This window comes from Mytilus edulis, chromosome 3 (assembly GCF_963676685.1).
Source record: "Mytilus edulis chromosome 3, xbMytEdul2.2, whole genome shotgun sequence".
NCBI lineage: Eukaryota > Metazoa > Mollusca > Bivalvia > Mytilida > Mytilidae > Mytilus > Mytilus edulis.
This window is the reverse complement of record NC_092346.1, coordinates 21,113,571-21,166,359: the sequence shown is the minus strand read 5'-3', so window position 1 is coordinate 21,166,359 and position 52,789 is coordinate 21,113,571. Positions and strand designations below refer to the sequence as shown.

Sequence of the window (52,789 nt, the reverse complement as noted above, 5' to 3'; positions counted from 1 at the left end):
CATTCCCCCTATTTAGAGTAAAATGGTCGTTCCCTTACTGCTAGAAAAGTTGTCCGAAAATGTTTCATTCGATTCTACGAAATGAACATTTAAATGACATAGAGTTTACAAATGTGAACAAATCTTATGTACAGGTAATTAAACAAGGTGTATAGATGTGAACAAATTTAATGTGAAACCAATGTCCAGTTCATTAAACTAATTGTAAACAAGTTTATTGTACATGGAATGTGGTGTGAACACGGCCTTAGTCCTCTGTGCACGATTTTATCATTTTTTACGCAATTATATCGTATAATCGTCTTTTTTTTCTTCTCTCTGTCTGTTATGATTTAACAAATATGGCTACTCATTAAATGCCGTGGTTTACCGATTGTCACCTTATAGTAAATAATCAACAAAAAGCATGGGTATTTAGCACGTTTTTAACATATACAATCAGGTAATTGTTTATTTTAATGACAGATTCATGCGTATTGCTATCACCGGATTTTTACGAGGAGGGTCACGCTTAGGTCACTATGCATACGGAAAATATGTCAGCGAATTGCTTCCTGGCAATAAGTAAACTACTTCTAAATGTGGACAAATTAAAAAATGTGGACAAATTAAAGAATTTTCCTCAGAAAAAAGTATATATACATAAGTTGTATAATGAAAACTATCCATTTAGTTTTAAAAAAACATATGCATATTTTTTTTAATTTGAGGTTTCATATGACTTTAATTACAAAAGGAACGGTTTGATATGTCACCTGACTGTGAGTGTTACCTTCACGCAAAAATGGACAGATTCATGCTGTGATGTTCACTTAGCAGATCGTCTGTATATTCAAGAAGGTACGGATGCTATTTCATTACCATATCTGAGGAATTGATCTTAGGTCATGAAAATAAAAGTCAATCAACACCTAGGCCATATGGTATCATAAAGTTTCACCTTAAACTATTAATCTCACCAGGCGACAGTTATTTACCGGATTTGTAATCACATAAGCAACACGACGGGTGCCACATGTGGAGCAGGATCTGCTTACCCTTCCGGAGCACCTGAGATCACCCCTAGTTTTTTGGTGGGGTTCGTGTTGTTTATTCTTTAGTTTTCTCTGTTGTGTCGTGTGTACTATTGTTTTTCTGTTTGCTTTTTTCATTTTTAGCCATGGCGTTGTCAGTTTGTTTTAGATTTATGAGTTTGACTGTCCCTTTGGTATCTTTCGTCCCTATTTTAGAGACAATTAATATTCCCCTAATAATCGTAATCATGTTCTCACAGTTAGGTACCATTAAAATATATATTCAAAATGCTAGCCCTTCATGATTGCATGTGTGTATTTACATTTTTTTTGTGTGTTTAGTTCAAATGCATCGGATATTGACAATTTTTGAAAGGAGGGGGATCTGGGTCGTTCAGCATTTTATTTTGATTTATTGTGAAGCATACATAATATTGTATACAGAATATCTAGTTAATTTCAATGAGATTTATTAAGATCTAAACAGAAAAAAAAATCTTTATATTTTTCTGTTGTATCTTCAGAAAATAAATTTTCACATATATATATATATATGTCACTTGTTTAGACTTGTTTGTAAAATATACTTATTTCTAGTGACTGTATAATGAAATGAATCATGATCCTATATGATATATAAAAATTGTTGAGTTAGATTGCTGACAAATGATAAATACATTGTGTATGAAAATAATAATATAACATCTACACACGCTTAAAAAACACGTGTCTCATGTCTATCTCTAGATTCACCTTCCGTGACAAGGTAACACTACGACTATTGAAGTTATATTTTAATATAGCGGATGTGGTCGAGTGGTCTAGAGCGCTGGACATGAGGCTAAGCGATTGGTGCTGTAGTGTATCAAAGGTGTGAGTTCGAATCCCGCTGAGGGACGGACAAAAAATTTGTCAATATAAAATCTAACTCTAACACTGTTTGGTGTAATTTTCAGACTTATATATATATAAATATATATAATATATATATACAACTCGTCTAAACATCAACCCAACAATGTTAGATCTGTAAATTTGCTTTCGCAAATTTTTGGTTCTTCCCTCGCCGGGATTCGAACCCATGCTACTGTGATATCGTGACACCAAATCGCCTGCACTGCAGCCGTCCCGGTAGACCACACGACCACCTGGGCTATATATATGAAAATTCACGTTAGTAGGTAGAAAAATGATACTGAATGCGATTTTTTTTTGTTATACTACAATTACTATACAAAAAAGACCCCTTAGACAAAAAGAAAACAATTATTGTCGTCTTGTCGAAAGCAAGGAGATCTTTAAGATTTATGAGTGAAATAGCTGCCTACTTGGATCTTTTGACATACATCCTTCTTTTTTACAAGTTTCGCGAAAGCGATACTTAGCGATGCTAGGTTCCGTCGTCAGCATTCACGCCGACTAATTCAGCATTTAGGTTCAGTCTGTGGTTAAAGTTTTGTATTACATCAAAATCGTTGTCAAACATAATGGAATTTCGGGAAATTGGGAGCTTCTTTATGTCCAAAATACAGTATCCAGGGGAAAATTTTGCAAATATTTATTTTCATTTTTCCGTATTTTACTACTATAGATGGACTTCGTTTTTCCTGAACAGTTAATTTCATGTTTTGTTTGAGGTTTTCGTGCAGTCATCAATAACCGTTTTGTTGAATCGTCCAGTTGCAAGTTAAATGCATATCCATGCAGGTCAAGATCCTGATAATGATATATGAATGTTGAAACTATTTTGTTCTACATTGCGCTGGACTTTCACTCGTTTGATCAAAATGCAACAGTCAGAGTAAAGACATTGTACATATCTTATAAGTGGGGGCGGCTTTTTTGCTAAGGGAGCTACCATTTGATTTTCATGGGGGGGGGGGGGGGGGGGGGGGGGGGGGCGGGCTAGGGTGAAAAATTTTGTCCTGCATTTTTTTTAGTTGTTATCTCTGTCCTGCCTTTTTATTTTTCTATTCGGTCCTGCTTTTTTTTTTAGTTTATCCTGACTTTTTTTACCTAAATTGTCATCCTGACTTTTTTTTTGTGCAAGTGTCTCATCCTGCCTTTTTTTTAACTCAAAATTCCTGTCCTGCCTATTTTTTTCAAATTTCATCCTAGCCCCCCCCCCCCCCCCCCCCCCCCCCCCCCCCCCCCCCCCATAAAAATCAAATGGTAGCTCCCTAAGATTTTAATTCCATATGAGGATCTGTAGCTGTTTGATTTTATGGGAACTTATTTTATTATGGTTTGAACAAGGAACGTATATATACTGTACCAAGGTTTAACGGTCAGATTATTTATACAATATTGAAAACATAACATTTATGAAGCCATGATGTTTATTTTTTAATGAATACATCGCATGATATCATTCATTACGACTATGTGTTATGACCAGCAACAACTTTTCAAAAAGCTCCGTCTTACATGACAATTATATGGTTTAGGTTGTTTATCTATATTCTCCCGAAAAAAAGCTAAAGAGAATAAATTATGTAGTGTCACCATCGTATGATATACTGTTTTGTCAATTCAGAATGCCATTACGTCAGCATGTTTCTGGAAATTATTCTCAATCGACATAAAAAATTATATTTCTGCACATACAGTGGCGTAGCCAGGGTTGAAACGATGTGGGTGCGAAATTGTCGCCGAGCGGAGCGAGGTGAAAAAAATTTGGGACCATAGTATGCAGAAAATTATATTTTTTGGACATTTTCCCATTTAGGCATGAGTATTCCCCTAGAAATCGACACTAGTTAGATTTTTGTTTAATTTCAAAATACCAACCAATATATATTCATTTTCCAACAGAATTTTATTGTTTTCTCGAAAGTACCTTCATTCAATTCAGAAATATTTAATGTTAAAGAGTCACACTTGACATCACAAAAATATAACAAGTACAGCGGCACCTCTGTTCATGAAACTTCGGAATATAGGAACCGAAGTGATCCCCTTTCTCGGAATATAAGCCTCACAATGGGTTTTTTTTTATTAATTGTCTTAAATCGTTACAAATCGTTGCAGTGGACATGGAAAATACCGGGCGGCCTGCGTCCGTCTGGTCTTGTTAGCACTGTCATGTATACAATTCCTGCCAGCTTTTTGTGAAACTTGTATCATCAGCAATGTCTTTGACAATTGCGAAAATAAGTCCTGATCATCTATTTTGAACCCATTGGAAATATAAATTATAACTGAAATCCAATTGCATTTGTTCTGAAGCTGTAATTTCTCTCCAGATATTTTGTATCTTCGATAAATAAGAGATAAGTGTAATGCTTGGACATAGGTACTCTTTTCTTGAAAATAAAATTAAAATATTTGTAACTAGATGGAGAAGGTATTTATTAGCAAAGAAATGATAACACTCCATTATACAAATACAGTTTTTATCACGTTGTCTTTCGCGTCACAGGAAACGTTATCAGGATATGATGGTTGAATTGTCAACTTGCTCAATTTCAGACTAAACATACGGACTTGTTATAACCACCCTCTATGCTTGTCGCACGTAGACTTTTCAAGAAAAAGTAGAGAACATTTTTTTTTCGATTTATCCATCTTGTTTACATACACTAAATGATCCTATAGGAAAGACCACGCATACGGCTTCGTAAATGATTGGACGATATTTTCAAATCCTCACCCTTGTAACATTCGGATACCTCCGTTTGTATCTGCTGTGAACACATGCAATCATATATTTATTAAAAAAAATGCTTGAGCATCTGAGCATACATGCCGCTGAAGCTACGCCACTGAGTCATAAACTTCTTCAAAGTTCTTAACAGCTTCCAGGGACTTGAAGGACCTCGTTTCTTCTTTATCAAACATTTCGTTTTGGCTATTTGCAAGCAGTAATTTTAAATTTCTTTTCCAATTTTCTCTCGTAATTTTTAAACACTATGTCCCGAAATTTTTCAAAATATTATTTATTTTACTTTATTACACATATATTATGACCGGACGTGACTGCGAATTTGATACGTCCCGCACAGCCAAACGGACGCCCCACTTCGTTTTACTGCCGGTCGGAAAAAGACCAAGTGACCATATTTCGTTTCCCCAGTCACCCTTGGGGAACTCTAAATTAGAAACAAAAGAAATCCATATATGTGATCTAACTGATCGACATGTATCCTCACAACCTGACACTTCTATACGATCTCGCACTCAGTTTTTTCCTTGTAGTTTGGATATGAAAACAGGGTTTTTGTGTAAAAGAAACATCTCTAAAAAGACCAAAAAAAAAAAACAAACAGAAACTACTCAAAACTTAGTCCTCTAAACGTGTTGACAGTCTTATAAGTTGTGCTTATTAATGTGAGTAATCATTTATCCATGCATAACCATGCATGCATGCAAGTACTTATTGAAGTCAACACCTGTGCAATTTAAAAGTAAAACAGTTACTGAAAAATTAGAATTTGAACTTGCTGTCAGTTCATTAATTAATAACGATTGTTAGTGATGTGATTTGTTCTTCCATAAGAAAAAGCCTTTCTCATGTAGCACATCCTCTATATATACCGATCGCTTTTACCCAAGATTAATTGTCTCTGGTGCTTACCAAACTGCCAAACTCCAGAACTAACTAGATATTGTGACACCTTACAATTCAGACACAGTGGGGCCAAGGGATATGAAATATAGAGTTTAGCTTTGAACTCAATTTAGGGGATGCCATATCTGCTGCAGGAAAATTGAAGTCTATGTTAAGACTTTCAGAATTACACCAAGGTGTGTCTGAAAATATCAAGGATACATTAAAAGAAGAACAATTACTTCACCCTGCCACCAGTGCTCTCATGAGCTATGTCCTCGTTTTGGTATTACTATGGAAATTATGTCCGTAAAGCTTGTTAATAGATATAGGAAGATGTGGTATGAGTGCCAATGATACAACACACCATCCAAGTCACAATTTATAAAAGTAAACCATTACAGGTAACTGTCCGGTCTCCAACACGGAGCCTAGGCTCAAAAGTTCATTTGTTAGTTAATTGAAGAAAAATAACTCAAAGGCACTTCTGAACCGTATAATGTTCCTAAAGATAACAAAAATTCGTAAATGTATGGCTATTACAAAATCAATCGTTTCTGTAGCAACATTCGCCCTATTACATTTGGGATTGGCAGGCAGATACATCATGCATATGCATATGGCAATATGGGTCACGAACAATGATCGAAACTTTCAGTGTACTCACATTTCTTTTGTGTTTCCTTTTCCAAAGGTAAGACTATATCTGACGAGTTATACCGAATCATGACGGTATTTACGCTCCAGATAGCATTTGTACTCAAAAACTGTGTTTGCTTTGAACAAACTCTGTCCTGCGCCGAACTTGTATTTATCAAAAAGGGAAGTGTCTTGTAATGCTAATACGCGTACTGAATCCGCATATGATGACTAAGAGGTTAATTCATGTCCCTATTTAATGAATAATTGAGCTATTGTGCGTCGCTGTTAAAAGGTATATAAGGATCATGACTGATTTTGAATTACAACATTAGAAAATTGGCATTGTATTGTATAATTTTTCATCCTTCCCTTTAAAAAAAATTAATGAGTTAACTTTTTTACCAGGATTATCGCACTAAAAAATGTTCATACACCAAACTGACTTTGGTTTTCACTCATTTCTTTTTTAAACCTCGCATTCGCCTCGGGTGACCATAGTATAGTATGTGTTATAATTGCTCTGTCCAGACTTTGCTTGAAATACACAATGTGTATTTATCTATAACTAGATACTAATTTTCACAAAATACATAACCTTTAAGATGCAAAATTAAAAACAATGTTTCAGCGCCTGAATTTTGTTTTTTTCAACGATAGAAAAAATATTGAAATAATTTGATAAACTGGTGTTTTATACTTTAGAAAATAATTCTGTTATATATTAAAGTGAAATACTATACACAATATGAAAGTTTATGGATGTGAAAAGTTCAAGGCCACTTCTTCTTTTGCTATGTCTTAAATGGAAAAAAATCAATCAACGCCATTTTGTAATGGCAGCTCTTCATATAAGTAGTCAAATTTGTCGTTTTAACATCGTTTATAGCATATGCTTATGATTGAATCGTTTTTGTAGCATTCTATTGAATAAATATCAGAATATTTCTCCTTTTTGTCCTTTGCGGTTGTAATATTGATATTTTTAGGTCTGACCTTTGACCTCAATTTCACAAAATTGTGACCACTCTGGATTTTTACGACCCAACTTTTCTTTTTGTACACGTTTTCCTCTTTACATCTATATATAATTTAGGTGTGTGTTCTTCCGGACCATTAAAGTTTTAAAAAATGAACTCTGGTTGCAGTACTATAATTACCAGTGCATGGAACTATGTTGGACGTCTTTTTTAGGTATCTGAAGATTACAAACTAATTATTGACAATGCAATTTCAAACTTACTTTGTTTATACAAAATTCTGCTTAGGGCTTACATTTTGTTTTACCTCCTTTACTATAAACTTATATTTTTCATGCAATACTTCAGCAGATAATGTAGGGTTTATGGAAAGAGACCGTCCAGGTTAGTGTTGACTAGGCGCACACAAACACACATTATTACTTTATTTAGTGCTAGTAACATATATATAATTTGAAATTTTTCAATGTGATATAAGCGAAATGTATTTCAAAATTATTATTTGACCAACGGTGTTGAAAATGAAAATTGTGTTTTTTCGATTGAACTCTGGTTGCTGATGTCAGCATTTTAGTAAATACATATATTAATGGAGAGTTGTCTCATTGGCGCTCATACCACATCTTCTTATATCTATACATGACATATTTTAAATAATTGGTTTGGTGAATAAATCGCATGACCTCAATTTTATTTTGCTAGATTTTACCTGTAGTAAGCATGCACAGTCATGATCATAACTATTTTTGCTTAAATATATGCTAGATTTCTTTTAGTCTAAAAGATCGGTGGTTATGTACTATCTTACTCCTAGCTTGATATATTTTGAATAAACTTATTCTGAAACAACATGTTAAAGGTTATCCATTTAACATTGTAGTAAGATCTTTTAATATTGTCTTTATCGATACCTACATTGAATTATTTTCAAACTTTAATACAGAACTAAACAAATATCAATATTCAGTTTTAACACTCATGCTCTTGCGACTCATTTCACAAAAAAAATCTTACGAGAAAAATACTTGTAAGTCATGTACTGATTGATAATTCAGTCTCAGACTAGGAACATTAATTATTTTTTAGAATAATGTTTACCCTTATCCCCGTTGAACACCGATTTATTTATATGTAACGGTCTTGTTTTATCGTTGTGTTGTACTATCCTTATTGTAAAATTAGATTTTACAACGCTAAATTACAAATGGGGAGTTTGGAATGGAGCAAAAAAAAACATGTCAAAGAGACAACAGTCCGATAAAAAACAGCACAATCCACCAATTGCTCCTCTGCGCAGCGAGAAAATTCCGCATCCAGAGGCGGGCTTCAACTGGAATCCTAAACAATAATGTATACATATCTTCATCCACTTTACTATAATGTTCCTGACGGTACATTGTTGTCAATGTAATGGAATTGTATGCGACTGTCATATAAGTGGGAGGTTATGCTAGCTTTAAAAACGAGATTATTACAATCAGTTTCTACGAAGGAAACGCATGTACCAAATCGGGAATATGGTCAACAGTTGTTTTCCATTCGTTTGGTGTATGAGATTTTGATTTCTCTAATTTTTGTGCTATTTTCACATTTCCTGACCGGTGTGAGAAAAATATTTCTCCTCACTAGTGAAAAATCTGTTCTCGGCAAATGATTAGTCGAAATTTGATTATGACGTCAAAATGTTTTGTTTCCTTCTCAATTTTCCTATTGTGACGTCATGCAAAAAGGCGACCTTGCCTGATGACGTCGCATATAAAGAGCACAATTTTCTGATAATCTTTGAAAAAGAACGATAAAAAGCATTAGAGAAACAGATTCCGACACTATAACTCGTGTATTACGATATTTCTCCACTCTCGACAGTTAAATTTTATTATTTAAAGGGCTCGGCAAGCCTCGCGCTTTAAATAATAAAATTTAACTGTCTCGAGTGGAGAAATATCGTAATACACTTGTTGCAGTGTAAGAATCTATATTTTGCCATCTATGGAGGGTCTTTCCGTTTTGAATTTTCCTTAGAATTTGGTATATTTTTTGTTATTTTACATTTCTCTAGTAGAGGTGAAAGTATATGTATGGTGCATATCGATTTTGTAGACGATTATTTGTGCTATTTTGTTTGAAAAAGTCGGTTAATAGGTTTTCATTGGTCAATTGACTTGTCAACTCAGACACTAATTTTCTCTGTTAAGCTTTGTCTTGAAGAAAGAGTATAACCTTTATTTAATATCCCAAATATTCGGGCAACTAAACACGTTTGTTGTATAGCATGTAACGTGTTTATATTTTATTCGTTCAGACAATAGACACGGTACGGATATCATGGCACTAATATTACATTTAATTATATATATAACAGTTATAATTGCAATTGAATTTATTAGATGGTTTTATACAAAATTTAAACTTTATGAGAACCGTTTAATTCTAATCTTATAAAAGATATTCGTAAAAAATTCTAAAATAGCCCTCCTTACCAAATATATTTGACGTGATTTCTCTGCTTTAATTTTATAAGCGAAGCGAAAAGGAAAAACAGTTTTGCAATGCTATTCAAATATATTTTAACATCTTGTATTCTTTTTTTTAAATCATTGTTGTCAGCAGCTTGTCCTCAAACTGGCAAAGTGAACAGTCATTAAAAAAAACCTTCTTGATAATTTCCATTTATCTTCATTGTTTCAGAAGGATATCCTGTCCACGAAAAGAGTACAGTTGCACCGATGGAATATACTTATCCAGACCTTCTTCATTTATTAGGAGATTTTTACAAAGGAAGATCTTTGGACAAACAGGAGAACATTGCTTGAAGTTACATGGAAAACTTATGGTTTAATGAATTCAATTTCAGCCTTTAATTTTTTTTAATTATTATAAAATATAGGGATTAATAAGCATGCTTTAGTGAACAGGCAAGCAGGACAATATTTTCTATTGTTGGAATTCTGTTAATGTTTACCCCACACCATCCTTTACTTATATGTCTATAATTCCAAAACCAGGAAAAAAGTATGTTCAGTTGAAAAATATCAACCTAAAACACAAGAAGATTTTGTTAATATATATTGCATTTACTAAAAACGGTTGTATTCATGATGCTAAGATGTATAACAATAATATTATCAAAATAAAATACGACGGAAAACATAAGTTAAACTATATATCAAATAAATTTTTAACTATGCATGAAAAAAAAATCAAATGAAACGCTTTATATAAAAGACAACTCTAGTTTAAAAAAACTATAACAAACGGCAAACAAAGTTTACAAAACTTTGGTAAGAAAGAAATGCACTCTAATGTCAATCAAACATTCAATCCGTATTATTGACACACCGGGAACAGCATATACAGAAATAAGAACTCTTTATCCAATATACAGCACATGTAAAAAGTAAACAATTATTGGTCAAAGTGCGGCCTTTAACACGGAGCTTTGGCTAACACCAACCAGCCAACAACTACAAGGGGCCCGAAATGACTAGTGTAAAACAATTCAAACAGGAAAAACAACGGTATTACCTATATAAAAAACGAGAAACACTTATGGTTCAACCCACCATTTTTTTTTCTTTAAAAATGTCCTGTACCAAGTCCGGAAAATGGCCATTGTTATATTATAGTTCGTTTCTATGTGTGTTACATTTTAACGTTGTGTTTCCGTTGTGTCGTTTGTTTTCTCTTATATTTGAGTGTGAATTAACATTACTATAAGACGTGTCACGGTACTTTTCTATCCCAAATTAATGTATTTGGTTTAAATGTTATATTTGTTATTCTCATCGGATTTTGTTTAATGCTTAGTCCGTTTCTGTGTTACATTTTAAAGTTGTTCTCCTCTTATATTTGATACATTTCCCTCAGTTTTAGTTTGTTACCCCGATTTTGTTTTTTGTCCATAGATTTACGAGTTGTGAACAGCGGTATACTACTGTTGCCTTTATTTATGAACCACATCAACAAACGACAACCACTGAACATCTCAATGATAAAAGGAGCGGCCCGGGGTAAACGTTTTAACAGGCACAATCCTTCAGCCTAACATGACACAGAAGTGCAGCATTACAACAATTCAATTTCAATTCAATTCAAAGTTTTATTGCCATATAAACTTTACAGTTTGTGACATATAACAACAACAAAAACAAATAAAGACAATAACTAAGTAACTCAATATATATACACAAATTCAGGTAAATATTAAAGGGTCCCCTGTCCTCAGTTCCATTGACTTTTTTTATAAAGGATCCTAGTTTATTCACTTGTGTTGGTGTTAATGGGTTAAGTTAATATATAACTTTGTCATTGTCAGTGAGATTAGCAAATGAATTACTTTCTCTGTTAATGCAATTAAAATATGTTAATCTAATATTTGAATTATGAGAACAGTTTATTAAGAAATGTTTCTCATCATCTAGTACTTTGCATTTTTTGCAAAGTCTCTCTTCGCGAGGAATTTTAAAATGCCTTTCTTTTTCAATTAATAATGAATGGTCACTGATTCTAAGTTTTGTAATTAATTTTCTAAATTCAAACTTTGGTTTAGAGAGGTAAGGTTTGATCAATAGATTTGGCTCAAGTCCTTTTTAAAAATTTAATTTACTTTTATTATCAATAGATTTCAACTTATCCATCAACAGGTTGTTGTAATATGAGTTTATTTGGGGTTTAATATATCTTTTAATATTTTTTAATTGTTTTAAATTATTACAGGTTTTTAGTCTATTTATATCAATGTTAGATTCACTGAAAGACTATCTTTTGCAAAAGTGAACCATGAATAGGAGCAACTAGAATCCAAAGTTTTAGTTAATTGAAAAGATTCATGCAATAAGGGATTCAAATTTGAGGTGAAAAGCCTTGCTAAATACATAATAGTTTGGGTTTTTATATGACATTCAATAGGCAGTCTTCCCAATTCGTTCCTTGTACCAAAATTTGAGGCACTCTTGTTAGTGCCAAGGGTAAACTTGCAATAACCAAGATGCAAGTTTTCTATTGGAGTCTTGTCAATAAAATTAAATGGGTCCACAATTTTTCCAGAAACCAAAGCTCTTTTTTTAGCTTTGAAATATGTTATATATGAGTCCAAATATGTTATCTCAGAATTATAAGTTAATATAGGTCTCACTAAGTATTTGATACTCTGATAGGAAGGCTGCCAAGAGAATTAGTATATGTTTTAATAGAAAACAAAACCTTTTTTGCCTTTTTTGTTAATTCAGCTGTACTATGACTGAGATTACCATTTGATTTAATCAGCAGACCCAAGTAAGGACATTCCATAACATAATCTATTTTTTGTTTTTATATACAAGTATAGATGTTTCAGGCTTTTGCTTTGTTGTTGAAAAGACCATACTTTTTGTTTTTATGTTTTTAAATTATAGAAAACTGCCAGTTTTCACAAAACATGGAAACTTGATTTAGACTATTTTGGAGACCCTCCTTAGATTCTGATAGTAAAAGCAGATCATCAGCAAGCAGTGAGATTAAAAATGTCCTGTACCAAGTCCGGAAAATGGCCATTGTTATATTATAGTTCGTTTCTGTGTGTGTTACATTTTAACGTTGTGTTTCCGTTGTGTCGTTTGTTTTCTCTTATATTTGAGTGTGAATTAACATTACTATAAGACGTGTCACGGTACTTTTCTATCCCAAATTAATGTATTTGGTTTAAATGTTATATTTGTTATTCTCATCGGATTTTGTTTAATGCTTAGTCCGTTTCTGTGTTACATTTTAAAGTTGTTCTCCTCTTATATTTGATACATTTCCCTCAGTTTTAGTTTGTTACCCCGATTTTGTTTTTTGTCCATAGATTTACGAGTTGTGAACAGCGGTATACTACTGTTGCCTTTATTTATGAACCACATCAACAAACGACAACCACTGAACATCTCAATGATAAAAGGAGCGGCCCGGGGTAAACGTTTTAACAGGCACAATCCTTCAGCCTAACATGACACAGAAGTGCAGCATTACAACAATTCAATTTCAATTCAATTCAAAGTTTTATTGCCATATAAACTTTACAGTTTGTGACATATAACAACAACAAAAACAAATAAAGACAATAACTAAGTAACTCAATATATATACACAAATTCAGGTAAATATTAAAGGGTCCCCTGTCCTCAGTTCCATTGACTTTTTTTATAAAGGATCCTAGTTTATTCACTTGTGTTGGTGTTAATGGGTTAAGTTAATATATAACTTTGTCATTGTCAGTGAGATTAGCAAATGAATTACTTTCTCTGTTAATGCAATTAAAATATGTTAATCTAATATTTGAATTATGAGAACAGTTTATTAAGAAATGTTTCTCATCATCTAGTACTTTGCATTTTTTGCAAAGTCTCTCTTCGCGAGGAATTTTAAAATGCCTTTCTTTTTCAATTAATAATGAATGGTCACTGATTCTAAGTTTTGTAATTAATTTTCTAAATTCAAACTTTGGTTTAGAGAGGTAAGGTTTGATCAATAGATTTGGCTCAAGTCCTTTTTAAAAATTTAATTTACTTTTATTATCAATAGATTTCAACTTATCCATCAACAGGTTGTTGTAATATGAGTTTATTTGGGGTTTAATATATCTTTTAATATTTTTTAATTGTTTTAAATTATTACAGGTTTTTAGTCTATTTATATCAATGTTAGATTCACTGAAAGACTATCTTTTGCAAAAGTGAACCATGAATAGGAGCAACTAGAATCCAAAGTTTTAGTTAATTGAAAAGATTCATGCAATAAGGGATTCAAATTTGAGGTGAAAAGCCTTGCTAAATACATAATAGTTTGGGTTTTTATATGACATTCAATAGGCAGTCTTCCCAATTCGTTCCTTGTACCAAAATTTGAGGCACTCTTGTTAGTGCCAAGGGTAAACTTGCAATAACCAAGATGCAAGTTTTCTATTGGAGTCTTGTCAATAAAATTAAATGGGTCCACAATTTTTCCAGAAACCAAAGCTCTTTTTTTAGCTTTGAAATATGTTATATATGAGTCCAAATATGTTATCTCAGAATTATAAGTTAATATAGGTCTCACTAAGTATTTGATACTCTGATAGGAAGGCTGCCAAGAGAATTAGTATATGTTTTAATAGAAAACAAAACCTTTTTTGCCTTTTTTGTTAATTCAGCTGTACTATGACTGAGATTACCATTTGATTTAATCAGCAGACCCAAGTAAGGACATTCCATAACATAATCTATTTTTTGTTTTTATATACAAGTATAGATGTTTCAGGCTTTTGCTTTGTTGTTGAAAAGACCATACTTTTTGTTTTTATGTTTTTAAATTATAGAAAGCTGCCAGTTTTCACAAAACATGGAAACTTGATTTAGACTATTTTGGAGACCCTCCTTAGATTCTGATAGTAAAAGCAGATCATCAGCAAGCAGGAGGGAGCCTAGTTTACTATTTATAAGCTCCAGTGGACTTCAGTTGTCATCTTCCAAACCTTTAGTGATATCATTTATATAATCATATATGTTTTTAGAATTAAATTAAATATTTTAACAATTGACTTAATTATTACTTGATTTTGGGTTTTAATTATTTCATTTATAATTCTACCTGGTCCAAGCAGACTTTTGGAGTTTTAGTCCTCTGATAACCTTAGAATGAAACTCAAAACAGTGTAGCTGTGGCCATTGATTGACACATTAAAATCATCCATTGACTGGGACAATTTAGGTGAACGTTTGTATGAAACGACCAATGCTCACTATGTACTTTTTAAAGACACTTAAACTATGGGGTCACCAAAGGTTCTCAACACCTAAATAAAGTAATTCGAAAAATTAATCAGAAATAACACGATATTTTGATTTATATCAATTATATAAATCAAAACACAAAGGTTATTCCTGATTAATTTTTCGAATTATTTTATAATTAAAGGCGTTAAGAAACCTTTGGTGACCCCACAGTTTAAATGTCTATCGTAGGTACGTCGTGAACAGTGGTCGTTACAGACAAACGTTCACGTAAATTGTCCCAGTCAATGGATGATTTTAATGTGTCAATCAATGGCCACAGCTACACTGTTTTGAATTTCATTCTATTTACTTCTGAACAAGATATTGGAGCATCTGTTTCAGCTTTGAAGTCTATATTATTTTCTAATAGCTTTAATTGTGATTCAATGTCTATCATAAAAGCATTATTTATAGATGAAGGTTTACCTTGATCTTGAAAATGTTTTATTAAAACTTCTTCATCTTTTAATTTCTCTGGTATTTCATCTGTTTCTGTTTTATTCTTAGGAGATTTTAAAATTTTCCAATATTCCTTTGGATTTTGATTGATATAATCACTTAAACAATTATAAAGTTTTTGTTTATATTCATACTTTTTCAGTTTAACCATTTTCTTTAAGTTTTTTTTTAACTCAAAAAACTTTTGCTTTATAAAACTATTATTATTTGGAATATTCCTTATTTTGTTTCCTATTTTATTTATTTGACGCTTGGTTTCATATATAACATTGTCTGACCAAACTTGTTTAAATTTCATTTTCTTTTTCCTCCTCTTAGTTTTTGGAGTTGCTTTACTGGAAAGGCTTGAAATATTATCTAACATTTTTGTCAATTTTTCTGTAGCCTCATCAACACCAACCTGATTTTCCTCGTAATTAACCGTAAAATACACACTCTGAAATATCAATTGAAATAGTTTAGCTCTTTCAAAAAGACATACAATGTTTAGACAAAAACAAGTAAACATACTTTAAACGAATACATTTTATCATTAACAGGACTACACGTTTTTCTGTATCAGAAATATTTGGAAATGCTAGCTAAACATCTCACTTATGTGCTAGTCACATAAAATTCCATTATATTGACAACAATGTGTGAACAAAACAAAAGACATGATAGGTACCGTAACAAGAGGCTCATGAGATTCTGATATCGTTCACCTGTATTTTCAGTTAAAGGCATTTGACTTATTTGTAGAATTTACTTTGCTAAATAATTCTGCCATTTACACTTTAATATTTTTTTCTATAATAATATTTAAGATAAATACGCACATGAAAACTGTAAATTTTTTGTCTATCAGCTCATAGACGTAATTTTGTCAAGTGACCGTGACTTCAAATTTTTTACATGATTTACTCCACTCCGGCTTTAAACTATAAAGAATGGCTGTTATATTTTTCTGTCTATTCGAAATAATAATAAAGCATGTGGTGCACAATTAAAAATAGCACGCTATTATTCAATGTTCACCACATTTTTTTTATGTTATTTCTTCATAGACAGAAAAAATATTACAGTCATTCCTTCTTTAATTAACACTATGACGGGATATTTAAGTACCGAGCCACGTCAAATGGATATCACAAAAAAGACTAATTTTATAAAGATTAGACCGTTGGTTTTCCAGTTTGAATGGTTTTACACTAGTAATTTTGGGGCCCTTTATAGCTTTTTGTTCGGTGTGAGACAAGGTTCCGTGTTGAAGGCCGTACATTGACCTATAATGGTTTACTTTTATTACTTGACGTGTTATTTGGATGGAGAGTTGTCTCATTAGCACTCGCACCACATCTTCCTATACCTATAAACAGTCAAAAAAGAATAATCAAATAGACAAATAAAAGAATAATATATACACGTTATGAAGATGATAAACAACGTCAGTGCACATAATCTATACTTCAAAACCATCGTTTATTATTGTGAAGTTGATACGGAATATTAAGGAACAAGATATTGGTACCTTCCGTTTAATCTTTTTTAGGAAAAGGATACGTTTTCTGGTTATTCTCTTTAGGCAGCAACCATTTGATTTTGTTTCCAGTTTTTGGAGAAAAAAATAATTTGTTTTTGATCCTGAGAAAAAAAATGTTTGTTTCATCCTCAGTTGCTACTATATGTAATGCTAAAATTGAAAGAAAAAAATTGTTTTCGACTTGTCGCCAAAAAAAGTTTGTCCAGGAAAAAAATCCATAGCCCCCCCCCCCCCCCCCCCCCCGAAAATCAAATGGTTGCTGCCTTATATCTTAACTTTTCAAAAAAAAATGTATTAGGTAAAACTCCCTAAATCTAGAGTAGAAAGCATACGGAACATTTTATTAGGAGGGAACAAACCTGGGTAAAACCCAAACTCCATACAGCATAATATCGTTCGGGTCGTAATACACCTTATCGCTATTTGTCCGCCATTACTGGATATCACACAGGTTCCCGTAAAATGTTGACGTCATAAAACAAAATATCTGACCCCACAATGGAAAAGTGATTGTTGTATGCGTCAAAAGTTCAAGCGGACGGGTCAGCCGGGATTAGCGATAAGGTGTATTCTCTTCCTCAACAAAGAAGCGTAGCCAGATGCCACCACTTTTTCGGAGGTTGGATAAAAACAATGCACATTATCGCTATGTGTCCACCATTACTGGACATCACAAAGGTTCACGTAATAACGTCATGAAAATGTATATGACGTCATTTTACATTAATGACGTGACCAAAACTGGAAAGACGTTCAGAAAAAAGGAACTGTAAAGGTAATTGTAAAGGTAAATCAACAAGTTTCAACACCCTACCCACATCTAAAGGTCAACATACAGCCTGCAATGTCCCTGTGCGACTGTCTCGTACAATTGAGAGGTTTGGCTAGCTATAAAACCAGGTTTAACCCACCGTTTTCTACTGAAGAAAATGCCTGTACCTAGTCATGAATATCATGAGACTGTTGTTATCCATTCGTCTGAGCTTTTGCTTTTGCCATTTGATTTGGAACTTTCCGTTTTGAATTTTCCTGGAGTTCAGTATTTTTGTGATTTTACTATTCAATGTGTTCAAATATTAATTGTTCCGAATCTATAAAATTATGATTGAACGTGAACATCTCCGTTGATGAGTTGAGCCTTTTTCAATTGATTTTTAACCGGATTTTCGAAAGAAAAAAATGTTATTTGTTATTGGTTTGGCGATATACGTCGGGCATGCGGCTGTCAAACAGTGTCAAATTTAGATATTTTGTTTCCTAACGCTGACTAAATGATTGAAGCCTGGTCAAGTTCAATTTTCATGATTTTAAAATTTTTATCTTTTATCGTTGATGAGTTGTAGACCTTTTGGGCAGTGAAAAATTATACTTAGAGCGTTGTCTCTGTAATGAAATTACTTGAAAACGCTTTGATGAACCCTTTTGAAATTTAAATGTGTCGTCTCCTGTGACTAAATGAAGGTCAAGTTACGATTTAAGCTGTTATCATTATTGGGTTGTATCCATTTTAGAAAGTAGCGAAGAACGATCCTTATAGCCTTGTCCATGTTATTAATTAAACGAAATCTTGTAGAAATTTAATTTCCTATGACTAAACGAAGGATTTCACGATTTTAGCTTTTACCTTGAAGTAGCGAAAAGGGATACTTAAATTGGATTGATTCTGGACTTACGATTTCTAAAGTCTAAACACATTCTAGACTTTTCTTTTTGCACGTGATCCTGTTTTTATGGCTCCAGTTTTGCATATATCAGTTTCATACTGGAAAATCCGGTTTGCTGTCAGTTTGACAACCTCGATCTTGGTATAGCTGGTTCTTATGTTGTGCTGTTTTACCACTATCCCACATTCTTTATGTCCCAAGTCAGGAACCTGTAGTTCAGTGGTTGTCGTTGGTTCATTTCTGTCATATTTGATTTTCGATAATTGTTTTGTTATACATTAGGCCTTTACTTTTTTCAATTGAATTGTTTCATATTTTTCATGGCGAGGCCTTTTAGCGCCGACTATTCGGTATGGGTTTATCTAATTTTATGAAGGCTGTACGATTGGCTATAATTGCCTAATTCCACTTCATGAATGTAAATACTTTTTGGATATATATTTTAGATCAGAAAGAGAGAGAAAGATCCGCTTTTATGTACAGGTTGTAATCCATAAATCTGATTCAGTGAAGTGCAATGTACACAACAGAGCAAATACGGGACAAATCTCCAATTTCCTACTCACAGGTGCCACCACCAGCAATATACAATGATCCGCCACAACTATATCCTTATAGACAACCGCCACCAACGCAAATACATAATCATTATCAACCGCCATATTCTCCTTATGGACAGCCGCCACAGCCGCAAATCCACAATCAACCGCTATATTCTCCTTATGGACAGCCGCCACCACCGCAAATCCACAACCAACCGCCATATTCTCATGGACAAGCCACCTTCCAGCATCATCCAGTAACAATAGGTGTGGTGCACGTGGTTAATATGAGGGACCCAAATAATCCAGCAAACAGTAAATACCCTGTCCGTATGAAATGTCCCGCTTGCGGAGAAAATATAACAACGGTGACTAAACATGTTACTGACTGTGACTCGTACATAAAGGCCATTGTTTTATTGTTAGTGGGGTAAGTGTTTCAGAGTATGCTTTTCTATATAATAGACGTATTTTATAGGTACTGTGCATATTGAATTGCTATCGTTACATAAGAGCCATGATTTTCAAAGACTATTCTGTAATATTTTCTTCCATTTTCATTATATGAATGGCCTTATGATATTGAAAGTGAAAACTTTTGAGCAATAGAAAATGAAAATTCAATTGAACACAATTTTTAAGAAATCGATATCAAATTGATAACTGCACAATATATTTTTGTTCAATTCGTTGTTCTCAAAGTAGCAACTTCTTCAACCAAGCTCCAAAAGCAACGGATATTTTTCTATGCTAGCTCATATGGTTCAATATAACGACAGAAGGTGCCGACTCATTTTGATGAACTGTAATAAGAGCAATTTATTTTGGGCTCGTACGTACTCTTTCGGTCTTTGCTAAATCAACAATATAAAAATGAGAAGATGGAGTATGGGAGTTTTCTCAGTATCGAAGGCCGTATTATTGTCGATATATAGTTGCTTACATCCACTGAATTTTTTTCTTCGTTTTATTCAGAACTGAAAGAAGAAACTTTTAGCATTTTTCCAAACTAAAGGGATCTTAAAATGTCTATTTAAGTTTAAAAAGATTTTTTGAGATGTGGTACAAACGATTAATTGCTTTTTCTCATAAATTGAAAAACAAATAAATGTTGGACCTTTTACGTTATTCAGTTTCCTAAATATTTCTGAGGCGAACATCTTTTAAAAAATGGGGTGGAGCTTCAGCCGTGGAATAACATGAAAATTAATATGTTTTTAGCTAAGCTCCGCCTTTTCCCCTATGGATTCTAGTTGAGAACGCATATCTAATGATCAGAGTATGGTACAACTCCAAATTGCAGATAATATACCATGGATTTCCCCTATCAAACTTTTAAAGCAAATTATTGCATTAAAACATCAAAAGAAAAAATGCAATTTATATAACAACATGTAATACTACACCATTTTTGATGTGGTATATTGCAAGAACAATGTTTACGGGTGCACATAATGAATGGTTTGTTAAGTTATATATGTTTCATACGTATTCGATTATGATTATGGAACGTAAACCTCGTAACACTGGGTGGATACTGCTGCTAGTGGACTATCAATTCCCAAGGTTATCATCAGCTTAGTAGTCACTTCGGTACTGGGCGTTCATACCGCCTTATATAAATATACAATGTTTATGAATTTGGTATGATATATATGTTTGTATGTTTTGTATTGTCTTGGTATCAATCCTGTAATTTTGGATTTCAAACCAATAAATATTACTTACTTACTTACTTACTTACTTACTAATAAAGATAAATCAATAAAAAGCGCATCGGACGCACGATCTTTATAAGTGTTGATTTTTATATCTTGTAAATAAGTCTTTTGGAAAATATTTCGAAACATGCACGGCTTCTTAAAGGTTTCAGGTTTATTTCGACAAATTAAAAATTCTAGTGAAGTCCTCATCATGAAGAAAAGATAAAACCCACCATAATATATCTTGAAGAATTCAGGATAGGTGAAAAGAAGATTAATTTCTTAGTTGTTTCGTTTTATCACTGAGTTCCAATATATATATATATATATAAGTACGTCTGAGTCAATGACAACTCTACAACAGATTTATCCATCGGATCACCAGCAATGACGGTGATACATGGCTGTGTACATAATGTATACTAGAACACACCCGCGAAATCGAGGGGAAATAGAGCGTATGTAAACTGTAAAAAAAAAATATACTGACTGAAGAATTTCAGGAGAGGTATCAAAAGTCAAAGGTACTTAGGGACTGGGCACATTTTTTTGCCCTCCCCCTATTTTCCAAATACCCCGATTTTTATACCTTCTGTTTTTGTAACAAAAACAGTTATTCATAGTAAATAAATGTATGTAAGTATACAGAAATATATCCGCAGTGACCGCCGTTGATATAAACCATAAGCGGATCCCAAAGGGGGGGGGGGTGGCTGGGACCCTGCCCCCCCCCCATTTCGTTGAAAAAAAAATGTTGATTATATGGGGAATCACTGAAGCATGAGAGGAACTCGTCTAAACATCAACCCAACAATGTTAGGTCTGTAAATTTGCTTTCGAAAATTTTTTGTTCTTCCCTCGCCGGGATTCGAACCCATGCTACTGAGATATCGTGACACCAAATCGCCTGCAATGCAGCCGTCCCGCTAGACCACAAGACCACCTGGGCTTCATAAAAATAAAGCTTTCGGTGGCCGTGTGTTACCTTTCCTCGTCAGTTTTAATCTAGCGGCGTACTACAGTACATGATATATAAGGCATGGAGATGTTATTGTTACAGATCAGCTCAATTATCTATAGTAGAGGATCCTACAAATTAATGCAAGATACAGTCACAGAAAATAATTATATTTATAAGTACGTCTGAGTCAGTGACAACTCTACAACAGATTTATCCATATTCTGTATACATTTTCATACTCCAATGTTGTTTCTGTTGTAGATGTATCTGTCTGTTTTGGATGCCATTAGTATGCAAATGTTGTAAGAACGTTATTCATTCTTGTCCAAATTGCGAAGCAGTATGCGGTCGATATGGACATTACGATAACAGAGTACATGCAATGAAGGTGATGTGACTATGAAGCAATATTGGATGTTCAAGACAATAAAAAAAAAAAAACTAGATGATAATTGTATAGTGTACCTAGTATATCCTCGTTGAGTGAATTTGTATAGTATTGTATATTGCTATTCCTCCGTCATGAAAGTTTCAGTCAGAAAAGCTTACTTGCAATTACATACTTCCTATTTTATTTTTCGTAAAACTTGGACTTTTCCATACTTTCAAAAGGGATAAGGAACTGATATCAATATCTCCCCGTTATTTGAAACCTATGATAAGATTATCTATTTTAAACCATCGATTTTATTAAAACTTTCACATTATCATTGTGCATTAAAAACAAGAAAGTATTTTGGTTTTTCTTTTCATTCATTATCGTTGCCATTTATAAAAGTTAATATTATTAATTTGTATATTTTAACAAATTTGATTCGTTTAGGGATAGTCACATGTTAAACTATATTTTCGAAGGTAGAGAGAAAACGGCGGATAGCAAAAAGCATATTGACCGGCAAAAAGCCTATTGCACGGTTATTTTTAGAATATCTAAAAACCGATATACTTTGTGGCGTCATGTAATGAATTTCAGGATATTGTTGAACGTTTTGAAACAAATGAATCTTCAAATACATAAGATGTCCAAAAAAAAAGTAAATGAAATAACAACTAATATGTTGTTATTGTCAAGGAGACAATGTAATATCTATAAAGTTCCAACAAACCTAAATCAGTGACGATTTTGATACAAACATGGTCGGAAATTAATAATATAACAACTATAGCCTTTGTATGAGGTCAATACAGGATATATCGACCCAAAGAAGTATATCGACTTCGTCCTTAGTCAATATACTTCTTTCATGTCAATATATAGAGAATAATACATGGCAAAACTTTGATGCGCACCCTTTATCGCATACCCTTTATCACACCCCTACTTTTTTTTTTTACATAAAGTCAGTTTTGGTTTTTTTTTGCTTAAGAAAAATTTTCCTCAAAATAGGTAAATTTTTTGAATGACGTCATTAATTGTTTGGTATGTGACGTCACGAACGTCGAGTTTTCATATTGTATGTGACGTCACGAACGTCAAGTTTTCATATTTTTTGGCAACTATGATAAATACAAAACACACAAATTAATACAATAATAAACAAAATATTTTTAAAACAACAGCACGCAAGGTAACCCAGGTGCTTCGGATAAGTAAGGCAGCAACCATTTGATTTTCTGGTGGGGGCTATGGTTTTTTTTGGAAAAAAAAGTTTGTTTCCAGTTTTTGGAGAAAAAAATAATTTGTTTTTGATTCTGAGAAAAAAAAATTGTTTGTTTCACCCTCAGCTGCCACTATATGTAATGCTAAAATTGAAAGAAAAAAATTGTTTTCGACTTGTCGCGAAAAAAATAGATTGTTTTTTGCCGGAGGCGAAAAAAAAAAATTTGTCCAGAAAAAAAAAACCATAGCCCCCCCCCCCCCCCCCCCCCCCAGAAAATCAAATGGTTGCTGCCTAATTGAGAAGTTATTTTAAGGCCTTTGAAACAAGACAAAAGTAGAACTGAAGGTAGCCCAGTGCTATGGATCAGAAAACAGTTCATATAATATAATACTCTTCTGTTGAAATATATGATAAAGTGTATAATACATGGCAAAATCCGTATTACATGCCGTATCACCCTCGACCAATATCATCCCTCGGGCCTAAAGGCCCTTGGGCTGATATTGATGTCTCGGGATGATACGACATATGATACGGATTTTGCCATGTATTATTCTCTATGTATCGACCTCATACAAAGGCTATATTTGTATAATATATTTGTGGAAGAAGCCGGAATGCACGGAGACAACAAACGACATTCGATAAACAAAACTGACAATCCTTGCACATGAGCACACCTGTCATAAATTCCTGCCACGAGGGTGTTCGAAATGATCATATCCTCAGTATTGATATACTAGTGATACAGTAGTTGAACAACTTCGACCTCTCGCCCATTTTTGTGTGTTCAAAAGGAGACATTATATTTAAAAAACAATAAAAAAAAAAAAAAGGAACAACAATCGATAGATGTGTACTAGACAGTCTAGTAGTATAAAGAAAGGAAAAAGTAGTTTGAACATCATAAACTACACTCATGCAATGTTTAAAAATGTACGTTTGACAGTTAACTGCAAAAGCCACCAAGGGATGGCAAGGTGGAAGATGAACATCACCGTGTAGAACGCCACATGCGGGGTGTCGGCTATGTTTGACATGGGGTGTCAATTTTGAAGCGACGAAAAAGTAACAAGGTAAGTTCAAGCATCAACATTTCTTATTTTTAGAACTCTCAGTACCATATAATGTATTGCACGGAAGGAACCGCAACATAATCTATTTCCTGAAAGCAGAAGCAGTCGTTTTCAGTGCTCAGTTTTCTCAAACACCTCGCCCTAGTTTTCCGTGTTGCAGATTTTGAGGCTTTATATGCAAATTTCGGTATAAAGAACTACTTTACACTGCTACCCTCCGTATCATTTATATAGAATTGTATTCCTCTCATTGACTTATACCATATACCAGTTTCTTAGTTAAAATTAATTGGTTTTAAAACTGTTATTCATCAAAATATAAAGTGTCGCTCGGGGTGTCAGATTTTGCGTCGCAAGGGGAAGAGGCTTGTCATAAAAAAGAATACATTTTCTTATAAATCGATCTCTATCTGATACTTTTTAATTCAAACACACCTACACTGTTTTGATGACAAATTACAAACTTAAGGTATGTCATTTGGTTCATATTTAGTCTTTTAAGTAATGTGCATTTTTATTGATAAACATAGCAAATAAAGCCTCAAAGTAGAAAAATAATTGGATATGAATAGAAGTGAAATGTTGTTTGTTTTATATTACACCTTTGAAATACAAAAATATTGACAAATGGACGTAAAACGGATAGTTCTAGCTGGGCTGAACGAAATAACTGTCTTAAATCATTTTTTCTTGTAAACCTGTTCCGTTGTATATTCGTTGTTTTCTCATTGACAATTGTAGTATCATCGTCTTCAGGATTACATGAAGTTGTGTTGTCATTCGCTGAAAAAGATGCCGGTGAGTGTTTCATTGAAGAGAGTGTTCTAATTCTTTTAAGAGTGATGGATTTTTGCGGCGTACACGAGTGCTTTTTAGATGAACCTGGTGATGAACTATCATGATGCATTTTGGCTGGTGGAGGCTTCGAAGATATCTTATATTGAAGACTATTTTGTGATGTTTTGGTTTATTGAGCCATAGCCTTGACTTTTTTTTACCATGATAGTGACTGAAAAGGAAAAGAAATCGTTTACCAGCTTGAAAACTAAATATTTTGGGCAATTTTTTACTATGAATGAAATCAAAAGCACATGTTTTATAAGACCAAAAACAGGCAAAATGAAAAACCCTTATTTTGTCATGGTAAAGTAGATGTGAATGAAATCAAAAGCATATATTTTATAAGACCAAAAACAGGCAAAATGAAAAATCCTTGTTTTGTCATGGTAAAGTAGATGTGTTTGAAATAAAATGTATCATATGAAGACTAATTTACATGCAAATATGTATTTTTTTATGACAAGCCTCTACCCCTTGCGACGCAAAATCTGACACCCCGAGCGACACTTTATATTTTGATGAATAACAGTTTTAAAACCAATTAATTTTAACTAAGAAACTGGTATTTGGTATAAGTCAATAAGAGGACTACAAGCCTATCTAAATGATACGGAGGGTAGCTGTGTAAAGTAGTTTTTTATACCCACATTTGCAAATAAAGCCTCAAAATCGGCAACACGGAAAACTAGGGCGAGGTGTTTGAGAAAACTGAGCATTGAAAACAACTGCTTCTGCTTTCAGGAAATAGATTATGTTGCGGTTCCTTCCGTGCAATACATTATATGGTACTGAGAGTTCTAAAAATAAGAAATTTTGATGCTTGAACTTACCTTATTACTTTTTCGTCGCTTCAAAATTGCCACCCCATGTCAAACATAGCCGACACCCCGCATGTGGCGTTCTACACGGTGAACATGGTATACGCGGATATAAATATGTAATTTGGTTATGATATTATGAGCAGATGAACAAACCAGGTTTCCCATCCTCGTGCCTGATGCAGAAGGTATATATTGTAAGATGACCCGGCGATGCTAAATGACAAGACAAGGTTTTAATATTACGAAATAGATAAAAACTTAAATGTTATATAATTACATTAGATGTATGTTTCATTATAATACGTTATATTCTGATTGGCTAACTAGCAATCTCGTGATATTCCTTAATCAATTGCATTACACAATGCAACTTTTCATTCATGATGACACGAGGTCCCACAATAAAGTGCACAGGTAAATGAAATAAAAACTTGATAAAAGGCGTGTTTTCATGATCCTATAGGTAAAAATGTAATTATATTAAGTATTGAATGCTTTTTTTTTGTAACTTTGTAGGAAGCGCTTCATACTAAAAATGTGCGCATGGTCAACGCTTTTACAACCCAATAAATTTACAAAAAAGAGCATTCAATTCTTAAATAAATTGGAATGGTTCTGATTGTCAATGATAAAATAAATACATGACAGTACATTATATCATTGGTGAGTCTAGGTAACCACCATGCAACCCTCGTTTCTGATGCAAAGAAGCTGATTCATATTTTGCCTTCATTAATCAGATCACAAACATATATTTATAGATTATCGTTGATCATCTCAACGAGATTGATTTTCTCACTTGAGCCGGGACGGCGAAAGCGAGAAAGGCAATCGAGTTGAGATGATCAATGATAATCTATTTATCGCTATTTTACCTATGACGACGTTGTCAATTTCACATGTCAATTTCGCTAGCAACGCCACGTGTCTGCTTAGTTTCTAGCGATAATTTTCCATCTCAAGCGAGTAGCATGATATGAAAAATTATCACAAAAAATGATCAAAGGAAAAATGCACAAAATAGCGATAATTATATTTATCGCTATTTAGTGCATTTTTCCTTTGATCTTTTTTTTTGTGATAATTTTTCATATGCTTCTCGCTTGAGAGTGAAAATTATCGCTAGAAATTAAGGACGCACGTGGCTAATTTTAAATTGACAACGTCGTCATTGGTAAAATAAAAATAGCGATAAACAGATTATCATTGGTCATCTCAACTACGATAATCTATAAATATCAATGTTCTCTACATTAAGTAGCCAAGAGGTTAGTTTTGGGCTAGGAATCAGAAGTTAGGACACAGTGAGTTGTTCATGAGTACGTGCAGTTTCGGCCCCGAGTAAAAGATGTACATGTGTTGAAAAAAATCATCATCAATTTCGTTTGAGGCATATGACATAGTTTGTTTTCAGTGTCGAGAAAAAACCATGATATCTACCTTGTGCAAATTCAGGTTTATGTGAGGAAATTCTCAATCGAGTAAAACTTCTCCTCCGCTCAAGGGGGGTTGGGTCTCAATGAAATAAGATCTCTTTCAAGACCAAAATTTGTCTTGAAAAGGTTATAGTTACAGAGCTGAATCTAAATATGCCGCCTAAAGAAGGGGAAAAGATTATCCCACATTTTCAAGCTTGTGCCAGTATCTGATCATATACTTTGCAATATCAAAATGCAGAGGGATTCCACCTATTTCAGAAAGAGTGACCACTGTTGATCTGCTTTTGGTAACGCCAAATAATAACCCAACAAAGTTTCCTGTTAGCTCATATATAAGGTATGGTTCGGCTTTTGCTTTCTCTCTAGAAACACAGAGAACAAATATATCAAACATCATTGAACACTGGTGAAGTCCCGCAAGATTGGAGAGATGCCAATGTAGTTCCACTTTTTAAAAAAGACGAAAGGCACCTAGCATCTAACTACAGACCAGTATCTCTAACTTCCATCACATGTAAGGTCTTAGAACATATTGTACATAGCAACATCATGGACCACTTTGACAAAAATAAAATACTAACTGATGCACAACACGGATTCCGCAAAAGACGATCATGCGAATCCCAACTAATCGTAACCATCAACGACATTGCATCGAAATTAAAAAGTAGCGGCCAAGTAGACATCATCCTGCTTGACTTTGCAAAAGCATTTGACAAGGTACCACATCACCGCCTCCTACACAAGTTGGAATACTACGGCGTCAACCCCAAAACCAATAAATGGATTCGCTCCTTCCTACATAACAGAAAACAGAGCGTGATATTAGAGGGTGCCGTCTCTTCACAAGTACCAGTACTCTCTGGTGTACCCCAAGGCACAGTCCTTGGTCCATTACTGTTCCTGGCCTACATTAATGACATGCCAGAAACAGCATCTACATCAGAGACCAAATTGTTCGCGGATGACAGCCTTCTCTTTCGTACCATCACCAACCAAGCTGACAGTGAACTTCTACAAAAGGACTTAACAGCATTGGAAGACTGGGAAAACAAATGGCAGATGAGTTTTAATGCCAAAAAATGCCTTGTCATTAGAATATCCCCCAAAAATAGACCAGTGATACAAACATCGTACCATCTTCACGGTCATACTCTAGACACAGAGGAAGCAAGTAAATATCTTGGAGTAACCATCAGCAACAACCTAACATGGGATAAACACATAGACAATACAGTAGGCAAGGGAAACAGAACGTTGGGGTTTATACGTAGAAACCTCAAAGGCTGTACAAAACCTGTAAAAGCAGCTGCATATGTGTCCATGGTAAGACCTGCAGTGGAATATGCAAGCACAGTATGGGACCCAACCGCCCAAAATAAAATCAAGGCAATTGAACAGGTGCAGAAAAGAGCAGCACGATTTGTGAATAACAACTACACAGACCGAACACCTGGCTGTGTCACAAATATGGTTAAAAATCTAAAGTGGGAAAGCCTCGAAGAACGGAGGAAAACAAATAGATTGTGCATGCTATTCAAGATCCAGCATGAACTTATAGATATAGACCGTCACCAATATTTGACCCCGAATGATAACCGGACCAGAGGTAAAAACCGCTTCTTCCAAGAAAGAACAAGTACAGACACCTATGGCCAATCTTTCTTCCCGAGGACAATCAGGGACTGGAACAACCTACCAACAACAGTTACAGCGACCAACACCGTTGAGGGATTCAGAGCTGCCCTGAAGGCATGCTCTGAAAGGAAGTAGGAAAACCAGTTGTAAATAATTTTAATTGTATATTTTTTTGCGAACGTTTTAAATGTAATTTGTAAATAGCCAAGAGAAATCTTTCTGTGTTGCCCGACACTGCGTAAAGTTTTCGCGCGGAACCATTAACATTCAGCAATGAATCCGGTTCCTTACCTGGAAGAAGAAGAAGAAGAACCCATTCTATAAACAGTTGGAAGAAACAGTCGGACATTATGTTACACGACGGTATTATAAACAGTTGGAAGAAACAGTCAGACATTATGTTACACGACGGTATTATAAACAGTTGGAAGAAACAGTCAGATATTATGTTACACGACGGTATTATAAACAGTTGGAAGAAACAGTCGGACATTATGTTACACGACGGTATTATAAACAGTTGGAAGAAACAGTCGGACATTATGTTACACGACGGTATTATAAACAGTTGGGAGAAACAGTCGGACATTATGTTACACGACGGTAACGTACAAAATCAAACTACCAAACAATTTAAATTTTATTACGGAAAATAATTTAAACATACATCACGGAATGTTTTCTGCTAATCTTTATAATAGTATGTCACCGTCTTAAGATTTTATTTCATTGTTTACGGTAAATTTTAATTCCTAAAGTTCTGCCATTTAGAAAGCAACATATATGTTTCTGTGTTTGTTAGATAGTGATATGATCGTAATATAATGTGGATATGGAATGACGATGGTCAACTCTGACGTCATTTGTTGTATTTTGAAATTTATTAAATGGATCGAACAAATAGGTCATGACTGTGGTTCGATTTAGACCAAGCGATCCCGAACATCAATATTGATTAATATCAATTTAAAAACCTTATAAAAAAATTCTGTTAATCTTTACATTAACCTTTCGTAGACATTTAAATATAGTAGTCATTTTGAAATACAAAATATAGGTCAAAATCTGTAATGTTAATTTGTAACCATGCCGTCAACTTTCTATATAGGTCATTATACTGTATATAGCCAGAAATGGAAGAAACGCAATCAGGCCATTAAAGCAAGTGTGATTTATTTAAGATGTCTGCCTTTCCCGCCGGATATTCAGGTATGTTTGTAAACAACGTCTCTTAATATCTTATTTTAAATACCTGTTTAAATGTGTTTATGCGTGTATATTTTTCTTACACATTTACATTGTGTGAATGTTAGTACTTTATACTTTTTGGAAGATCTAGTTAATCTAATATGTTTGTTTTTGACTGAAAAAAAAACGTAACCCCCACCCCTATTGAATCCGCAAATGCTTAGAATAACATTTACTCCCATCTTACATGTAAATTGTATTATTGTATCTTTTTGCTTCGATACATAAGTCTTCAAGTTAAGTTCAATGTATACAAATATTTAATTATTAGTTATATATATGTGCTAATTTTTCTATAATCCGTAAATTGAATTTGTCACTCATTTTAGAGAATTATTTGTCAAGTCTATTATGATTTTAAATTATTCTTTTGTTATAAAAACTGTTTTATCATTTCGATATGGCAAGTTGGAGTTAGTATTCTGAGCCCTCCAACAATTATATATCTACAGTAGCCATTCGTTGCAAGAGTTTGTCCCCATGCATTTGTCGGAGTCGGTGCAGACTCGTTGTTTTGTTAATTGTGTGTGTGTGGTTACTGGCCAATACATACTAGTATAACATATTAGATCATGTTTTTTTTTGTCCTCTTTCTTTACAAAAAAATCATACTTTTTCATTAACTTCTTTATTTTCATAACGCCTTCCATGTAGCTACTTTGGCAAATCGTTTATAATGAGGTAATTTTTTGTATAAAAAAGTAAAAATACGTGCGTAACTTTCTACCAACATTTTGTGGCAATATTTCTATTTGTGCATTATTTAATTTCACACTTTAATTGTCTTCATTCTATAACACCATGCAATTTCTCAATACTATTTTTCGACAAGACTTGAATATTCTATAATTAAGTCTAAACTACAAGTTTACTGCTTGCCACTTGGAGGTCTCCAACCCACATCTGCATCTATTGGGGAAATGTTTGACAACAGTCATATATAACCTGGTAGCTCTGTGCTGGACAGAATTAATACTTGATGCCCTAAATGATTGTATCATAACTTCTATCTAACCAGAACAGGGTATTTAATAGCTGTAGAGTTTTACGATTTGCAAATACTTGTAATTAAACCCAATGTCCTGTAAGCTGACTATGATATATATTTTGCTACCTTAGGCTTACTATAGTTTAGAAATTCAATCAATAATAGATCCAGATATTGACAACTTGATACACTACACTTCATTTTTATAATGTTGATTATCAAATAAAAATGTACTTCCATGTTTATTATTTTAATCGATCATATTGTTAAAAAAAATCAACTACTGATTGAAGTATTTAAAAGGATTATAAACAAGTAAATGTAAAATGCCTATGAGTACCATTTCTTTATCCTTTTATAGTAGTGTAATTCATATTTATAATAATGAATATTTGCAGATCCGTCACAGTATGGATCAGCCTTTGGACCATCAATGCAACCAGGACCCCAAGCAAGTTATCCTCCCCCTGGACCTGCAAGTTATCCTCCTCCAGCTTATCCTCCTCCAGTAATGGGACAACCAATGCATGGACAGATGCCGATGCAAACTTTAACGGTGAATAACCAGACTATAACCATGCAAGTCGACCCAGCTCATGCGGCATTGGTTGCTAATATGGCTCAAATGTTAGATCCCAATAATCCAGCTAGAAATGAACATCCGGTTCGCATGAAATGTCCGTCATGCAACCAAGAAGTAACAACAGAAACTACATACATCGTCGGTAGTTGTACCTATCTCTGCTGTATTCTGTTCTTTTTAAGTGGGTAAGAATCAAATACAATAACGATTAGCCAAAACCTGTGAAAGTAAGCTTTTTTAACCTCATATAGAAGGTTCGTGTACTGTTTACTTAATTACACAGTCTTTGTAAATATCGTATTTGATAGTATGTAATCGGCTAACTAAAGTAAATGCAAGCAGAAGATCGGTGGATCGCCCTCCCTGAGCAGTAAAAAAAAATATCAGTGAAAGAGTTTATAACATAGTTGATCTTCATTTACAAATCAATACACCCATTTGGGTCAAACATACACAAAAATCAACGATTACAAAAACAAACACTAAAACAACATATTCATAAAATGTAACTTTTAATGAACATCATTTTTGCAACTCTAAAGATGATTGCTTTAAGAAATTACCAACTTTTGGCAAAAAAAAATCAAACTCAGGATTTAGAAGTTGTTTAAGCTATACAATATGTTTTTGGTTTGTATCCAAAAGATCGATTTAAGTAGAGTTTAGTTTACAATCTATAAAAAAGTGATACTCATTATCAAGTTTATAACAACATTTACGTTATCAAAACGTTATAATTTACAAGCTTGAAATAATTACATATGTGTTGAAAATGCCGGACTACAGCATAATTTTTGTAGCTTGCAAATGTTTAATAAATGAAGCGCACCAAATTTATTGCACACCGACTTCAGTCTTAGCATTGGAGGTCAAAACGAAAACTGCAAACACAAAAACAGATTAAAACACACGCTTGTTTAATGCGAAACAGCATTGTTTAGCAATTGTTAAAAAATTGGTGATTAAATTTGAGATATAAATATAAAATGAAAATTTTAACATAAAATTAAACACAAGCTAAAAATAATTAACTCAATACAAAACTATGATAAGGAGATGAAGAATTAATGCTTGACATTGAGACACCAGTTTCTACCCACCAAAGTCCTAATGACGTAGATTTAAGCAATTGTATTTCAATGTTTCAAGAATGAGTAAAACCCATACCGTATAATCAGTTTTAAAAGACATATAAATATAACCACATTCCCGGTTCTACAATCTGTCAACACCTATATCTTTACTTTGCAGAAGGTAATATTTTTCTCCGACTGTTAATGGCGTCTTTACATGATACCCATTGGATGTTGGATGTGTAGTGATTGATATTTTAGTGTCAGATATATGATTTTTATTAGTTAACTTATTTGACTTATCTGTACTTTGTGTCTTTTTTTTGTTGAGAGAGATGTATAAATACCGTAACACGTCCGGTCTGTGTATTTTTTTATGTTTTTTTTTCTGGTTTATGAGTTTAAACTCGTTTACACTGATTGTTATAGTTTGTTCTTATATTTGTTATTGTTACTTTATTGTCCAATGTAAAGGAGATTTGGTGCCTTCAAACCTGTTAAACCCTGTCACATTCTATAAATGCCCGTCCCAAGTCAGGAGCATTTAGTTCAGTGGTTGTCATTGGTTCATGTCTGTCATATTTGTTTTTTTTACTAAATTATTGTGTTATTAATTCTGTCGTAACTTTTCTAAATGGGATTGTTTCACAGTTTTCATGTCAGGTTCAAAAGTGTTTAATCTATCCATCTGTCATTCGATCCTCTCATCAAACACACAAACACACAAAATACAAAAAGAAAACCTGCATATACAAAACAGATGCGTTTATAGCTAGATGTCTTTTTTTTTATGTTTTTGTCCAATTGTAGTATTCCTCATATCGCATTTTTATTCATTGACATTATATACCTACGATGCGTTGACTGTATTTGTAAAACACTCGACAATCTATTTAAACGTTAGAACACGACAGAGAAAAAAGAGTAAGAAAATGAAGACCAAAGTTACTCAATAAAGAATTGATTCTTGTTTCATTTTGTTAAATTCTTCTTCTAACCTTTTTTAACTTATTTTTTGTAGACTTATCTTATGCTGCTGGTTGGCTTTCTTTATGAATATGGCAAAGGACGTGGTTCACACTTGTCCGAGTTGTAAAGCTGAGTGTGGTAGATTTGTCCGACAACAACAAAATAGAGTGCATGCCTCTGGTGGTGGTCGAAGGAGGAGAGGACGTAGGCGTTGATCATCTTCATGTTTATGATGATCGGAGAAGACGTAGGCGATGAACATTTTCATATCCTGAAATGATTACAAATGATACTTTTTTAGAAATTTTATGTTCTTGGAACTACCATAGAGTAATATAAATCAGTGGCGTTATTTCATACACATAAAAAGAAGTTCACAAGAGAGATCATTTCATGTGTACGTATACTTCAGTAGCTGTAATTAGAGTCGTATATTATTTCCCATGTACCATATGATCATGTTTTCCGGCTTACATGGCTGCATTTCGAAAATGTGTAAACTTTCGTGTTCCTGGTTGAAATTTGGAACATCAAATAGGACCTGGCTGACATTTGAAACATCAAATAGGCAAACGCAGGGCAAGAAGTCCGATCTATACTGAATGTCGATCGTAATTCTTTACCACTTTTTAAAATATACTCCACGAAGAGAACCACTTCATCCAAATACTCCTTCATGGGTTTTTGTCTTATAGACTTGGTGTAGGTTATATAGTTATTACTTCGTTTGAGTGTGTTTATCGTGTATGTTATAATTGTACTGTGTGATTAATTTTTCATCCTTATTAAGTCCGTTCAATCATTTGATTGGTTAATTCTGATTTTGAATAAACGTTAGAGAAACTTGGGCATTCATAAGTCATTGCGAGATTATTGGTGTTAACTTGTATGCATCTTGTATTAGTTTAGGTTATATGTTTCAATATGTTGACTAGTAAATTGAATGTTCAATAATAAGATCCTGAAGGCAATGGTGAACAAAGCAACATATCGTTTTCGAAGTGGATTTAAAGGAGACGAATTGTTAACACGGATATTCCATTTGGATTGTATCATTTTGACAGAAAATATAAATCATGCCATTTTTATCATGTTGTATTTTGTTTTCTTTAACCGCAAGATCCATTGTAGTTTTATAGGGTTGTGAAAGTGTTGCGTGCATTTTAATAATGAAGCGACGAGCTTCATACAAGTGTTCCGTTATATCATCGTTTGAACGCCGAATAAAAGCACAAAGTGAAGCATTCAAGTTTTACATAAGATATACTCATTATTTTATAAATAAATGCTCATGTATTTGTAAAGTTTTGTTATTCTTTAAACAACAAAGAGCTTTGAATGGATGGGATTAACGCTTGAAGCAGAAAAGTGGTATAGTCACTCATAGAGCCATCATAATCATTATTTTGGAAAATAAAATGGATTCTTGATTCATTTATTGCTCTACGTAGAAGAAATTTTGATAGATTTTAGCACATTGTACAGGTTAATCTTTAAACCTGATTTTTTTTAGAAAATACTGATTTAGGAACCGTTTGCGAAGTAAAGGCAGTAGTCAGCACGTCTGTGTTGACTTGAGTTTTCATTGATATGTTCATATATAGCTGTATTTTGCAAAACTTTTAAGAAATTTTTGGTCCTCCAATGCTCTTCAACTTCGTACTTTATTTGTCCGTTTAAACCTGCTTTTGATTCGAGCGTCACCGATGAGTCTTTTGTAGACGAAACGCGTGTCTGACGTAAATATAAAATTGTAATCCTAGTATCTATGATGAGTTTATTTGAACAATTGAAAAAAAACGTGTAGAATAAATACCATTCAATTCGAATTAAATAAAACAAAACCTTGAATGTCAGCAACTAAAACGTAACAATGATTTCAGCCGTATACCATGTATGAAATATCGACCAATCTACTCATTGTACTACTTATATCGTATTTACATTTGAAATAAAACTTAAATTCCTATTTACCATTCCGTAATGTGTTTTTTTAATAATGAAATGGTGTACGCCCGTTAATAAATCGTCGATATTCTAATGCAAATATTGACATGTTACCATGACAACCGACTGCCGCAACATGATTCTCTCTTAATAAGAATTGTAAATAATGCCGGTTTTTTTTCTCTGAAATCATTAAAATTTGACAAACAGATTATTTCAGAAAATAAATTTTAGAGAATATTTATGTTGAGAAGATTTTCCAAATGTTTTTACAAAGAGCCGCTTGTGTCTATCTTTTGAAACTCAACAGTTATGTATGTCTGTCTAAAGGATAGAAATGTCTAAAAAAATAAAATTTTGAGTCAATGATAACCATAACTTCACATTAAATTATACTTTATCATATACATCTAAACATGTAACAACTTTACGACAGAAATTCTCCGTCGTGATTATACAGGCCTACCACCGTAATATAAATATGTATACTGCACTCGTACTATTTGAGCAGTCAAAATGAGTTGACGGTATATTTCTTTGTCATATACAGTCACTGACCCGATATTACTTTTTCTCATGAATATTTAAATAGAAGTTGCCGAAATAATATTTAATTATTCATACGACCTCTTCAACCTGTTTTTGTTTCCAATGCATACAACGATGCGTGGAACGACTTAACCTTGTTTATTGCATATTGCATGTGCATGTGTTTTTTGTTTGCAACCTATAAATCATTATGTTTTATGCTGATGGTTGATATTTTAGTCCATACTCAAACGATTTCGTTCGAGTGTGGGTATTAACAGGTAAATGTACATTTCATTGTGTTATAATAATTACATTAGATGTATGTTTCAATATAATATTTTATTCTGATTGGCTAACTGCACATCACGTGTTATTCCGTAAGCAGTTGCATTGCTCAATACAACTTTTCATTCATGATAACACGTGCTCCAACAATAAAGTGGACAGGTGAATTAAATAATAAAATATATAAAATTCGTGTTTTCATGATCACTGAAGCTAAAAAATGTAATTATAAGTATCGAATGCTTCTTTTTGTAACTTTATAGGGTTGTAAAAGCGTTGACCGTGCGTACATTTTTAGAATGAAGCGCTTCCGCGCTTCATACAAAATGTACTTCGGTCAACGCTTTTACACCCCAATAAATTTACAAAAAGAAGCATTCAATTCTTCAGTATATTTCAGAGCATGGTATGAGGCCTTTTTTAAAGGGGATTTCCCCCAATATTTAAAAATCAAATAAATAACCTTAACGAATTAGACAACAATTGAAAATGATTTTTTTAGATTGCAGTATAAAGACAATAATAGTGCATTGACTTGACATATACGATATGTCAAGTCAATGCACTATTATTGTCTATACATGTATACATGTTTTCTCTAGTTTAACCAAACAATGGTAGATCGGAAAATTCATCTTCAGAGGGATTCGTACCTTTACTTCTGTGACATCGAATCCTTTCTTTGGTTGACTAGTATATTAGATATAGCTTGCAGAGGCCAATCTATTCTTTATTTATTGATGATGTCAATTTAAGGATGTACTTTTGTGAAATTAAAAAAATCTAGAATTTAAAATTGATACTTAGTCTGAAGATCATTTGATTAGGAACAAAATACACTAACATATTGAATGGTTATGCATATCTCCGTTCGAGATAAAAACAAAAAATGGCGGGGAAAAGCGGACTTTTACCTTATACATGTAGGTCAGGTGAGCTAAAAAAGCAAAACGAACAAAAGCAACGGACAAAAAGCAAAAGTGTCGGACAAAAGCAAAATTATCGGACAAAAAGCAAAACGGAAAAAAGCAACAGACAAAAACGAAAGTGTCGGACAAAAAGCAAAATTATCGGACAAAAAGCACCGTATCAGCAATTCAAACTTAACTACCTCTTTTGGTGTTTTAGTTCGTTTGAAGATCAATTAAAAGCGTTTACATTTGCCCTTAAATCGATCTAAGGTGAACGGATGTAGTTTAAATGTAATGTCCTAGTGTGAACGGGGTCAGACGCTCACATAATTATATATCTTTGTTTGCATATTTGAAAGCATGTGCATTCTTTCATTGAACACCGTTATCTAATTTGATAACAGGTTTAAACAGTTACAAAAAACTTTAAATTCACAGCTGATTGATTTAGATATTTAACTTTATACATGTCGTCAAGGAAGTTAAATGTGTAGACTGTTTTGATGTCGCAGAGTAAGTTTTTATTTATTTCTTACCAAAACCCATTTCAAACAATATAAAAACCCTATTTTAGAGGGACAGAGAGATAGATATGAATTTGAAATAGATATTTGATTTAAATACAACGCTTGAACAGTTATTTGTTAGGATAGGAAAGAAAATGGAAGATACACGTCAATGAAATAGCAATCCAATGGAGGGGCCAGTTTCACGAAGCTTTCTTATGACTAAGACATGTCTTAGGATGGTCTTACGACAAATCTTAGTCCTAAGTGGGTTTCACAAAGTGGTTCTAACTTAGGACATCTCTTAAAGTTGGTCATAAAGTTAGGACAACACAAGAGGTGTCTTATGATGGTCTTAGTATAGTTATAAGTTTATTTATACAAATTACACTCATTTTTATTTAAATTTTGCAAATTATCTTATTTTTAAATATCTATTCTCCTTTTCATGGTAAAGCCTAAATATTTAAAGGTTGACGGATTATCATGATATGTCAACAAAGAACATTCGATGTATTGACATATAAAAAAATGCACGATTTTATCCTTTTACCTTTGACAAAAAATTCAACTCACCGTTGAACAAAAATATGTCATCATCTTATTCTTTTTTTCAATTTTGTATTTAAAGTTTCCGTTGCATATTGGTGTATTTTTTTTTAGATTATTTATATAGATTACTCTTATTTTTTATAATAATTTTGCAAATTAGTCTAATTATATCAATCAACACGTTTAGTAATTTATGGAAAATCCATACTACATTTACATTAATTTTTCCGTAAATCCATGTTTATCCATAAAATCCATTTGATAAGTTAAAGAACTTGCGACAGGTTTAGGATATCTTTGCTGAGACTATCCTAAGAGACCACCATAAGACAGCTTCGAGACGAGGTCTGAGATGTGTCCTAGGATAGTCATAAGAGGATCATAAGACATTTCCTACGACATATCTTATGACAGGTCTTATGATAGCTTCGTGAAACCGGTCCCAGGTCTTCAACAATAGACCAGTGTTTATAAAATGTCTCAAGGTCGAAAAAGCTCAGTCAAAAAGTTGTATTCGAATATGGTATAGTCCCTTATGAAATATGCATATATTTTGATTGTATTTGATATTTGTATTATACTTTAAAGACTGATTATTCTGTTTGGTGTTTGTAATACTGTCTTACACAAGCAAGTCTTCAAGCAAAACATACAAGTTTTACATCACCCGCAAAAGTCAAGATGATCACTAGCATATTTAACTATTATCGAAGATCACTAAATGTCATTATGTCTCTTTAAACAATTGTTGGTGTTGCTGGATTGCTGTCTTATTTACATTTACTTAAAATCTCATTTAATTTCCATCAGTCAGCATAGTTTAAAATTAGTAAATTCCTGTCGCAATATTCATTCGTACCCCTATAATTAAACTTTTTTTAAAAATTTCACCGAAATAATCAAGTCGTATTATTCGTTCAGAACGGTATAATTCGCAAACAAGTTGATTAGCGTTTTATACCAATATTTCATGAATAACATGTACCATAAGAGGAAGAACACAATGGTGCTTAATGTTTACTACATACTAGTATTTGTGGATAAATTGAAAAAGTCCTATGACCATCCACCGAGTTCACAGCTGAATCTGATATTTTATGATAATGTTATATAGTAAACGATTACAACAATCTGTCTATATGAGTAAATATGAAATGTCAAGATTTGATACTTTCGTGATCTTCGAAAATTAAACCGTTAAAAATTTTACTCCATTTTTAAGACGAACTGTCTAATGTTAGAGTAGGATAAGCGCTTGTCTGTCTCGTTTTTTAAATGTCTGTCCCAAAATCTAGTGGTCTTCATTGGTTGCTGATAGCCATTTGTTTTTCTACAGGCGGATCCAGGGGGCCCTGGGGTCGACCCCTCCCTTTTGTGGGAAAGGTGTGGTTGATTATACTGGGAATCACTGGACTTGACTGACTGGAGTGACCCCTTTTAGGTCAGTCAGTGCCCCCTCCCTTACAAAAAGTTCTGGATCCGCCAAACTTCGTTCATTACAAATTCTTTGCTTTTCACAATTGAATTGTTTTACATTGTGCCATAACGGAGTCTATTATAGCCTTCGATATGGGGTCTTTTCATTGTTGATGGTGACCGGTATTTGTTCACATCTTTATATTTATGTCTTTATGGGTAGTTCAGTTGTCTTATTGATGTGATCGTTTATATTTCATGAAGACCACTTGAAACCAAAGTTTGTCAAGTTAATTACAAATAAAACAGGATCTTCAAAAAATATTTAAAGGAACAAATTAACGATCTTTGTATTCAGGTAAACAACGAAATGAATTGTGGTTCTATTCAATTGCATACGACAAACAAAAGTAACACAATTTACCAAATCGATCATGGTCAAGTCCTAATTTTGAAAATCGTGGTAAGTAAATTTCAATTCCAGTAAAATAATTTCACCCGGAATGTTAAATGACAATAAAATTAAAACCACATTTTCTTTTAGATCATATTCTGGTATAGGTATTTATAAATATAAAATTATCATATTTATAACATATATAAATGTTTTACAATAAGAAAATATATGCTATAGCTAAATCCCTATTATCGTAAGTATTTATTATCGCTTTTTTTTTTGTATTTTTACTTATGTCTACATGGATTTGTGATCTTTATATGTTACATGCTCTATTTGGGCCAATAATTGGTTCAATAAAGTATTCGTATGTATTTATTGTGCAGTCTAATAAATGAACACACTTTTTTCAGGTGCTGCTATATTTCTTGGAACTATGTAACGATTATAACATGGCTTCAAATGTACCACCAAAATCAACTGGATTGAGTAAGCATTATATTTACATAATTTCAAATATATTTATAATTTTAGTTATATTTTTGTGTAAGATGGATATGCAGTTTTGACATATCACTATTTCGAACAATAAACACCCCTAGAATCTGCTGTCGGTACGGCAGGTACTATGTAGGATCCATGTTCCTGATTGCCGTTTGAAACGTTGTTTTGGCCATCGTGTATATGTGTTACCTATTGTATCTGATCTGCTGATAGCAGGTTTAAGAATGAGTGTGATAACACTAATAACAACAAACACAAATAAAAACGCAAAACAGCTAAGACGGAGAGATTTGTTGGGTCATTCACGTAATGAAAAAAATCGGGTTTTTATGCTTACCGATTAGGCTATATTTATTATAGGATAAAACGCTTTTTTAAAGGAATTTATTGGTGTATAGACTTGGTCCAGTTTATACACTAAGAAATTCCTTGAAAAAGGCGTTTAATCCTTTTAATTCTCTAAAATTGGAGATAAGGAATATATATTTTCAACACTCGTTACCTATATCACACGTAAATTGTATATTTATGTCTGGCGCATGAATATATTTGTTGATCAACGCAAAAATATGTTCTCAATGAAATTTGCTATCTGATAAAAAGTTATAACTGCAAAAACTCTTAAACGAATGTTTTTGTGTATTATTTTATTTAACAATTCAATTTTTCAATTCAATATTTTATTGCCATATAAACTATACAGTTTGTGACATATAACAACAACAAAAACAAATAAAGACAATAACTAAGTAACTCAATATATATACACAAATTCAGGTAAATATTAAAGGGTCCCCTGTCCTCAGTTCCATTGACTTTTTTTTATAAAGGATCCTAGTTTATTCACTTGTGTTGGTGTTGATGGGTTAAGTATATATATATAACTTTGTCATTGTCAGTGAGATTAGCAAATGAATTACTTTCTCTGTTAATGCAATTAAAATATGTTAATCTAATATTTGAATTATGAGAACAATTTATTAAAAAATGTTTCTCATCATCTAGTACTTTGCATTTTTTGCAAAGTCTCTCTTCGCGAGGAATTTTAAAATGCCTTCCTTTTTCAATTAGTAATGAATGGTCACTGATTCTAAGTTTTGTAATTAATTTTCTAAATTCAAAGTTTGGGTTATAGAGGTAAGGTTTGATCAATAGATTTGGCTCAAGTCCTTTATAAAAATTTAATTTACTTTTATCGTCAATAGATTTCAACTTATCCATCAACAGGTTGTTGTAATATGAGTTTATTTGGGGTTTAATATAGCTTTTAATATTTTTTAATTGTTTTAAATTATTACAGGTTTTTAGTCTATTTATATCAATGTTAGATTCAGAAAGAATATCTTTTGCAAAAGTGAACCATGAATAGGAGCCACTAGAATCCAAAGTTTTAGTTAATTGAAAAGATTCATGTAATAAGGGATTCAAATTTGAGGTGAAAAGCCTTGCTAAATACATAATAGTTTGGGTTTTTATATGACATTCAATAGGCAGTCTTCCCAATTCGTTCCTTGTACCAAAATTTGAGGCACTCTTGTTAGTGCCAAGGGTAAACTTGCAATAACCAAGATGCAAGTTTTCTATTAGAGTCTTGTCAATAAAATTAAATGGGTCCACAATTTTTCCAGAAACCAAAGCTCTTTTTTTAGCTTTGAAATATGTTATATATGCGTCCAAATATGTTATCTCAGAATTATAAGTTAATATAGGTCTCACTAAGGTGTCAACGATTAACGTGCAGTGAAAATAAATTTTGTTGACGTCGGTGTTATTATCGCCGCTGCTTGTTTACCTTGACACTTGTTACGAAAAGAAGTTCGGTCAACGTCGTCTATCGAAAATAACCACTGAACGTCAAGATCAACTACCGGAAGTTCTCTCGACCAAGCCTATCAACGTATTCCCTAATATGCAAATCATATAAGAGGCCCCTTATGGGGGGGGGGGGGGTCCTAGTAATCACATAATCACCATTTTTTTGCCAATATAATCACATAATCATTAAATATTTGCTTATCTTTAGTAATCAAATAATCATAAACTAAAAATACAGTCCTAGGTAATCAAATAATCATGAAATATTTGGCTTAATAATCAAATAATCATTAAAAAAACGGCCAAGTAATCACATAATCAAAAACCCCACGAGGGCCCTCATATAAGAATTATAACTGGTTCAAACAGCAGTTCAAACGAGAAAAACTAGAGAAACGAATTATGTACAAAACAACAAACGAAATATATATAATATTTGATATTCATTTAGTCGCTACTCTTCTGTAACCATACAAAGTCGGAAATATTTGTGAAATGACGTATAAATGTACTTCTTTAAAACAATATTTTGCCACAGAAAACGCAAATGTTTGAGAACATATCAAAATTTGGTGACCGTTATCGGTGTCTTATACGCTTTGCGTACTAAAATTTCAGCATTAACATAAGTCGTTGGTACTTTAATTTAGTCATAAATCCGCGATGTCGCTGGTGTTTGCTAGTATTTTAAAATATGAATAAAGACATTTTTAATTTTCGTGTCGAAAGTGCCAATAATGGTGGCCTTATTATACCTTCTTTCATATTTGATCGACGACTTTTCAATTTATGTTATACATTACTGCCATTGAGATAATCTGAATCGGAAGCATATTGTGATGTTTTCTCTACCTTTTAAAAATAAAAATGTTCTTAGAAATCAGCAGGAAGTAAAAAGAAAATCTACAATGTTTATGAAATTTGTGTATATTTATGCAATTCATTTTCCTGTTACGTCTTATCCCAGAAGCATAAAATAACTTTGAAAAAAACCTGTAAAATTATTGGTTGATTGGTGTTTGCTTTCAACCGCCTACAAAATACTATAACGAGGCGAGTGAACCTGTAAAAGGTTATTGGCAAATACATACATTTGTTAACTATATTGTTGCAGGTAATCAACCAACAAATAAAGGATACCCACCAGAATATGCCGCAGAAAGCGAGATACCATTTGCAACAGATTGTCCAGAATGTCACACGAAAGTAGTAACCAACACAGAACATAAAGCTGGTCCATTTACATGGGTTGCTTGTATCATGCTTGCGTCTTTTGGGTAAGATACATCGGAAATAATGCACATTTGTACCCATATGGGTTGAAGGCATACATAAATCAACATAGTAATTTTACAATACATCATACAAAAAAAAACCAACAAAAGAACCAAACATTATATACATATATGTATCTATTATGCAGTTGTTGAGTCCACCCTCCTCAGTGACCATGACTTTTCAACAAATGAAGCAGCATACTGCATAATTGACGGACAAGAAAGACATAAAACCAATTTATCCAAATTATCCATATTATCTATATCGGAATAGATATTTTTAACTTTTTGCAAAAATTCAAATCTCAAATCTTTATTTTTTGTACATGTAAATAAAAAATGCTCTTCATCGTCTATTTCATTTAGACAACAATGTTGACATAAACGTTCTTCTCTTTTTATATTTTTGTATCTACCCCTTTCAATTTCCAAAATATGGTCACTCACCCTTAATTTAGTGAATTTTTTCCTTATTTCAAAGTTATTCTCTTTAAGTAAATAAGGCTCAGTTTCATATTTCTTTTTGAATTTACTATAGATAAATAATTTATTATTTTCTGTTAAAGAATTTAATTTTTTAAAGAACAGCTTTTTATAGTTTTCTTGCACAATCTCTTTCATGTGTTTATTCATTTTATATTTTTCTTTTATAAAGTCAATATTTTGTATATCAGATATATTTAAATTATTTTCATGGGTTATATTTTTTACAAAGGTATACCAAGAATAGGTTCCTGTTTCATCCAACAGTTTAGCTGTGCAATATGCATCATATAACAACGGATTAATTTCTGTGTTAGATACTCTTGCCATATATTTTAGTGCTTGAACCTTTACATATACATCTATTGGATATTGTCCTAACTCTGCCCTTGATGCAATGTTTACTGCTTTTTTACTTAAACCTAGAATTAATTTGCAAAATTTTAAATTCACCTTTTCAATAAAGCTATTATCAATTGATGTTAATAAATCAAAATCTTTATGATTATTTATTGCTCTACTCTGAGATCTTAATATTTTTTCATAGTAGTCCATATACCAAATTTCTGAGTTATACATTAAAATAGGTTTTATTAAAGATTCAAACATTTTTTTATGTATATTTATAGGTATATTTTCTATATTATTCAAATATTTAAACAAACTGAATAGAACTTTTGTGCCTTTTTTTGATAGTTCCATATGTGATGTATGGAATTTACCAGAAGCCTCTATAATATTACCTAAATATTTATATTTTAATACTTTTTCTAATTTATAACCATCCAAAGTAAACTCTGCTTTAGTGTATGGTATGTTTTTTTTGTTGAAATACTATCACTTTAGTTTTATTTATGTTGATTGACAACTGCCATTTTTTACAATAGTTACTTAATTTCTCTAATGACTTCTGTAAACCCTCTGCACTTTCAGACAATAAAAGTAAATCAACGGCAAACATAAGACAACTTAATGACATGTTATTGAGATTTACTGGTTTACAGTCACTATCAAAAATTTCAGGAAGGTCATTTATATAAATATTAAAAAGATTTGGGCTGAGGCTGTCACCCTGTTTCAAGCCTCTATCTATAAATACTGAATCAGATATGTTTTCTTTATATTTTACTGAAGCTTCAGTGCATTCATACATATTTTTTAACACTTTGGAGAAGCAGCAAATACCAATGTTCAAGTCTTTTTATTTTTTACTTGGCCAATATTTGACTCATGACCTCCAGCATTCGATAGAATAGTTATCAAAGGTACCAGGATTATAATTTAGTACGCCAGACGCACGTTTCGTCTACATAAGACTCATCAGTGACGCTCATATCGAAATATTTATAAAGCCAAACAAGAACAAAGTTGAAGAGCATTTAAAATCCAAAATTCTAAAAAGTTGTGCCAAATACGTCCAAGGTAATCTATGCATGGGATAAGAAAATCCTTAGTTTTTCGAAAAATTCAAAGTTTTATAAACAGGAAATTTATAAAAATGACCACATTATTGATATTCATGTCAACACCGAAGTGTTGACTACTGGGCTGGCGATACCCTCGGGGACGAAACGTCCACCAGCAGTGGCATCGGCCCAGTGGTGTAAATAGTTATCAAAGGTACCAGGATTATAATTTAGTACGCCAGACGCGCGTTTCGTCTACATAAGACTCATCAGTGACGCTCATATCGAAATATTTATAAAGCCAAACAAGAACAAAGTTGAAGAGCATTTAAAATCCAAAATTCTAAAAAGTTGTGCCATTACGTCTAAGGTAATCTATGCCTGGGATAAGAAAATCCTTAGTTTTTCGAAAAATTCAAAGTTTTATAAACAGGAAATTTATAAAAATGACCACATTATTGATATTCATGTCAACACCGAAGTGTTGACTACTGGGCTGGTGATACCCTCGGGGACGAAACGTCCACCAGCAGTGGCATCGGCCCAGTGGTGTAAATAGTTATCAAAGGTACCAGGATTATAATTTAGTACGCCAGACGCGCGTTTCGTCTACATAAGACTCATCAGTGACGCTCATATCGAAATATTTATAAAGCCAAACAAGAACAAATTTGAAGAGCATTTAAAATCCAAAATTCTAAAAAGTTATGCCAAATACGTCTAAGGTAATCTATGCCTTGGATAAGAAAATCCTTAGTTTTTCGAAAAATTCAAAGTTTTATAAACAGGAAATTTATAAAAATGACCACATTATTGATATTCATGTCAACACCGAAGTGTTGACTACTGGGCTGGTGATACCCTCGGGGACGAAACGTCCACAAGCAGTGGCAGGACGACGATTTGACATTCTGTGGCCCAGACTATACGGTCTGGGCTTTCTCGTTGTTGAAGGTCATATGGTGAATTATAATTGCTTACCTACACGTCGTTTGATTCTGGTTGACAGTTGTACCATCGTCAATTTTACCGATTCTAATTTTATTTTCATTTTATTATATTTCAGATTTTTCTTAGGATGCTGCGCCGTTCCGTTTTGTATTAAAAGTGCCAAGGATGTTGTACATGTTTGTCCGAACTGTAATTGTGAAATAGGTAGACACAGCAGATTTTGATATATTAAAAGATCACATCTAGAAATCATGACACCCATTATGATATTTGAAGCGAACAATGGTGCTTAAATGTCGTCTTAATCCTACAAGTCAGTTTATTGGATATTTTATAATATTTTCTAAACTGTTTAGAAGATTTTAGAGTTCAAATTATTTAAAGTATGTTCATGCGATAAATGTTTTCCACACAATTTGTTTTTAACGCTCAGCTTGGTCTTTAATGATTTTGTAAATATACATTTGATATCTAGATGACTGTATTTGTGCGCACACACATTTTTGGTGAACTTCAATTTAATAGATCAAGTGCCACATCCACCAACAGAATTATAGAGCATAATTTCCAAAAAATAAAAAAAACTTTAACCACTCAATTTTCTTGTCATTTTCAGTTAGATTATCTTGAAAATCCATTCATAAGAAACAAGTGAAACACAACTCACTTTTTGCATAATATAAACTTCACGTACAAAACAATACGAAAAACTGTATCAAATGTAAAATTTAAAATTTTCGAACTCTGGTCATCTTATTGTCTGACCGCAAAAGATAACCGACTTTCATTTTTATGTCTACTGTAGTTCTGTGAAGGTATTAACCTTTTAACATTAATATCTTCTTAAAATTCCTGATCTCAGACTTGTTTACCATATATGATATGCACTTAAACAGTTAGTGGAGGTATCCTTATCATTGTGACTATGCCTTCCAGTAAAATGTGGTATACATATGTCAGTTGATTTTGAAAGAAATATAAACATATAATATTCTGCAACTTTGTGTGTTGTATTCAATAACATTTTATAAAGTAGAATTTGACTTGGATTGTAAAATGTATACAGCCAACATAGATCTGCATTTGGTAAGAAAGGTTTGGGAAGCAAACCAAAAGGGTCAAATAGTTACTGTAGCGAAGCAGAAGTACAACCCTAAATATCAGAATGGAACATAACAAATGATGTTTTAACTGTCAACAAGATGATTTTAAAAATAAATCGTACCAAAGTATTTAAACTGACTTAAGATTTTTGTTGCTGAAAAGGAGAATTCAAAACAAGAATTCTCCCATTTTGTTTTTATATAGTGTTGCATCTTTGTTCTCCTTTACTGTTTCGTATTTGTATTCATCCATATTTCAAAATAAATCTACATATATTATATATATATAAGGATATGTTATTACATATAAATCTGAATTGTTTTGTAAATATTTGTCACATAAGCCAACTCAATGGCTGAGTATTGATTGTCTTAATGTACTTTTTTATTATGTTATTGTATAATGTATGTAATCAATATGCGACAAAATGATAAAATAAAATTTATTGTTTTATTTTCATCCTAAAACACACATTTTCTTTTTAACTTAATCGGTCCCTACTGAGACTACTATAACACAGTGTTATAGTAGTCTCAGGTCCCTATGAGATAACAAAAACCCCAGTTTGCAATTGATTTCTAAGTCTGTACGGTGTGGAGGGATTATGAATATGAGAAAGCACTCTAAAGCCTCTTATAACTAACTGACTATCAGAATAAGTGACACGAAAAATGGGGACAGGCGGAGTTTTTGTCTGACTGAATATTTGTTTTCATCTTTTTGCAAGACTCTCTCTTTTACACACATATTCCCTGCATTTTGGCGTGCAACATTAAACATACATGTTCATGATGTTTTGGCAGAGTTCTTGAAAAGTGGTGGATCGGAGATTTCCCCCACCAAATTTAACACCAACACATTTTTTTGTTTTTTTGCAATAAAAATTATAATGAGAAATGCAGATGTTCTTTTAGGACCACCTGGGGAAAAAGATTTGGAGAATACGGAATTTTGGCCAAAGTAATTTTGTTTTAGAATTTAGCAAGATAGAATATTCTTTACCGAAATCCTCTCTCCCTCCCACACCTGAAAATTTAGGTTTAGTAACTCGTTGGATATCGCTTGGAAAAGAAATGCAGGTTCATTCTCAATCGAGTTAAGTCATATCTAAAATACAAAAGTCACTCAGAATAAATAGAAAATATTACATGGATTATTCTATGATATTCGGAGGTAAAGGAGGCATAGAAAAAAATGATTATATTCTTTTAAACTCAAAAAGCATGTTCATACAATGATGGAAATATCATGAAAATAGAGGTAGATATAAGTAAAATGACTATTTTTGTGTGTTTTGTTTTAAGCACTGAAAGTGTTCTTGGATAACTAAATCACACCAATCCTACACATATATGCTAATATTCTAGTTGTTCAGCGTTTTCATCTTGTCCAAAAACTATGCAGAGAATGGGGCGCATTTGGTTCCCATGATGATAGTTCTAGTGATTGTTGTAAGCCATGCGCATACCATGAATCCAAGTTTTCTATTGTATGTTGGTTCCATTGTATTTGCTGGTCATTTAAAGATGGACCAATATCACTCAATGAAAGGATGTCACTCATTTGTAATGTTTGTGCTTCTGTATCGAAAGTCCGCAAAGAGTTGTCTAAAATTATAAAAGTGACACACAATCTTTTAATTCTTTAACGCAAAGAGACGTTATTTTTCTCAGAAGTTTCGATTTCATAGATTTTGGTATTTACATTCAGTTTTATTGATTGTTAAACACCCAGTGGCAAATATTTCAAATTGATAAAATAAAATGTGTAGTACAATTCAATGAAACTGCAACCCTACACAAACAGATAACTGAAAGACATTAAGATGGCAACACAGAGTCTTCAACAACAGGAGCCCACACAATATGTCAAGGTATAAAACTAAACTACTTTAAAGAAGAATTGTTAAGGTATTTATACATTCTGAACTGTCAAACAATTGACGCTCTTTAGACAGGAGCCCACACAATATGTCAAGGTATAAAACTAAACTACTTTAAAGAAGAATTGTTAAGGTATTTATACATTCTGAACTGTCAAACAATTGCCGCTCTTTAGAAAGGGATCTTTGGAGTTCAGGAAAGAAGTGCTTAAATCATCGCTAATTACCGAAAACATTATCAACATCAAAACATGTAACTTAAAATTCACTAACGAAAAGAGTCCTTAACAAGGTTTTCATTTACATTTATGGATAAAACATTTTATTTTTTCGTCAAAATTTTTCATTTTAAATCATTATTATATACCTGCGCAAGAAACATCTTTAGTAATATGATGTTTCTCTCTATCCACTGGACATCTGATCGATTTGAATCTTCTTTTCTTAGCCATCATTCTAATACACACTGCACAGAACATGTGTCCACAAGGCAAAAGCAATGGATTGTGTACTTGATCATCGTATGTTTCTAAACAAATGATACATACGTCATTTTCGAAGTACACATTATTGGTCTTTGTCCCACTTTTAAAAGAAAACATTGATGGTTCATTTAAAGTACTCTGGGAACAATTTGAATCACAGCTCACCAAACTTCCCTCCGATAAGAACAGTTCCGAACGCATGTTTTCAGTCGGAAAACTGGCTTCTGAATAGTCACGAACTAGATGGCATTTTAAACAATTTCCCATTTCAACATTCTACTCAGAATACCTGCTTAAAAAAGACTGAAATTGTTAATTAGTTAGACATAATTCAGAATTTCATCTTGTGCTCTACTTTTTGAATGTTGTAAGCATGACTACATGTACAGCTATTTTTATCATATACACCTGATTTCTTGGAAAATGTTGATAAAAGAAATCCGTCTTTACTTGAAATCTTTTCAACTTGAACAATACAAGTGTAAAAGGAAATACATCTCCTTTTTTTCTCAAACAAAATATCAAAAAACACTGAACATTTTTAGGTCATTAGAATATACAGATTTCTTTTAAATACAAACCGTCTGGTATTTGAGCAAACATTGTTTTATTGTCATGACCGTTTTGAGTTTATTTTTATTCTTTTTCTCTCTATCGTTGGTTTGATGGTTTAATACTGTCCTTAATGTATATATTATTTTCATTTTAAATGATATTATCATATAATTATATTCAACTTATCGAATTTTATCTTTGATCTTACAATGATATCTCTTTTTAATTTGTGGTCACTCAAATTAAAATTTAACGTTTTTTACAACTTCTAAATAATTCAATTAACCTTTTTTCCCCACGAAACAACAGATTATGATGTGAAATGATATAACTGTTAACATAAAATTGATAACTAACTTTTGCCTTTTAGTTAACTACACTTACCCAATGCTTTATGAAGTATTTTCAACATTTATTTATAAATTAAATGTCCTTCCTTAATCAGATGTTTTTTTTCTCAATAAGGAATAATTCGACGAATTTATTATTATTCTCCGAAAAAACCAAAGAGGAACTTTAAAAAAGAATTTTGGTATTAATGAATATCACACGATTATTAACATTACATGTATTTAAGATATTATGTTTTTCTCGTTTTCATTTCAAGGACGTGACACAGTTTATATTATAGTATTAATGAATGGGTGTTTTTATAATGGCCCTGTTATATGTCCAAGGTCTGTAATAATGGTGGAGGAAGTCTGTAATGGCCCGAGGCAACGCCGAGGTCCATTACAGACATCCGAGGCCATTATTACTGACTGAGGACATATAACAGGGCCATTATAAAAACACCCATTTCTGTATACATTTATTAACCAACTGAACAAAAGTATATGTGTTGCTACGAACTTGATGTGCTCTCTTACTCTTTTAATGCCAGTTTAGTTTGAAAAAAAATAATTTGTACTTCACCATGATAAAGCTTAAAATATACCAAATATCCAAGATATAAAGTTGAAAGAAGTTATGTGTTGAAAAACAGGATGAACAGTGATCCCTTTATATGGTTCTGTATAACTCTTTAATGTTTGTTACTGGTTACTAAATTAAACAAAATACAAAAAGATATTAATATACTCTTTAAAACTTAATTTTATGAACTTTATTAAAAACCTTAACTGGGTTTAAAACAGACAACTGGGCATTAATACAGGGTCATTACAGAAAAACAGGGCCATTACAGAAAAAAACAGGGCCATTACAGAAAAACAGGGCCATTACAGAAAAACAGGGCCATTACAGAAAAAAACAGGGCCATTACAGAAAAACAGGGCCATTACAGAAAATATGTAATTTTTAATAAATAGTCATTTTTGGCAATAATGTACTTAGTTGGTTAATAATATATCTTGAACAATATATTTAGGAAGCAATCCTGTAATAATTGAGAAATAAATACAGAGTATACACAAACGTTTTATTCACTATTAACTACGTATATACATATATACTTCCATTAAAACATTTTTTATTTGAACAATGTAGATGTGATTGACCGAAAAGTGTAGTTTTATTTTTTCTTTATTTCCCCTTATTAGTGTTTTTAAAGAAAAAAAACAATTTAACATGAATATATTAAATAATATAAAGGAAGTGTTGTATTTTTTATAGTTCATAATAATATAGTTGAAAATTTTCATTATTTTTTTCTTAACTTGTAATTTCCTTTTCCTTCATAGGGTTTTTAAAAGGCCAATTACCG

The 52,789-nt window shown here is 32.6% G+C and overlaps 2 protein-coding genes and 2 long non-coding RNA genes across 5 annotated transcripts; 3 read left to right on the top strand and 1 right to left on the bottom strand.

Moving 5' to 3' along the window:
• Positions 1–17,598: 17,598 nt before the first annotated feature.
• LOC139516009 (uncharacterized) lies at positions 17,599–22,536 on the top strand. Of its 2 annotated transcripts, none has more exons than XR_011662896.1 (3): positions 17,599–17,706; positions 19,042–19,567; positions 22,063–22,536. It is a non-coding gene; the product is annotated as an uncharacterized lncRNA (long non-coding RNA). The 2 variants fall into 2 exon arrangements; XR_011662897.1 differs by having other exon boundaries at positions 17,609–17,718.
• Positions 22,537–30,272: 7,736 nt separating this feature from the next.
• LOC139516008 (lipopolysaccharide-induced tumor necrosis factor-alpha factor homolog) lies at positions 30,273–35,375 on the top strand. Its single transcript, XM_071305812.1, has 3 exons — positions 30,273–30,425; positions 31,851–32,220; positions 34,130–35,375. Exons 1-3 carry the CDS (start codon positions 30,398–30,400, stop codon positions 34,290–34,292), a joined length of 561 nt encoding a protein of 186 aa, XP_071161913.1. The 5' UTR covers positions 30,273–30,397; the 3' UTR covers positions 34,293–35,375.
• Positions 35,376–38,036: 2,661 nt separating this feature from the next.
• LOC139516010 (LITAF domain-containing protein-like) lies at positions 38,037–48,610 on the top strand. The gene is made up of 4 exons (XM_071305813.1): positions 38,037–38,264; positions 41,036–41,111; positions 44,056–44,218; positions 47,174–48,610. The coding sequence occupies exons 2-4, from the start codon at positions 41,075–41,077 to the stop codon at positions 47,280–47,282; spliced, it is 309 nt and encodes a 102-aa protein (XP_071161914.1). The 5' UTR covers positions 38,037–38,264; positions 41,036–41,074; the 3' UTR covers positions 47,283–48,610.
• A 287-nt stretch (positions 48,611–48,897) lies between these two features.
• On the bottom strand, positions 48,898–50,899 carry LOC139516011 (uncharacterized). Its single transcript, XR_011662898.1, has 2 exons — positions 50,412–50,899; positions 48,898–49,769 (listed from the first exon to the last, which is right to left on the bottom strand). It is a non-coding gene; the product is annotated as an uncharacterized lncRNA (long non-coding RNA).
• Between the last annotated feature and the right edge of the window lie 1,890 nt (positions 50,900–52,789).

What these genes read in the sequence shown, in the direction of transcription:
- LOC139516008 (XM_071305812.1), top strand. Translation starts at nt 30,398, where the DNA reads ATGTCTGCCTTTCCCGCCGGATATTCAG. An exon ending in CTTTCCCGCCGGATATTCAG is followed by an intron (nt 30,426 to 31,850) that starts GTATGTTTGTAA and finishes GAATATTTGCAG; the next exon opens with ATCCGTCACAGTATGGATCA. An exon ending in ATTCTGTTCTTTTTAAGTGG is followed by an intron (nt 32,221 to 34,129) that starts GTAAGAATCAAA and finishes TATTTTTTGTAG; the next exon opens with ACTTATCTTATGCTGCTGGT.
- LOC139516010 (XM_071305813.1), top strand. Translation starts at nt 41,075, where the DNA reads ATGGCTTCAAATGTACCACCAAAATCAACTGGATTGA. An exon ending in ACCAAAATCAACTGGATTGA is followed by an intron (nt 41,112 to 44,055) that starts GTAAGCATTATA and finishes ATATTGTTGCAG; the next exon opens with GTAATCAACCAACAAATAAA. An exon ending in ATCATGCTTGCGTCTTTTGG is followed by an intron (nt 44,219 to 47,173) that starts GTAAGATACATC and finishes ATTATATTTCAG; the next exon opens with ATTTTTCTTAGGATGCTGCG.